We start from the raw sequence: 72089 nt of genomic DNA on the forward strand, positions 1-72089 counted from the left end.
TTGCGTGTCACACAATCAATACAATAAGATTACACGATACAAGTAAAAGCGTATAATAAACAAACGCAAGTGATGTCTATATCGAGATATGTGTCGTATGCAAGTGAGATTTAAGACGTTAGTGTGGTTCCCGAGGTTTGACATAGTCGTTGGAGAAGTCAAAAGTAGTTTGAAATAGTTTAATGTCGTTCAAAGAATCGTCTCACGTCCAAAGCTTATTATTATGTATGACATACACGTTAGTTGCTTACTTTTTTGGATTAAACCTTAATTAATTTTTTAGACAATATTTCATGACCTTGAACCATCAACCTTACTAGTTCACTAAAAGGAATCAGGAGGTAGTTTAAAACAATTTATAATCATTTAAAAGTCGTCTCATGATCACGACTTCTCCTTATATGTATAAGGTACATGATAAAATATAATGGGTTATATTATCCTATCCTTTTCATTATAGACTCCCACTTTGACCCAAAAGCTTTACACGTCTCCCCTAGCTCAAACAAGTCTTTAATCTGATTGAATAATGACCCAATAGGAAGCCCTGAACGACCCAAGTAAGTGAGGAGCCCAGGAAGGAGTTTCAGTAAACTGCACAATATAAACAACATCTCACACACTGCCTAGCAATGTTCCAGACGGCGGGAGAAATTAGGAGAGCGTGCAACACGGTTGATTCAGGCGTGCGAGACGGTGAGGGAGGATCTGATCGGAGTCCCTCAAGGTGGTTGCCACCGTCCCAGACGGTGGCTGGTTTTGTGCTATTTCACCGTCTCATGTGGCGTAAAACAGAGAGGAGGACCATCTAGCCACCGTTCGATCAATTTCAGAGATAGGGGGCACTGTCATGAATGGTGCCTGGACCGTGCTAGACGCCATAGACCAATATGCGGCCCCCAGACGATGGGGAGGCCGTCCGAGATGGTGAAGACGAAGTAAGAACAACAACAACAGTTATGTGCAGAAAAATGGCTCAAAAACATTTTATTTCCAAAATCTAGAACCCTAAATCAACAAACAAGGCTGTGGAAACTGATTTGAAGCAAGATTGGACGTTCATAAACCTATAACCCACATCGAATTCCCATTTCAAAAGATACAGATCATCATCAATTCTGGTTATGACCCATTTTTAGTTCTAGAAACCCTAATTTAGTCCAAAAACCCTAAAACCCGACCCGTTTGGTTTCCGACCCAACCCCGTTTCGACCCCATTTCCATGGATATCAACATAATTTAACTCATTTAAGTAAAACCCACTCCATGAATCTTTCATAGCATCAAGTTTTGCATTTCAATTTCGGTTTGACTAAAAAGTCAAACAAAACCCTAGTTTGAGTTCTTGAGCTCCAAGTCCACCAAAACTCATTTGATTAGCTCGATACACGAATTTTACACTAAAAGGGGATGAATTTAAGTTACAAAATTCTTACCAAGCTTCCACCAAAGTAAAAATCTGATTGAGCTTTAATTGAAGATTTCTTGCACCTTAAGCTTTGATTTCTTTATTTGTTGTTATGATAATGAGGTTGGTGATGTTTCTACTACCAATTTAACCCAAGAACATTAAATAAAGGAGAATTTAATGAGAGAAAGAGATGAGTGTGTGTGTGTGTCAGTATTTAGTTAGAGAGAGGGTGAGATGGGTGAATGAATGAGTGGGTGGAGTGAATGGGGATTGGGAGGATAGGGTTGGGTCAAGTTAGTAGGTCATGGATCTTGGGTCAGGCCATGGGTTGACCCATCACCATGTACTATTTATTTCATGTGCCGTTTAGTATCCTTTTATGTAATAAGCCAAATCATCGACCCGTCATGCATAGTTCTCATCATAATTTCATAAAATGTACTCAATTATTTCATTTATCAATATCGTTAGTCTAAATACACATAAAGTGAAATGGGTCAAAATCACGGATGTTACTGTAGATGCAAATTCTGAGCAACTTTTATTGTCCGTCGCAATGCAATTCTATGGGCTGATTATGAAGAAGAAAAGATGTCTTCAAGGTCGTGATGACGTCATCATCACTTCATGATGACATCAGCACGAAGTTGCTAGTTCGTGATGACGTCATCATCACCTTGTGATGACATCAGCACGAAGTTGCTAGTTCGTGTGAAGGAGCTTAAAGCCCACGAACGAGATTGAAGTCCAGCCTGTTTCTACAGCCTATATACTAGAATTAGGTTACAATTGTAGGTTAACGATTTGAGTTGCAACAGATTTCGTTCATAGTGCACGGAGTAGAGATCTATACCCCGTGCCAGTCAGATGTATACTGATTTGGTGTAATATCCATATGATTAATGATATTACGAGTTATGCATCTGTGTTTATCTCTTATTCTTCATGTAATTCGTGTTTATATGTTCATTAATTATACAGAAACCTCAAAGTCGATTATGAATGGATTCCGCACTTTCATAGTCGAATCGGTCACGATTTGAACGGTCCGACGTGTTTCAACAGTTACATTGCTAGAATTAATTTATGTAGTGATTATGCGTACTTTAAGATCAATTAGAACTTTCGTATTTTATGGTTTTGTAGTTCTGGTGATGTACTAAAGCTTTTGTATTTCCTGGTTTCCTGTTCTATGGTGATGTAGTAGAATTATCGTGTGGTATGTTTATGTGTACTTTTTAGTCCTCTTCTTGGTGTGTATTGATCAATTTTTATGCTTTGGTGTACTGTGTTTGGATCAATAATGTTTGCATATACTCCAATACTATACATCCATTATTATGCGAAACGACAGATTTATAAAACACATATAGTTATGCCATAAGTGAACTTTTAACCTTATTTTGTAAAATAAATGTTGGAATATTTTTTTTGAACGACAACAAATATATTATTAACAACAACGACCACTAGCAAATTGCTAATGATCACTTTTATAAGGTACAATTACAATAATCAACAAAACACTATATCTAGATCCTTACCGAAAACTTTAATTGCTAAGATTGCAAAAAGGTTGAAAAAACTTGTGCAAGTTACAGTAGCCCGAGACAGAAGAAAAAACATCATCAATGAAGGTTGAGCCACTGGTTTTCACTCTGTGATGTTTCCGATGCAATCCCAAACAAGTTTCGGGAACACGCGACTTACAAACATGTACAAGAACATAAAAGTAAACAAAAACAAAAAAAAGTAATGTGATAACACCATTGAAACTGCCAACTAACCATCAGATAAAGGATCCACTTGCCATTGGTCCCAACTTAAAGCTGACTTCTTGTCTCGAGACCCAATCCACAACAACGAGAAATTCATGATGGAAGAGAACAAATTACGGCTGTTGTCAATTGCGGCATTATGTAAAGCATTGTTCCTCGCCTTCCACATATGCCATCACCACGTGAATAGAATAGCTTGAAGCCTGTAGCGTCGCTTAACCGAAATATCCAATTTGTCAACCCAAGATATGGTCAATGAATTCCACCCCATTTTTGCAAAATTGACATTTTACAGAAGTGATGTCCACTCCTTTAGCAAGCAAATTTACAGAAGTCTCCATATAAAGATGTTGACCTTCTTGGGTACGAGCTTGTTCCACATCGTTGGAACATTATAGTTACTAGGAAGATGGTGTCTATCCAATGCTTTACGAAGACATCGAACGGAAAAGTTATCTTTACCATTTAAGTACCAAGTCCAAGTATCTTCTTTGTCAGTATCAATCATATTAGGAAGTCGGGACCTTAGTTGCTGCACCATGTCACTTTCTCTATCGTTCCTAATATTTCTTCTCCATTCCCACTTCCAATCTCCATTATACCACCTGTTCGAGATGGTGGAATCTTTATCTACATCTAAAGCATATAACCGAGAAAAAGACGATGCAAGAGAGGTGTTACCCGACCAGATATCCTTCCAAAACCGAGTATTCCTTCCATTGCCCACTTTGGGAGAAATGACATTTGAAGTTGTTAGGTCGAAAATCGACCAAGTATAATTTGTTCAGAAATATTGAAGCTCAGAAGAAATACTTGTACAGAAATTCTGAGATATTCCTCAGAATTAGTTCTTCTGAAGCTTCACCTCAGATCAAGATCAACATATCTGAAGACGTTCAGACTAAAGTCAAAGACTGAAGACTGAAGAAGAAGATCATCTCAGAAGCAGAGCTCAGAGAAGATCTTACCTGATTGAAGATCTGAAGGTTCTCAGTGAAAAAGTATTTACAACACTTTTTCACTGATTACGAGGAAAGTCTTTTTGCAGCTTTAACTACCTTTACCCGGTTAATTCTTTTATACCTGGGATTGGGACAGTTTTAGCAAAAGGTTGAGAATAAAGTATGTTAAGTCAAATCAAAGAAACTTACATACTTTACCTTAAACAAACATGTTATGGATTTGTCCTACAAATCCATAAATGCACCCAACCATATTTGTACGGCAGATTGCCATGTCATCAAGACATGTTTGCCTATAAATATAAGACTTCTCACTCTTGCAAAAATGCTTGGAACTTTGGCAATTACAAGTGTGATATTACTCTAAGTATTCTTATGAGTATTTCCTCTTTGCATAGATCATTTGTATTTCTAGGGTTGTTTAGATATTTTCACAAGTGTGATTATCTTTGTTTCGCAACAACTCTTGTATTTTGTTTATAGCAATAAATAAAATACATTGAAAAATACATCTCGACTCATTGCCATAATACTTGATTATATGTACTATTTATATAGTTTCAAGCAATCGTTCTTTATTATTCTTATCCATTATCTGGATCATAATTCTAACTAGTCTTTATCTAGTTTCGATTTACTTGCCAGTCGGGTTTCTTGATATAACTTGTGATTATTATTGTCTAACCTCATATCTTGTTATATCTTGATCTCTTGTACATCTTGTTTAGGTGGACTCATAATTGGTATCAGAGCATCCCAGGGTTATTCATTAAGTTGTCTGTTGATCCTACAAGATGTCTGGAACCGAACAAACTCAACCAAACCCTATTCCTAATCCCAATGTCAATCAAAATCAACCACCACCACCACCTGTTCAACCTAGCGTTCATGTTCACTTTCCAAACCATCCTGTACCTAAATTCAATGGAAATAGTGATACCTTTATTACTTGGAAGGCATGTATGCTCAAGTCCATCGCTGGAGTTGAAAGACACTTGACCACCATTCTCTTAGAAGGACCTTATGTTCCTATGAATGTTTCAACCGTTGTTTTTAACCAAGATGGGACCCCAAAGGCAACACCAAAAGAAAAAGACCATTGGTCAGAAGAAGATCATAGATTGGCTGACCTTGATTCAAAATTACAAAACATTATTCTTTTTGCCGTCCCTGAAAGTTTAAAACCCACACTTGTTTTACTTGATAGTTCTAAGTTGATGTGGGAAGAATTGTTAACACAATTTGAAGGAACTAAGGAAACTGTCACCACAAGAAAAGTTTCTTTGAATAAAAAATATGAAGCATTTTTTAAATTGCCAAATGAGTCTTTAACTGAAACATATCTTAGATTTACTAATTTGGTCAATCAATTAAAAGCTCTTGGTGTCACTAAAGACAAAGAAATTCTGTTGGAAAATTTTTGTGATATTTTAACTTCGAAATGGGAAAATTTGATCATGGTGTTAAGACAAGGCAACACCCTTCACAGCCACACTTTGGCCTCTTTGTATGGTGCTTTCAGATTTACCGAGGAAAACAAAGCTGAGAGAGCCGTGGCTGAGAAAGATGCAAAGAATCATTCATCTACCAAGTCTGCTCTGGTTCATTATTCTGAACCTCAAGATACTGCCCTACTATCTTCTGAGAGTGATCAGTCTGACTCTGTGAAGAAGATAGTAGCTGAACTAATGAAAGTTGGTATTTCTGATTATGCATCACATGAATGTGATGAGGATGATGATGATGATCTGCTCGCTATGATTGCCAAAACCTTTAATCGTTTTAAATTTAAATCCAAAAGAAATGGCAAATAATTTTCCTCAAACAACACTGTTGATAAGTCCAATCTTGAATGTTTTAAATGTGGAAAGAAAGGACATTTTATGAAGGAATGCAGATCATCACAACCTTCCTCATCACACTGCCCCTAACCACTCTATCTTTCAGAAGCCAGATGATGGGTACAAAGCCTAGTACAAGAAGCTGAAAGCCCACATGGTGATGTTGGCTCAGGAAGAATCCAATAAAAATTCCCCCTACTTGGCTTGGGTATCATTTAACCCCTCCATCGCCATTTGTAGAGAAGGGCATGTTCATAGAAACGAGGTTGCCAAACCCCAAGATTCTTTTTGCAGCAAGTGTCAAAGGCCAGTTAACCCATGCAATTTTTCTTTTGTCTTTCGATCCCCCCCAAAAAAAGATCTAGATGCCTCCAGTAATTTGTTAACTTTCTTCGGCATTCTAAAAATAGATAAAAAAGTAGATCCCCATGGACCCCAATACCGACTTGATTAGAGTTGATCTACCGCGGTTACGCCTATAGATAAGAGATTCGTCTTCCATTTGGATAACTTTTTTTGAAATTTAGAGATAACCGGATCCTATGTGCTAATCCTAGCCGAACTTACACCTATAGGGATGCCAAGATACTTGAATGGTAGAGATTCCGCTTTACAACCCATGACTTGTACCAAATAATCGATATCACGATTACCAAGGGAAAAGAATTTGAACGCGTTGCTTAAAAAATCCAAGTTCTCTCTGGACCATTTGCCTACCATCATGACATCATCTACATAAAAGAGATGAGACACAAAAGAATTGTTAATGTTAGCACATTTAAAAAACCCGTCCCTTACCAACTTATCAATCGTCACGTGCAAGCCTTCCATAGCAATAATAAAAAAAATGGAGCCATAGGATCGCCTTGACGAAGTCCCCTTGGAATAGGGAATTCATTAGTAGGACTACCATTAACCAAAATTAAAGATCTAGCAGAGGAGAGGCACGTCTGTATCCATTTGTTAGGTCCAGATTTATTGGACTCGCTAGACGAGACAACTGGAGCCCTTTGAAGATTTGTCCAGAAATTATGTGAAGACTAGTGAACAACTTACTTGTACAGGAATCTGGATTCCACCAGATTTGTTCACTGGACTTCACTCCAGTCAAGATCTTTTCACTGAAGAACATTCTCACTAAAGTCGAAGACTGAAGTCTGAAGAAAGAAGTCTGACAAATAGCGGAGCTCACTTTAAGACTTACCAGATCTCCAGACTAGAGTCCTTGTCAGTATTATAGACCTTACAAGTCTGAACACTGATTACGAAGAATTGACTTTATGCCTTTACATGCCTTTACCCGGACAATCCATTTGTCCTTTGTTAAAAGCGTTACACGTATGTAAAGGTGGTTGGTTAATTAGAAGACAAGTCACTATCATGTGACTTTATTCTTGTACTTTAATCAATGCATTTAAGGAATTAAAGTAATTTCCTTAAATGCATGTAACCATATTTGTACGGCAAAAAGAATATTATATTTATTCTTTTTGCCTATAATTACCATGTCACTTCCCTCGTCCAAATTACACTTTTGCAATTTGGTGCATTTGCTCAAATACTCTCGATCTAAACAATTATACTTCACAACTTTAAGTATTTCGATCAAAGAGTTTATTTAGCAAAATTAGATCACTTGTAATTCATAGGTTGTTTAGATACTTACTTTGTAATATCTTGTTCCGCAACAACCTTGTATTTTATTTAACATCAATAAAAAAATACACTTGAAAAATTACATTGTGTCTCACCATTTACTTTACTTGCTTATATTTATATTGCTTAAGTACGTATTACTTTATATATATTCTTGCATTTATATTTATTGTAATACTAGTCCAATCTAGTGCTTACTTGACATTTCATATTCATACTAGTCCTATCTAGTAATTACTTGACTTGTTGTATTCTACACTTGTGGGTTAAACCATCGAGTGAGGGACTTCACAATTGGTATCAGAGTAGAAGGCTAACATACTTGCCTAGATCTGTATTTTCTTGATGGCCAACCCAGAGAATACACAAGGAAACCCTTTAAATACCGGACCTCCTCCCATTAATGAAACCGAACAGACTAATGACCATGTTAACAATAATCCCACACCACCACCTCCTATTCCTGCTTCTCCACACGTGCATGTGCACTACTCAAACACTCCTGTTTCCAAATTCAGTGGGAATGGTGATGAATTTGGCACGTGAAAAGCCAGGATGATTTTACATGTCACTGGTATTGAGAGGAATATGATAAAAATTTTAAATGAAGGACCCTATATTCCTAGAAGTCCTCTCAATCCACCTCTTGATCCAACTGGAGCAAGATCTGGTAGGGAAAAGAGAGAGGAACATTGGTCTGAAGAGGAAAAGAGACTGGTCAATATTGACACTACTTTAAAAGTCATGATCCTCGGGGCCGTTCCTGAAGCTCTTATTCCCACACTAGTACTCTATCCCAGTGCCAAAAGCATGTGGGATGAACTAGTGAACCAGTTTGAAGGTGGTGATGACCAATGTTTTCATAACCGGACCGGAAGGCGAGCCGGTCTCTTTACTGGTTACTGGTTCATCCGGTTCGATCGGTCGAACCGGGTTATAGAACCGGAAACATTAAAAATATAATATATATTTATATGTACACTTCAACTTTAACTTATAAAATATGAAAGAAAATACAATAAAATGAAAAGCATCTAGCTACCTGGATCAATGACTTTAATATATTTGCAACTTGCAAGTCTATGTATATACTATAAATACTAGCCATAATAATATAAGAAACAAAAAAGCTAGAGTGGAAAAGTCAGAAAACAAATTGACGGTAGTCCTTTCTCTCTATCCGAGAAAAACAAAGAATCAATTTTTTTGAAACTCGCTTAAGTAAGCACCCCGTCGTTCAATGTTGATGAAAACTCCAACTTCAAATCATGTATTTCAGCTCTACCTCTCGTTCTCTCATTTCCATTGCACCATCGTCACTACCGACATCATCGTAGAGACCTCCACCATCACTGTCGGCAACACCGCATAGATCTTCTCACATTCAAGTTCCTCCTCTCTTCTAACCACCACCACAGTCAAACAAAGTCAATAAACCGGAAGCGCCGATTCCCGGCTCAACCACTGATTCCCGGCTTAATCGGCCGGTCCTATGCATGTTCGGTTCAACACCCTAAACCGGACCGTTATAGTTGCCGGGTCACGGCCCGATCGGTTCAGCCGGCCGGTCCGGTGATGACACTATTGTTACCAGGAAAGTGTCTTTAAATAAGAAGTACGAGTCATTTTTTGCTCTACCCAATGAATCATTAACTGGTACTTACACCAGATTTATGAGTATTATAAACCAGTTAAGAGGGCTTGGGGTAGAAAAAGACAAGGACATACTTCTTGAAAAATTTTGTGATATTCTTACATCTAAATGGTCTCATATGATCGTGGTCTTGAGACAAGGTAAAACCTTGCACTCCCATACTCTGTCAACATTGTATGGAGCCTTCAGATTCACTGAAGAGAATCAAGCCCAGAGAATTGAGGCAGATAAGATGCTATTAATCATGCTTCCAGTAGTTCCCCTGTGGTTAGTCATACTGAACCACCCTGTGCGGCATTAATGTTTTCTGAGAATGTATTTTCTATGAAGATGATGTCTGAATTAATGGATTTTGGAGCCATGAATAATATCTCTCCAGATTGTGATGAAACTGAAAGTGATGATCTGATGGCTATGATGGCTAAAACGTTTAACCGTTTCAAAGCCAGAGCTAACAAACCCTCTAGACACAATGCACCCAGTTCTTCCACTGATAAGACCAATCTGACATGCTTTAATTGTGGCAGAAAAGGTCATTTCATGAAAGAGTGCAAGTCCAATCAGTTTGTCTCTCAATCTGGTCCATCAACTTCTTATAACAAGCCTGATGATAGCTACAAATTAAAATACAAAAAGCTTGAGGCTCAAATTGCTCTCATGTCTGCAGAAAAAGATAATAATAAATGCATGGTGGCTGAAGAAGAATGGGTTTCTGGTGAAGGAAGATGTCACATCTGGAAGATGGGTGGACATTGTTATCAAAAAGGTAATTGACTATGACAAGGAATCTGATCCTGAATTAAAATTGGACATTGCTGAAGCTTTAAACTCTGATTTGATTTTTGTAGAAACTGTTCGTTCAGAAATGTCAAACACTTTTGAAACAGATTTTTCTGAAATGGCAAATTTACAATCAAAGTTAAAAGAATTGCAAGATATTGAACTCGCTTTTAAACCACAAGTTTTGGTTACTGAACAACTGGTCCAGGAAAAAGAAGAACTGGAAAATATTTTAACAAAAGAAAAACATGTTATTCAGTCATGGCTTGAGATCAAGAAACCGTATGATGCTGCACATAACCAGTACCCCTGCCAAAAACGTGCATATCTGGGGGGTGATGTCAATGCTGCTGCATTAATACCTGTTGTTGACCGATTGCCTGGAGTGTTAAAACCTAGCACTATTTATGATGAACCAACAACACCCAAAACTTGTATTATTCCTCCTATTTAATTGTCTGAGGTTAAGACTGGAGCTCCCCAGATGAATGCTCCAGTCAAAAAGGTTAAGCAGAATAAACCTTTGCCTCAATCATCTTCTAAAGAACTCAGGTTCAGAAAAAGAAAAATGTTGTTCCTCTACCTAAGCCAAAAGTATAGTCATCTGGAAAGGCTAAGGTGTCATCTGAAGAAACTATTTTGTTAAGGTTGGAGAGTCAGTTTCAACTACTGGCTCGTCAAGTTCAAAGTTGCAATGCAAGAATTAACAATTTTGAGGGTACTTCATCTGGCCCTAAACAAAATACAAAACCTTTTTCAAAGAAAAAAAATCGAGCACACCTATTGATAAGCAAAAAAAAAAAGGTTTCAAAACTATCAGCTCCAGTGGTGTTTACTGAGAAACCCACTATTTTTGAAAGTGAAATCAACCAGATACCAGCTGGGATCTATCCTTGTGGATCTAGAGAACCCATCAGTCGATGGGTTCGCAAACCTTTAAACTAATAATCTGGTGGATGTGCAGGGCGATCGAAAGAAATATATTTGGTATCTTGACAGCGGTGCTGGCAGGACAATGACCGGATGTAAGACCCTGCTAAAGGAGTTCGTAGTTTCAGACGGACCCTCTATTACTTTTGGAAATGATGGTTCTGGGGATATGGTGTTCTAAATAATGGTCATGTCAAATTCAGACGGGTGGCTTATGTAAATGTTTTGAAATATAACCTCATAAGTGTGAGCCAGTTGTGTGATGATGGCTACCAGGTGTTATTTAACATCTCTCAGGGCATCGTATTTAATAAGGATTGGAAGGTAGTATTGATTGCTCCCAGAAAAGGGAATGTGTACGTGATGGATATGGAAAGCTTTCCTTCAAAACAGTGTTTCTGTACCAAGGCTGATGAAGACACAAACTGGCTGTGGCATAAAAGGTTATCCCATTTAAATTTCAAAAACGTTATCAAATTCTCCAGAAAACAACTTGAAGATGGGATACTTTCTGCTCCTTCAAAAAGGAAAGGCCATGTCCAGGATGTGAGATGGGTAAGCAGAAACGCACCAATTTCAAGACGAAACAGAACTTTAGCATATCTGAACCTTTTCATATGCTTCATATGGATCTTTTTGGTCTAGTGAATGTTCAGACTCGTGCTGGTAAGAAGTATACCCTGGTAGTTGTTGATGAATACTCTAGATATTGTTGGGTAATATTTCTTAGATCAAAGAATGAAACTGCTGCTGAAGTCAGCGCTCTTATCAAGCAAATTGAACTCAAATATAAGCGAAAAGTGTGTCAATTAAGAAGTGATAATGGAACAGAATTCCAGAATGCAACTCTGGAGAAATTCTGCACTGACACTGGTATCTCCCAGAATTTCTCATCAGCACACACTCCAGAGCAGAATGGAGTTGTAGAAAGAAAGAATAGAACGCTGATAGAAGCTGCCAGGAGTATGCTTGCTGAATCTGGTCTTCCTAAAATGTACTGGGCTAAAGCAATTGCAACTGCTTGCCACGCACAGAATCGCTCAGTATATGTGAAGAGACATAAGAAGACATCCTATGAAATATTAAGAAATAGAAAACCAAATATTGGTTATTTTCACGTTTTTGGATGTCCTGTATACATCCTGAACGACTCCAGTCAGTTAGGCAAATTTCATGCCAAAGCTGATGAAGGATATTTCTTAGGATATTCAGCCATTCGTAAAGCCTTCAGAGTCTACAACAAAAGACTGGAAAAGGTCTAGGAATCAATTCATGTCACATTTGATGAGTCAAATGAAGCAATCAACAAAAAGCCAACCCTTAATTCTCCCCCAGAAAATCCAATTATCTTTGGTGAATCTGATCCTATTAACTACAATAAAGATTCATTTGAAGATGTTTCCAGTCATCCTGACTTGGAACCAGTGCAAATTGAAAAACCTCCCAGTAATACTTCATTTTATTCTTCAATAAGTTTCAAACTACCCTCTGAACTTGTTATTGGATCAGATGTTCGTACTACACCACCAGTATCAGATCCAATTGATTTTGAGCCAGTTGTTCAAGAAATGCCTTTAAATGAAGAATTTCATGATGCAAATCGTGATCTTACAGATTCTGATGAAGATGCTGAAGTTGTCTGGCAAGATCCCATTCCAGAAAATCAATTGAACTCTTGCACTGATATTGTTGTCAGAAACAATCCTGGTCAATACTCTAAGTGGACAAAAGCTCACCCAATCAACCAGATTATCGGTGACTCCAGTAGAGGGGTTCAGACTAGAAGTTCCTCCAGTGAACAATGTTTATATGTCAGCTTCTTATCACTGATTGAACCGAAGAAGATTGACGAGGCAATGAATGACCTAAGCTGGGTGATAGCTATGCAAGAAGAGCTTCACCAGTTCGAACGAAATAAAGTTTGGAATCTGATTCCTCCTCCAGTTGGCAAGAAAGAACCAATTGGAACCAGATGGGTCTTCAGGAATAAGGTTGATGAAGATGGTCATGTGATCAGAAATAAGGCCAGACTGGTGGCACAAGGGTGCGTCCAGACAGACCTTGACTTTGAAGAATCATTTGCACCAGTAGCAAGGTTAGAAGCCATCAGAATGTTTTTAGCCTTTGCTGCTCATCATAAGTTCAAAGTCTACCAGATGGACGTAAAGAGTGCATTTTTGAATGGAGAATTAGAAGAAGAAGTTTATGTCAAGCAACCTCCAGGCTTCATTGATGAAAAGCATCCACATTGGGTATATCGTCTGGACAAGGCACTGTATGGCCTCAGACAAGCCCCTCGAGCCTGGTATGATACTCTGACCAAACACTTATCAGAAAACGGTTTCAAAAGAGGTGCAATGGACAATACCTTATTTATTCTTTGTGAAAGAGGTAATCTTCTGTTAGTACAAGTTTATGTTGATGATATTATTTTTGGTTCTACTGATGAATCTTTGTGCAAGAAATTTTCGAAAATCATGTCTTCAAAATTTGAAATGAGTCTGATGGGTGAATTAACATTTTTTTTTGGACTCCAGATTAAACAAACCAGTGATGGTATTTTTATTAATCAAGAAAAATTCGATATGAATTCTTCACCATCAAAATCAACTCCAATTTCTGCACCTTTAACAATAGATTCAGACCCTGATAGGAAGCTAGTGAACACCACTGCCTATAGAGGCATGATTGGTTCACTAATGTATTTAACTACCAGTAGACCAGATATAATGTTTGCAACATGTCTTTGTGCCAGATATTAGTCTAACCCAAAAGAATCTCATCTGGCGGCTGTAAAGCGCATTTTGAAATACCTTAAGGGTACTCCCAGTTTGGGTCTTTGGTATCCCAAAGGCTCAAGCTTAGATCTAATGGGTTATTCAGATCATGCATGTTGTAAGATAGACAGGACATCCACTACTGGTGGATGTCATTTCCTTGGTGGCAAACTGGTGAGATAGACCAGTAAGAAGCAAACTTCAGTCTCTTTATCCACTATTGAAGCAGAATATGTGTCTGCAGCTAGTTGTTGTGTGCAGATACTCTGGATGAAGCACCAGTTGCTTGATTATGGTATTAAGTATTCAAATACCCCTATCTTTTGTGATAATACCAGTGCCATTGCTATCTCAAACAATCCAGTCATGCACTCCAAGACGAAACACATTGATGTCATGTATCATTTTATTCGTGATCATGTAATGAAAAATGATGTTGAAATCCACTTCATCCCCACTGACAAACAACTTGCTGACATATTTACAAAACCTTTGGATGAGAAAACTTTTCAAAATCTTGTCAGTGAGTTGGGAATGTTGAACCCTTAATCTGGAACCTTGTTATGAACGCCTTTGTGACACTAGCAGGGTTCTTTGATTCCAGATTTATAAATCTATACCAGTAAAGCTATCGAACGCCTTTGTGATACTATCTTTGCACTGATAGATTTATGGATCACCATTCCAGGGGGAAAGACTCAGACCACATTTTTTTTTATATTTAAGTTTCAAAGGGAATTTATTAATTTATTTTCTCACTGGACAAAATTTTCTGGAAAATGTTTCTAGTACATTGTAAATGTGTCCCTCTCATTAATATTGGATAAGTTGATGTGCATGTTTGAAGTGACTTCAGTCGCTTTGTAAATGTGTCCCTCTCATTTGTTTATACTAGTTGATGTGCATGTTTGAGGATTACCATAATGGTCTAATCTGGGTACTTACTGGCATGTCCCTCCAATGTACCATCAGTGCATATTCTACTGGCCTAATCCACTAGTGAAACTGGAGTGTCCAGTCAACCTCCAGATGCATTAAAATGAGTCTTTGTGTGTCAAGTCATTATTTTTTAATACTTGATGCTAGTACATGCCAACCTTACAAATTTTTTCATCTGGACAGTTATTGTTCACCTTACGTGGCATGACTCTTTTTTTTCAACTTAAAATGATGGTTTTGTTACCTTGGGAAGACAAAAAGTGCAAGTTGGTAATTTTTGTGGGCTGTCAACCGTCATACATTTATGTGTGATGGGAAACATTAAATGCGGATGTCAAAACCAATCAAAACTGTTTTGAAATTTTTCAAACTTACCGTTTTGAATTCCATTTTCTCTTTCCTTTATAAATACCCATATTTACCTTCACTTTCAGTTTTATCTCGAAAATCATTTACTCCTAAATCTTCAAAATTCCTTCATTTTTTTTTTCTTCATTTATTCTCCAATCATCATCATCTCTCCTCTTAAATTTCCTTTATCAATCTTAAATTCTTTCAGTTTCACTTTCATTAATTTCAATGGCTCCCAACCATCTCCCAAAAATCTCTTAGCCTCAAACTATGCTCCTGCTGCCAATGTTAAAAAGGTAAATAACATCTCTCTTTCTGCCGATGCCATCAGAATAAATATGAACAACTGGATGGCCAAACTCTCAACAAATCACTTGGCAACATCTATTATTTGAAGGTTAAATACCTTTTTCTTAAGCAGTCCTTTGTAAGGTGCCCTTACTTTGAATCCGGGCAAAATATACCATGACTATCTCTGCGAGTTTTGGTTCACTGCAGTGTATGTGGAATCAGACAAAGCCATTCACTACACTTTAAAACAAGGCACCAAGAAGTTCACCATCACCGTCGACTCTCTCAGGGAAGATTTGAGAATGAATTATTTTGATGAAAACGAGTTGCCGGTTGAAATTCCATCTGGAATTAACACCAGAGAAGTGTGCAGATTGATGGGACACACTGAAATAGTAGATGAGGATGGTAGTTGCTCAGGAAGGGCACTGTATATATATAAGCAGGCTGACAGATTCTTGGAGGTATTTCTTCACCCTACTAGTTGAGTGTTTGGGTGGCAGCTCTAGAGGACTTGATCAAATAAACCAGACGCAGCTCCAGATTGCCTACTATTTATGGCACGGATATAGGGTGGATTTTGCCCAAATATTTTTTGATGACCTGGTAGATAGATTAAAGGTCAAGAGCAGAAAAGCATTTATTCCTTTCATTCGATTTTTGTCTATTATTTTTAGACGGTCTCTGAAGAATAAGTATACTTCAACTTCAAACCATTTTTCAATGAGTTAATATTTACGAGACCTTAATCACTTAACCTCATCTGCTACTGAGGTTGAAATTCCTTCTGTTGTGATTTATCAATTCCGTTTGCCAGAAGAAGCAGAAGAAGAGACTGATGCAACAATCCAAGCTGAAGTGCCCATTGCTGAAAGGGTGCAACCTATTTCTCAGATAGCCCCTGATCCTTAGCAGAATGCTGAAAATATCGTTGAAATTCCACCAAATCCCCCAGGAGGTCAAGGAATAGAACTCGTCGTCTTAGGAGAGACAGAGTTCTGGTGTCATCCATTCCAGAATCCTCTCATCCAGATTCTGGAGAACTTGTTCAGGAAACTGCCCAAGCAACCACTTCCACAGGTCTTGAAGAAGGAAGTGGTGAACAAGAAAGAGGGTCTGACTCACCTCTTGTTATACCAGTCTCATTTTCTGGAAGTAGGGATATCATGGCTGCTGATGGGTCCTTGATAGTTGAAGAGGCTGAGGAGGAACAGGCTGTGCAGACTGAAGGAGAGAATCTAGAGCAAGGGGCTCAGATTGATTTGAATATAGGGGTGGAGAATGTACAAGTAGAGGACCAGGCAGGTGGAACCGGCCCAGATTGGGATATGGTTGATTCTCTACTGTCTGAAGGCAATGACTTCGATGTGAATATGAGTTTTCTGGGAGAAAAAGAAGTTGATCGCACTATCCATTCTGTCTCCCAGTCAATTCTTTCTGATATGCCTCCTCCACCCCAGAAAATACACCAACACCTCTTCTAGCACAAACATCACATCCAACAACTTTTGAATCATCAACTGCACCAGAAATTCAACCCTCTCAAACTTCTGAACCACTGGCAGTCACCTAATCAACTAAAAATATCACAAAGGTGTTGCTAGTATCGTCTATCACCAGAATCATCAATCCTTCCAGTGGTCTCTCCTCTTCTTTTTCAACCGAGGTCCAAGGCCTTTTTGATAAGGTGGCGGACCTGGAGAGATCACTTCATGCCTCTTCTCAAGTTATTTCTGACTTCAAATCTCTAATTTCGAATAATCTTAAGTCAGAAACGATCATTTTTGCTGGAAATGAGAAGATGGTCTTTGATAAACTGGATGAACTTGTTGTGGCAACAAACAAAAATTCTGAATCTATACAAGTTGCAGTCCAGGGTATTAAAGAGGATATGGTGACAGCTGTTCAGACTGCCATTAAAGCCGAAGTTGTTCAGCCTCTGGCAAGTCTGACTGGTGAGGTTCAGAATTTGACCACCAGAATAAGCTCTCTGGAAAGCAGGCCAACCCTGGAGAAAAACTATGTTGTCAGCACCCTCAGTGATAAAGTAGTTAGAAAATTTAGGGGGGACATGCTGAAAGAAATCATTAAAGAGGTGTCTGAAACTATCCTTAGAAATCTACGTGATGGGTTGTTGCCTGAAGTAATGAAGATGATTGACACCCAGTTGCCTCGTCACTTTCCTCAGGATCTTGAAATTATTAAAAAGGAAGTGATGCAGTTGAGGAAAACTGTGAATAACATTGCTCCAGTGTCTGGTAGAACCTTTGATTCTGTTGACAGACATAAGCTGGACCAAGTGTGGAATCATCTTCAATCTGGAGATACTTCCAAGGGGGAAGGTTCTGGAAAAGAAAATGTTGGTGATCTTCAGACGAAGATTGAAGTTTGGAAGAATGTGATTGGAAAGGATGTCACTGGTACTGATGTCAGTGGACAAGTTGAAGAAGAGGCTGCTGGTACTGATGCCAGTGAGCCAGTGTTTGAAGAGTTCCCAGACATCCCAACCATAATGAAAAAGATCAAGAGAAAGCAAGTGGTGTCTAGTGAACCAATAGATGAAGCAGAAGAAGAATATGTTTCTGCTGATGAGGCCAAGGCAAAGAAACTGGAGCAAGAGTGCATCTTGATTGAAATTTTCAAGAAGAATCTGAAGGATGATTTGACTACTCACCAGTTAGATATGGCCAGGCATGGGACTCTGGATTCTTATAACGCTGGCAGGTTGGGCGTTCAAATTGAAGTATATAAAAAATGAAGGATGATCCCAGGCTTAAGAAATGTCTGGATGCCTTGGATGATGTCTATATTCGATCCATGTATGCTCAAGATGAACAAGTCTATGATTCTGAAATTTATGGTGTGAGCATACTGGATCTCATTGGCCAGAGAAGATGAGAATTGAAAGATCTCCAGCAACAAGTAAGGAGTAATGCTACTGCTCTGGAGCATGAATATAGAAAGAAGATCAAGGGTTTGCCCAAGGCACCAGCCAGAAAATCTAAAGCTGCCAGAGATGCAGATTTTAGCACCTTCATTCCCTTGAACACTTCAGAAAGAATCAATAAAGAAAAGTTTCAACAAGCTGCTGAACAAAGAAAAGTGTCCAGGGAAGTGGATGAGATGGTAAAAAGTGCTCAGACAAAAGAAAAGTATGAACATTTGTCACAATTCAGAGCTGATGTCCGATCTATACTGGGTGCTGAGATCCATCTGGCAGAAAATCATGATAACTTCTCAAAGTTCCATGTCAAACTCTTCAGAGAAGGGAACTTTACTGATGAAAGAAAGGATACATCAATCAGGGCATTTGGATGGTCAGAACTTAGAGAGATTGGCCTCTCCTTCAGAGGTAAAGATGTTTCCCAGGATGTCAAGTATTTTATGAAGAGGATTGGCAAGGAATGGATGAGGAAGGAACTAATGGAGATGGAGTTGGGCTTAAGGACTACTCTTACTACTTCATCATCTCCAGGTTTAAAGAGGAAGGCCACAGAAGAGCCATCTGGGCATGCTGAAAAGAAAATGGCCTGAATCTGATATTGTACTTGTATATATTTTGTTATGTTGATAAAATTGTAACTTTCCTCCAGTTGATGTCTGTAAATATAAGTTGCAATTCTTATTTTTCACAAGTACTTATCAAGATTAAGTCTAGAAATTAAATAGTATAAACTGGGAACACTGATGATCTATAAAGTGGCTCTCCAGTAATTCAAATTAGACTTAGTCAAATTTTTCAAGGATTTTTCAAGCACAAACTTGTATAGATAAAAGCTTGAAAATCCTTGCATAATAACTAAACAAATAGGGGGAATTTGTTAGGTCCAGATTTACTGGACTCGCTCCAGACGAGACTACTGGAGCCCTCTGAAGATTTGTCCAAAAATTATGTGAAGACCAGTGAACAACTTATTTGTACAGGAATCTGGATTCCACCAGATTTGTTCACTGGACTTCACTCCAGTTAAGATCTTTTCACTGAAGGACATTCTCACTGAAGTCGAAGACTGAAGTCTGAAGAAAGAAGTCTGACAAATAGCGGAGCTCATTTTAAGACTTACCAGATCTCCTGACTGGAGTCCTTGTCATATTCTACACCTTACAAGTCTGAACACTGATTACGAGGAATTGACTTTATGCCTTTACATGCCTTTACCCGGACACCATTTGTCCTTTGTTAAAAGCCTTACACATATGTAAAGGTGGTTGGTTAATTAGAAGACAAGTCACTATCATGTGACTTTATTCTTGTACTTTAATCAATGCATTTAAGGAATTAAAGTAATTTCCTTAAATGCATGTAACCATATTTCTACGACAAAAAGAATATTATATTTATTCTTTTTGCCTATAAATACCAAGTCACTTCCCTCGTCCAAATTACACTTTTGCAATTTGGTGCCTTTGCTCAAATACTCTCGATCTAAACAGTTATACTTCACAACTTTAAGTATTTCGATCAAGGAGTTTATTTAGCAAAATTAGATCACTTGTAATTCATAGGTTGTTTAGATACTTACTTTGTAATATCTTGTTCCGCAACAACCTTGTATTTTATTTAACATCAATAAATAAAATACACTTGAAAAATTACATTGTGTCTCACCATTTACTTTACTTGCTTATATTTATATTGCTTAAGTACGTATTACTTTATATATATTCTTGCATTTATATTTATTGTAATACTAGTCCAATCTAGTGCTTACTTGACATTTCATATTCATACTAGTCCTATCTAGTGATTACTTGACTTGTTGTATTCTACACTTGTGGGTTAAACCATCGAGTGAGGGACTTCACACCATTGAATCCATCCATTGCCAAATCTCATGGCTTTAAGGATGGTGATAGTCATAAGCTTTAGCAAAATCGATCTTAAACAACATCAATTGTTTCTTCTTCTTCTTATACCAATCAATAACCTCATTCACCAACAAAGGACCCTCTAAATTTTGTCTACCTTTTATAAACACAGTTTGTTTCGGGCTGACAACATATCAATCACTTTTAGTAATCTGTTTGCCATAAGCTTAGCAATAACTTTGTACTGGATGCCAATGAGATTGATGGGACGAAAATCAGACACAGTTATCGGATTGCTAACTTTGGCGATTAGTGTGATGAAGGACGAATTGCAGCCCATCGGGATCTTGGCGTTCTGCTGGAACTCGTGGACCATACGGAATACATCCCAAAAGCAAAAGAAAATCCGTCTGGGCCTGGTGCTTTATCTCCACCACAACTCCACACTGTGCTTCTAAATTCCTCATGAATGAAATCAGATTCAATGGTAGCAACCTGAGATTTACTGAGGGATTTGAAAATTGACTCATCCACCTGAAATTGTATGCCTGCAAAACTAGAAAATTTTTTAGAAAAATGATCACGAAAGCATTGTTTAATATCGGGAGGGTTACAAACCCATCTGCCATTATCTTTGACTCCTCTAATAAACCCCGACTGTCTTTTTTTTTTATTGATAACAGCATGAAAAAACTTTGAGTTTTTGTCTCCCTCCATACTCCACTTGATCTTGGCTTTTTGCTTCAAGTCACAATTATTTCTATGATCAAGCATATTTAGCTCATTTATAAGTCTTCGTCTTTCAATGAACAGTTCACTATCATCCCCAATGGAGCTTATTTGGTGGTCGATCTGAGCTATCTTTTTAGTAATATCATCACGGTTTCGCACAGCATGATTCTTTTTACGCCAATCTTTGATGTCATTTTTTAGAGTCTTGAGTTTGTCTTTGAAACCACCTAGTGCACTTCTGTTATTGTTTCCAGTAGTCTTATTCCAACTATTATTGACAATCGAGTCAAGGTCTTCACTCAACAACCACGAATTGTTACTCTTTTGATTAATCAGAAGTGGTCTATGATCAGATAGAATGTCATCAAGCACTTCCAGGGTCAGGTCCTTTACCGAGTTAAAAAAAGAATGGTTAACCAACACTCTATCAATTCTACTAGCTTTCAAACCATCAATATTAGCTCTAGTAAATTTATGTCGGCCCAATGGCAAGTCTATAAAGTGCCCCTCATCCAAAAGTTTATTGAAGTTATGGGCATTAACTTTATTATAAACCAATCCCATCCTATCTTCCTTGCACCTGGCGGAATTGAAATCACCACAAAATAAATAGTTACCTATACTAAGCTTCATGAATTGCAATATGTTCTCCCACAATATTGTCTTGTCAGCTTCCTGTTGAGGGGCATAAATATTCACCATAAAACAGTTTAAGTTTGTTGAAACCCATACACCTTTGACCATAATATATCTGTCAAAAACAAACACATTGTCTTTAATAAAAGATGAGGGATCCCATATTGATAGCAGCCCACCAGAGTGACCGTTAGCCAAATGATTCTACATATTCATAGCTAAAGTTACTCCACAAACTCTTAACTCTGAAATTGTTTGTTTTCGCCATCATAGTTTCTTGAAAAGAGAGAAAATTCATGTGATTCCTATTCAAAATTCCACGAAGTTTTTCCTGCTTTTTGTCACATCCTGTTCCGCACATATTGATTGATAAAATATTCATTTTAAACCATGGAAATCTCTCATCAAACTCTCCTTTTCAGTAACCTTTTCTGGTTCTTCATTGACAACATAACCCATATTAATCCCCATGTTTTTGACCTGTTGTGATTTACCCACATTAGAAGATGACGCAGAAAAGGAACAAATCGAGTTAGTAACCTTCCTTAAATAACCATCAGGACTGATGTGTTTGCTCTCTACATCTTCGTTTATTGTTTTACCAACCTTCAATAATACCCGTTTAACAAAACTTGGGGCATCACTCGACTCAGAATTCATTTTCAATTCAACCTTATCACGAGATGACATAGGAGGACATGAATTCTGTAGATGCAGATTCGTTGTGACAATCACAACATAGATTTGATTATCGTTTATGTTTTAGGAACTATGATTGTAATCATTTAAATAAGAACTTGTGTTGATAATTAATGATCACGTTTGAACTTCAATATTATATCTGTTTACGTTTTATCTTGTGTTTGTGTGTTATATATTGTTTTGCAGGTACAAGAATGTAGAACCAAGGTTTAAAAGTGTCTTAGAATACTTAAACAATGGTTGGATGTTATGTACAAGCGAATAAGCAATCTAAGACACGCTCCTCGTGCTAACGTCAGCAGCATGTTGAGTGACCCTCGTGCTGACGTCAGCGCAACCTTGAAGGGTTTTGATGGATCGGGGCTTAATAACTCGTGTACGGTCCAAGCCCACATGAACACAAACCCTATTAGTATGAATACCAAGCTAATCTACGAAAATTAGCTAATGATTAATTAAGGTTTAATCAAGAATGCACGAATATAACTCGAGTTGGTGCTCGTGTGACCTCCTACACAAACCATCATCTTCGTGCTCACCTTAGGTCGGTTAATTGCTCATTAATTGACAAAAGGCAATAGCAATCTAGTTATCTCAAGAGGATTCTGCACTCTTGACATAACGAATCTCATCTTATTACGATCCACGCAACAATAGGGTACCTTACAAGTGGTATCAGAGCCCTAAGGTTGATCACCAGAGGTGTAAGATCGTTTAATTTGCTATTGATTGCAAATTCAATTTGAAATTCGTGTTTGAAGGCATTTTCGTACTCTTCTTGTGTCACTTCGTGCTTACGTTAGCACGAGGTGAACTTTGTGTATTGATTACGTCAACCATTAGTTCGTGTCACGTGTGCCTCGTGTGACCTTGTGTGTTACCTCGTGTCACGTGTAACTTGTGTGACTTCATGTATCAGTACCTCATGTCACGTGTAATCCGACTTCGTGTCCTTCGTGTCACGTGTACTTCGTGTGACTTCGCAACATACGAACTACATTGTTATTTCGTTTAATTTTATCATAAAAGATTCGAAATGACTACCATTCCAGCTGCTGCAAATTCACCAAATGCCCTACTCATCAGCCAGATGATAATGCACGATCATGAGGTTGGTCGTGGAAACACACCTCCAAAACTTTTCCGTATGGAAAACTATTGGATGTGGAAGAGACGTTTTGAAGATTACATTCGTCTTAATGACATGGACATGTGGCTAGTGATAACTCAAGATTTTGATTGGCCATATTATAAAAAGAATGGAATGATCGGTAAGTATACTTATGCAGATATGCCGATTGAAGAAATGAAGAGATACGCTGTTGAAGGAAAGGCCTTGTCGACTCTTACCATGGCCTTGCCTCAAGATAGTGTACATTTGTTCAAAAAGTACACTACTTCAAAGGACTTATGGGACGCTCTTGAAGGATATTGTGAGGGCGATGCAACCTTGAAGAAAAATTGTATCAAACTTCTGAAGCGCCAAAATGAAGCCTTCAATGGACTGAAAGGAGAATCTCTTGATGAGATTATTAATCGATTCAGCCATTTGACTATAGAGTTGTCATATTTTGAGGTTGTTTATCCTCAAACTGAGTTGGTTGATAAGTTTTTGGACTCACTACCTAAAGCATGGACTGATTATGTTCATCAACTTCAAGATGATCAAGAATATAGCTCATGGGATTTTGAAAAGGTGGTCTCCAAGCTTAAGAACAGAGATATGAAGAGGAGAATTAAGGATACACACTCGGATTTTGCTCAAGATCCGTCACTGTATCATGCCAATATTGTTCATTTGGCAAGTTCTAGCTCAGGAAACAATGCATTTCTAAGTGGTGCTGAAGCTACACCAATAATGGATTCAGATGGTCTTGTTGGATATGTTGCTTATGACAATGCAAATACAAATGTCAAGAGCAATGTACAATCTTTTCACTATATGCCAATGATTATGAGTTTTGCAGAAGGTAGAATGAGTGTTTACTCAGCCTTTTGTAATGCTCATGAAGCATTTATAGGAGGAAAAGTTACTAATCCTGCATTGATCGATGAGGATTACAATCAAATAGATCCTGATGATTTGGAAGAAATGAATCTACAATGGCAGCTAGCTATGCTTACTATTAAGGTCAAAAGATTCACTCAGAGAATAGGGAGATTTGTAGGAAATGGCACTAAAGTCTTTGACAAATCCAAGGTGAAGTGTTATAATTGCGATGGATTTGGTCATTTTGCTAGAGAATGTCAACGCCCTAAAAGAAATGATAATACCGTTGCTAGTAGACAAAACTACAATCAAGGCGGTATTACTCCTCCAAACAGTCAAAAAACTCAAACAATGATAACATTACCTACTTCTCCATAACAAGCAAGTACTCCTTATTTGATGGAGTCAAAGGCAGTTGTTGTTCAGAATCCAGATGGTACTTATTAGTGGGATACACAAACAGAAGACACCTCAAATCATGCTTACATGGTTGAAGTTTATGATGAGGTAGCTGCGACAATTGATTATGCTGTATACTCAAGTGAAGAGAATGCATCTGAGATAGTGAGGCAGAATGTGCGAAAAGTTGCTGACGCTGTGAGATCTGAGAGTGAACCTATGACAGCAGTAAAAGCATTTGAAGAAAACAAAGAGTCATCTATTCCAGCTGATGACATTTCTAAGAAGAGCATTGAAGATCAAATGAAGGACTTCGTGATACCTGAAGCTATGACAACTGAAGACTTTGTTGCATATATGGCAGATTGCAAGGCTGCAGATCAAAAGGGAGAACCAAGGAAGCCTATCAGTCTTTGGTATGTTGACAGTGGATGCTCTCGGCACATGACAGTGGACAAGAAAATGTTGTCCAACTATAAAGATGTAAATGGTTCATATGTTAGTTTCGTAGGTCCCAAGGGCGGCAACATCTCAGGCCAAGGTGATGTTGTCAATGGGAAGATAACGCTGGAGAAAGTCAATTATGTGAACAATTATCACATAATTTATTGAGTGTTTCTCAGATTTGTGACAAAGGTAATCATGTCCATTTTACTGAGAAAGACGCACTTATTTTGAAACCAGGATATGTTATTCCTGAAGACTGGATCCTGCTAAAAGCTCCTAGGAAGAGAGACATCTATGGTCTTGTGTTAGGTGTTGATGATCCAAAGGAGTCTGTTTGCTTGTTGACTAAAGCAAACGAATCTGAATCGTTGCTATGGCATATAAGAATGGGACATATTGATTTTCGAAAGATGAATGATATTGTCAGATATAGTTTGGTTGAAGGTGTTCCCATGAAACAGTTTGAAATGGAAGACAAATGTGTACCTTGTCTGAAAGGGAAACAGCAAAAGTCTGCCCATAAACCAAAGCAAGAAAATTCTATTTCTAGCCCATTTGAGCTACTTCATATAGATTTGTTTGGTCCAGTGAATGTAAGAAGTATCGGTGGAATGTATTACTGTTTGGTGGTTACTGATGACTACTCGAGATTCTCATGGGTATTCTTTCTTCAATCGAAAGATGAGACTCCACAGATTTTGATCAACTTCTTTGTTGAAACTGAAAACGTTTATGGAGTTCGTATTAAGAGAATCAGGAGTGACAACAGAATTGAATTTAAGAATAAGACATTGGAAGTCTTTTGTTTGTCCAAAGGATTCCAACATCAATTCAATGCACCGTATGAACCACAACAGAATGGAGTTGCTGAAAGAAAGAATAGGACTCTAATCGAGACAGCCAGAACAATGCTTGCTGATTCAGGACTCCCTACTATGTTTTGGGGGGAGGCAGTGAATACAGCTTGTCATATTATAAATAGGGTTTCTGTAGTTAAGCATCGTAATAAGACATATTATGAGCTTCTACATAAGAAGAAACCAAATTTATATAATGTTGAACCATTTGGTGTATCATGTACTTTCTTGAAATATCTACCTCAGTCAAAGTTTGATCCAAATGTTGAAGAGGGATTTTTCATGGGTTATAAACCGGGTACTCCAATTCGATAGGTTTACAACAAATTAACTGGATAAGTTGACCTAGGTACTAATGTCAAGATTGTCAGTCATAAACTCGCTGTACATTCTGGAACTGGCAGAAATTTCGATTATGATAGAGTGTTTCGCTCATTACACGATCCTGCTTCTTATTCAGATCCTGAAACAGTGGATGATGTGATCATTTTAAGAGATCATATGGATTATTCCACTACTCATACATCTCCTCCTGCTCAAAATGTTGATACTACTCCAACCAAAGTTCAGTCTACTGTTATTGGTGAAAATAGTAAGGACAAGTATAAACGAACAGAGTCAGATGACTGTGAACCCGAGAATACTACATCACTTACTCCGTCAAATTAGAACGAGAAATCAGTTGAATAAGGAACTGACTAGGGGTTAATAAAGATCATCCAGTTAAAAATATTCTAGCTCTCCTGATGATGATCCCATTTCTGAAGAACCGGAAGATGATTTTAGCTCTCCTGAGTGTCAGATTAGAACGAATTTAGGAGAAAGTCTAAATGTTGATTCGGTTCCTCAATATCGTGTTAATAAAGATCATCCAGTTAAAAATATTCTTGGTAATGCTACAGAACCTGTTCGAACGAGAAATCAGTTCAATAAGGAACTGACTAGTCTGTTTTGTGAAGTGAAAGACACTGGACTAATAACTGAGTGTTTATATTCTGCTTTCATTTCACAAGTCGAACCCAAGAATGTCAAGGCAGCACTTCAAGATCCATGTTGGGTTGAAGCTATGCAAGAAGAATTAGCTCAATTTGAAAAACTTGGAGTATGGGAGTTAATAAATGTGCCTAGAAGTAAAGAACCGATTGGAACTCATTGGGTATTTAAATGCAAATGAGATGACAAAGGGGTCGTTACTAGGAATAAGGCACAGTTGGTAGTTCAGGGGTTTGCACAACGAGAAGGATATGACTATAACGAAATTTTTGCACCAGTTGCTAGGATTGAAGCTATAAGGTTATTTTTAGCCTATGCAAGTTTCAAAGGTATAAAGGTGTATTAGTTAGACGTTAAGAGTGCCTTTTTGTATGGTGAAGTTAAAGAAGAAGTATATGTTCACCAACCACCGGGGTTTGAAGATCCGAATTATCCAAGAAGAACATATTGACTTGATAAGGCTCTTTATGGATTACATCAAGCACTTAGAGTGTGGTAAAAGAAGTTGTCGATACATTTGTTGACAAATGGCTTTACAAGAGGATCGATAGACAACACTTTGTTTATCAAATGGAGGAAGCGAGATTATCTAGTTGTACATGTTTATGTGGATGATATCATTTTTGGTTCATCTAACACAAAGATGTGCAAAGAGTTCGAAACGAGCATGAAACAAGAATTTGAAATGAGTGCTATGGGGAACTTCAATTCTTCCTTGGACTGCAAGTTGATCAAAGGAAAGATGGATTTTTCATACACCAGTCTAAGTATGTCGATGACATCTTGGAGAGGTTTCAAATGTTAGAATCCAAGACATATGGTACTCCTATTCAGCAGAATCATGGTTTAGGAGTTCTTAATCCGAAAGATGAACTTGTGGATGCAACTTATTATCGTGTTATTATTGGCTCATTGATGTATCTGACTGCTTCGCATCCAAATATTATTTTATTTATTTGTCTATGTGCTAGATTTCAAGCTAGTCCGAAAGAGTCACATTTGGTTGCAGCAAAACGTATTCTACGTTATCTTAAGGGAAACCAAGGGCTTGGTCTTTGGTATCCTATGGGTGGAACGTTTGATTTTGTTGCATATACTGATTCGGACTTTGGCGGTTGTAACAATGACAGAAAGTCTATGACTGGAGGTTGCCATTTTTTAGGAGGAAGATTAGTATCGTGGCAATGCAAGAAGTAGACATGTGTTGCTCAGTCTTCATGTGAGGCAGAGTATATGGCTGCTGGTAGTTGTTGTTCCTAGGTTTTGTGGATTTAGCAACAACTTCGTGACTACGGTATGGATTTTCTTGATACTCCTACTAGAATAGACAATAAGTCAGCTATAGATATTACTAGATATTACTAATAACCCTGTCATGCATAACGTCACTAAGCATATTGATATGAGACATCATTTCTTATGTGATTGTGCCCAAAAGAAGTTAATTCATTTGGAAAAAGTTATAACCGATGATAATTTAGCCGATTTATATACCAAAGCATTTGATAAGACTCGGTTTGAGAAGTTAATTCTTCTCAATGGGATGAAGAATGCCGATTAATATTAAATCTCTCAAAGAACTAATTTTGTAAGTTTGTGTCTGTAGATAGCTAGAGTCATAAAAATACAAAAAGAGTTCTTAGTGTCATATAAAAATCATAAAAAAGTGAAAAATGAGAAAATGACAAAAATATGGAAGAGATTTAAGTTGATGCTGTCAGATGATTAGACGTGAGGATACTTAGCTTTTAAGTCTGCTTAATCGTAATATAACTGTTTAGTTCAGTGATTACAATTTGGGATATATTGGTAGACACAAAGTAGCAAGGTTTCCTTAATATGAACTTAATTTATACAATGTTCTTGTAGGAAACATATTCAGATATATGGCTGAGAATGCTTGTTTTTCAGTAATGAATTGATCTAGTCCTTAAATTTTGTGAAAGATCTAGCATTACTATAGGATTTGTTCAATGTATAGGTAAAAACCTCTACAAATCACGAACATGAAAGTATGATGTGATATTGTTTATGCAAATGAAATGAATGTTAATTAAGGGGCTAATGTGGTCTTTGAGATTCGGACAAGTATGTCCTCGGGGTGTCTTTGTATACCTAGCCTACCTAAAGCTTACAACTTGGGATAGGTTGTCAGAAAGTTCGCTACATGGGTCTCATAGAAAATCACGGGTTCCTTATAAATAATGAAATGAAAAAGCAAATAATGTTAAATCACAAAGTAATTAAATTTTGTTATCTAAAAAGTGTCTCATGATTTGTTTTAAGGATGTTTTTGAATATATATTGAATATTTGTTATCTTAGTGCTTGAATCGATTACGAAAGTATATCTGAATGTGGGTCACATAAGTTTGCAAACTATTCAGTGGCATATTAGGCTACTTGGGTTACATGGTGACTGTCCTTGGCCAGGGTATGTCGAAAGTGTCACAACTCAAAGGAAACTGGAAGTACCGAGTGTTTAAGAGGACAAATATACCGGTAATCATGGTTGGGTCACTGTTCATAACTTTATAATAAGAGAATTATTTCTCACTTGCCGACTTATGTAAATGCTAATCTTATCTAATCTGCAAAAACTTAGAATTTCTTGTAAATAAATAAAGTAGTTTAGTTTTTATTTTCGTTATTTTCGTTTTTAGTTTTATTTTTTACCTCTATTTTTGTACTAATAAGTGTCAGTTTGTGTGTCAAACTAGTTCTTATTGCATGAGAGATTTGATAAACTTCTAATGATTCTGTAGGAAATTATATGATTCTTAGTGAATTATATGAGTCTTGTTGCTTTTGGTAACTATGTGAAGATGGATTTTCTAATTAATACATAAGTTATTTAATTAAGAAAATGAAATGGAATTGAAATTGAAAAGTCAAAATATTTGAATGTGTTTCAAGTAAATTTTTGAAATTTCAATTGCTTTTGGTTGATAAGTGTGCTAAACAAAGATTGGACTTGCCTTAGATCTTGAAATGATTGCTAGGTTAAGATTTTGATTGTTTGCATATTTATGATATTTATTTGATTTTGATGCATTGATGAAGTTTGTTAAGTGTGCAGGTTACAAATAATAAACTCATTTTTCATGAAAATGGCATCAAAAATTTAGATCGTGATTGAAGGCGAAATTGTTCCCTCTTGCTTTTAGAATTACATTGCAACGGACAATAATCTATGCAAGAAATGTGCTGCAAGGATAAATAGCCTTGTATTTAATGACCTAAGACTTAGTGTGATAGGTTATAACTGTATTATAAAGATCACAACCTAAGATGTAATGTGATAGGTTGTTGATATGATAATTTGATGTATTTGTAATGCATTATACATTAAATATGTTTTGATATAAGTTTGCATTTGTTAAGTTAAACATCATTGAAGAAATGATCGATTTTATTTTAAGATTATAATGTAAGATTTATTTGATACATTATTTTAATGACAAGTTAGTACGGATGATTTATGATTGCATATTCGAGTTGATACAGGTTTTTGATAACGAGTATCTACAGGTTTATGTTCCCTGAAATTTTGGTAATTTTTCTAAGTTAAATTTTCTGGAAAAATTGACAAAATTTGAAGTTCGCAACTCGTATGTAATTGTATTTAACTTCGTCCGTGCTGACGTCAGCATGCCTCGCTTTGACGTCAGCAAGAAGCCCACGAAGTTCGTCTTCGGCCCGACCCATGAGCTTGGATATAAATATGGGTTATTACTATTCATTAATTACCATTAATCGAAAATTAACCCTATAATTCCAATCTACCTCGTCTACCTCGTGCGCACTATAATTCCAATCTAGGATAGATTTTTGATTTTTTGACTATGAAAATTAACGATTACAAGTCGTTATAATACCCAATGTTTGAATCTTACTTCGCGTGAACAGTAACTTGGACGAATCACGAATTTAATCTTCAATTTTTGATGATTTGGACTTAAAATTGGACTAATGTTGGATTAATTGATGTTTATACACCTTAAATCTAACAAAAGTTCACATTAACATACTTAAAATCAAGATTAATTGAAGTTATTATGATTCGGTCACTATTCACACGAAGAAGATCAAGAACACGAACCACTTCGTGTTCATCGAATTCGTTTTGATTATTAATTTTCTGGGCATATATTCGAAGCAAAACAAGTCCAAGATGATATAAAAGATTGATTTTGATCGATTATTTTATCATATGGAGATGATTTGTGCTTCGTGTTTCTGGCTTCGCATGAAGGTTCATGCTGACGTCATCACGAAGAGGCTTTGCCTCGTACTGACATCACCACGAAGCAGATCGTGTGACTTAGAAAAATTTTGAAGTTTTTGTTTCTAACTTTTTGTTTTCTTGTCATGTTTGTTTGTTTTGTGCAGGTATGGCAGGACAAGGTGCTCGCGTGTTCGTCAAGGAACATAATGCTGCGATTGATCTCAGCATTACACAGTCGGGATGGACACCAGAGTTTCACGGTTTCCTTCAGTATCTAGCACGCTCTCGTATTCGCTTTGCATTGATTGGTGCAAGTTGGTGATCATACTATGATTCACACTACTGTTGTTGGACGTAACATTCAGTTTACTGCTGGGGACTTAAGGACTATTTTGGACTTAGGTACTGATGATATGGAGCAAGGTCCTGTTGAGTTTGAAGAAAGCTTTTGTGACGGTGCTCTTAGGCGTATGGGATATGTTGGTGATATTACTCATCCTTATCGCAAGAATCGTCTTCTAGACAAATGGAGATTGCTTGCCTATTACTTATTGAGGTCCCTTAGTCATCGGAGTGCAGGTCATGATCAGTTAAACATTTTCACTACATCTCAAATGGTTGCTCTTGTGCTGAACAAGCCCTACAGCTTTTCTCAGTACATATATGATAATTTTGTTAAGTAGTTGAGAGATTTTAGAAACGATAAGAAATTCTTTCTGTTTCCAAGATTTGTGATGATAATCATTCGGCACAGAATAGCAAATTTACCATTTGATGGTCCTACTTTCAATTTGGGTCATCTGACTCACAAGGTGTTTGTTGAGAGTATGAAACGCTTTGCAGGTCATGGTGTTCTTGATAATGTTGCCAATCCACCATTGTTCGGACATCTTATAAATCCTGACTATGTTGCTCCCAGACAAGGTTGGGAAGATGAAGAACCTGTTGCTGCTGCTAATGATGATGATCAGGCTCAAGATAATCCTGAAAAAGAACGAGATGATCAATTTGAGGGACTCAATGATGTTCCTCTATATGGTGAAGATCTGGAAAATGATCCAGATATAGATGCTCTTATGCAGGATGTTTATGATCCCGCAAATCTTGTGCCACCAACTTCTGGAGTTTCTACCTCTTCCTCTACTCCAGTTGGTGATGTTGTTGGTTCTTCTGAGCTACCAATTACTGTTAATGCTAGTGATGACTCAGAAGATGATGAAGAAGAGGCAGAAAGATTGCCAAAAAGAAGAAGAAGACAAGGGAAAGGAGTTGACGTTGTTGAGCGATTACAACGATCTCAGGCTGAAGTTAATAGAGATTTTGTTGCATATCAAGCTGCCATGGAGAGATCTCAAGCTACTCCATCAGTTGCTGCTTTAAGAGCTTCAGTTACTGATGTTCTTGTTTCTCTGCCTTTTACTTCTGCTGGTGTTGTTGTTAGGGAGAGAAGGTCGAGACCAAAGTTTATTATCTGAGGAATTGGTTCTCGCGCACAAGTTGTCACTAAGGCTACAACTGTTATGATTCCTACTGCTCGGGAGTCTACAGTTTGTCAAGAGCCAGATTTGACAGTTGCTGCTAGGCCTTCTTCTGCTCCTATTCACGCTACAGTTCTTGTTTCTACTGTCATGGGACGTCTGTTGGCTCCTTTGCAACGACCTCAGATGCCTCCCACAGGAACTTTCGGTGCTCGTATGCCTTCATTTAAAGCTACGATGCCACCTCATGCCTCTATATCTGATGTTGCTTCTACTTAATGTCCAGTTGATCCGGTTCAAGTGCAGCTGAGTCGTTTGTTTTCAGAGAAGAAGATGTTAGAGATGAGGGTCACAGCTTTGGAGAGTCAGCTAAAGCTCCAAGCTGCCAAGCATCAAGAAGAGATGACAACACTTGTTCATTCTCTTGGTTCTAGACTTGACCAATTCTTGGCTTAAGGGGGAGATAAGAGTGGTTGTAAGGATGATGAGCTAGTAAAGAAGACTAGAGATGATGATCATGAAGATCAAGATCCAGGTCCAAATCAAGCACAACCATCAGTTGGTGAACCAGAGAATAGACGTCAAGGTTAAGGTCAAGATGCTGATGCTGCTATGGATACAAAGACTGCAAATATTCAGGGGGAGTTACCAAGACAAAGTGAGTCAGAGATTGTTGGTACAGCTGGTGCTAGTACTTCTGGGACTCAAGATAAGGTAAAGCTGTGATGGCTGCTCCAGTTGCAGATCCTGATGATCCAGATGATGATGATGAGGAAGATTCCAATTCAGGTAACTCCAATTCTAATTCAAATAGAATAAAAAGGGAGATTCGAGATAAGTTAGTGTAACACCCATCGTTTAAAAACATGGATTTCCAAAATCTTTCGCCTAACGGCGTCAAAAGAAAGCGGAAGTAAACTTTAAAAGTCCAAACCAACAAAATATGTTTGGTTCATTCATTAAATGGTGTTACTAGCCATATCATCAAAATAAGTCTAAATGGAAACCCATCGGTTGCCCAATATCAAACAACCGACTACATTATCAATACAATTCATTTTTATCTAAACATAAGGCAAAAGTCTAAATTGAGCAGCCACTATGGGTAAACTATAGCCAGCTTCAAGATCATCTACCCATGCCTCACGTCTTCTTACATCTACCTGCTCACTAATGTTGTACCTGAGGGAACAACACATTTTAAAAGAGCAAGTGTTAGCTAACGAATTAGCTAAGTAAGATAACACAAAGTTTATAAAACATTTGTCCATTTAAAACATTACATAAAAGTCATAATTACATCGTCAAGGCACATATCACATCAATGCGTCACATCATCCACAACATATCACCGCATCAAACATCATCATCATAGGTTGAATCACCTAACTGTGCCTAATCATCTTTTACTTTACATATAACATATAAGCATCATCGTATATTGTGACATAAGTCACTTACATTAGGCGTGACATAAGTCACTCATCACATATAAAGTGTAAGTTTGTGTGTAGGCGGTCATAAGACCTAACAGGGAACCTCACACCCGACTGGATGGATAAGCTTTTCAGCGGTCCATCAGTGTCTTTAAGGAATGGCAAGCCAATCCAGGAATAGTCCGTATGTTCAAAGACATTTGTGGGTAATCACTCCACCCGGATATACTCAAACCACGTAATTACGTTGCAAGGAGCCACCCAAGCAACCATATACGCACTCACCGGGCAAGGGCAAGTACGGGTTAAGCTTAACACTTTCATATCATATACGAGCTCCGTTTTCATCACATATAGTTTAGGTGTCCACGTTACCTAAACATCATCACATATCATCTTTTACGTTTGGGCCCTTAAACATGCACGTGTCATGGCAACCTAATAAGTCTAGTGAACTAGATGATCAAGCCATGTAATCATGCACATTTCACATATCATCAACATATAACACATTTCAATTCATCTCAAGATGTTACATAACATTTCATAGCATATCATTACATCGCAAACATTGTTACATCACGTACATCATCATATACCATTGAATATCGTATATCATTACAACATTGCATATCATTTATCATCTCATATCATATATCATTTCATAATAACTCAAAACATTTCATATCATATCATAACGTCACATATCTTTGGGGTAGCATTTCAGCCTTCAATATGCATATACATAGCCCATATCACCTCGCGTAATCCCGAATACCCATAAGCAACCAAGATATCATTAGGGAAAGTTATTATATGAAAACTATGTTTTTATTGAACCCTCAGACTCAATGGAGTGCACAAGAAATGATAACGTAAGTTACCGAGCTTTGCAAATATTCCGACTACCTATAATCATTAAACGACATAATGAGCTAATAAAATACTCACTTACTTATGGTCATAACTCAGGTCTCGATACCTATAAACATGACCCACGACAAGACTTGATGCATTGGAGGTTCGATTAATGCTTTAGAGCTTACATAACTCGACGGAACTCGACATTCACTCACTAAATTAACCTTTCTGAACACTTGAAATCATCATCATGTTTTAAAAGCATAACCATTAGAAAGTAGACTCTCTCGCAGTTCCGTGGATAGCTTATTTGTCAAAATCGGAGTTACGGTTCAAAAGTTATAGTCGTTTAAAAATGTTAACAAAAATCAGTCCCAAACGAGAGTTACGAATATTTGTAACGGGAGTTACGCACCTAACGGGAGATATGAAAATTTGTAACGGGAGTTACAGTGGAGGTGTTATCGCAATTACCCAGCTAACGGGAGTTACACAACCGTAACGGGAGTTACGACGACCATTCGTGAAAAACAACCCCAAAACCTAACCAAACACATCCCAAACGACTTTAACATATCTCCAGGTCTTATGAACATCAAATACACTTAAAATAAGACCAAAATCACTCATTGAAAACACCAATTAATTCTTGAATCATTTACCACATAAATCAATCAATGAATCACCCGAATAACATGGAATCGGTAACCGTTTAATCAATAACCCAACCTAATCCCCATGGCCTGGATTGAATACTCATCAATGACTCATAAGATCAGATTTCAAGGAGAATATTACCTAAATTACTTGTGGAAGACTTAGGGGATTCAAGATCTTAACAAAACTCGATTGAAACGACACGAAACGGTTGAATCTTCGCTTGGAAAGGGAAGGAGATCGGCTGAGGGTTCTCACACACACGTTGCAACAACTTTTGTGATAATTAGGGCTTCCTAATTGCTTACTAACCCCTGGCCATCAGCCTATTATGTTACACTTGGGAACCCTCAACTTATAAACTTCACTTTCTTAGCTTACCTTTTACCGGGAGTCTTAACGATCTAACAAGCACTTAATTACTTAACGTCACTTTGATTACTTTCATTAAACATCACATTGACATATTCATATTAAATACATAAGCATTGAATCATATAATCACATATAACACACATTTACTTAACGAACCTAACGTTAACTAACAGAAGGTCAAATATTCAAACACGAAAAGTTCGGGATGTTACAGTTACGTCCCCCTTAAGAGGATTCTGTCCTCAGAATCATTTTTGCCACTCATAAATAAATGACTCATCTGTATCTGATGTGTATTTTCTAGTCTTTAATTTATAAACATGAAATAGCTAGCTACTGACTACTACACACTTGCGGGCAGTGGACCCGTTCATATGCAATATAGTTTACTTGGTAAACCGAGGTCGAACACAAGGACTTATTGAGTAATTGTTACAATAAAGTGATTCAGATTAAGAGGGGGGTTTTGTAGCCGAATTTCCACTTTGCAAGAGTTAGTTGAAAAGTCAGTAATCCCGTAGGATTAATCGCAAGAGAATATTTGTTGTTGAATTTCAAACAATAATTTAAATGGACACCCACTTGGATCAGCTCACATGTCAATCATCGGGTCGAAACATTACTTGCATTTGTTGAACGACTCAAAAGATAGACAAGACCAACTTCCATTATACTTGACACTCAATTGCTCTAAATATAGTTATCGCTTCCGCGTTTAATTTCTATCCAAAACAATGAAGCATTAAGTTCTTGAGTTGATTTTCACGATTTAACCTATAAAAGCTTTCTTCCGAATTGCTTATTCACCTAATCAGATTCCTCTATCATAAGTGTTTACACATTCAAAGTGAATTTAAATGTTTAAAATCTTTACCGTTGGTTTCTTCCGAACTCCAACAATTTTAGGTTAATTATAGACCGATTAACCTTTTCATAAACTAATTGATAATGACATAGATTTATTCCAAACTTCTAATTACGATTATCAATCAATAAATATAAAAGATAAAAACAATATTTAAACTCAAATAAATATGGATCTTCGATTAAACATGAAAATCTTGTCTAACGATTGCAAGTAACATTCAAAACGACCCTATGACATGTTTACTACCCAAGCGGGTTTAAAGAGATTTAGCCTCTCATAATGAAAAGATGAAAACAAACAATAGTATATGAAAGCATAATGTACCGAATGTAGAAATCCTTCCAAGAATGACTAAATATCTAATACGGAATGATGAGAATAATCCAATCGTAATCTTGATATTCAAGGATGAATAAACTGATGAAAACCCTCCTTTAAAGATGCAAAAATCGGCTGGAGAAAGTAAGGTTCTAGAATTAATAAACAAGCTATTTATATGTTTCCTAAATTTTGCACAGATTCAACCTTAAGCTGCGTGGTAGCTTAGTAGCTGCGGCGCAGCTACCTTTGACCGCTGTTGACTTTTTGACTTTCCTTGACTTTGCATGGGACAAAACTGGAGGAGCTGTTGCGCAGCTTACTAAGCTGTTGCGCAGCTTAGGCTTTCTGTTTCACAGCTGCGGCGCAGCTTATAAGCTGCTGCTCAGCTATACTTGATTCCAGGTTTGACTTTTGTTGACTTTCACCAAACTTCATCCAAACGACCCGGTAATCATCTGTAAGCACTTATTTCACTTCAAGTACCTGTTATTAACCTGAAACACTAACAAATACCATAAACGCACCAATTGTATACAAAAACGACTCATTAAACATGCTAAAACAACTATATTTGTTTTGGGAAATGGGTATAAAATATGTCACATCAAATCCCCCCACACTTAAGCTTTGCTTGTCCTCAAGCAATTCCAAGCTAAAAACAAATAAAACCTTGGTACATCATGGAACCACATTTCAGTAATCAAAAAGAAGCTCAACCACAATCAAGAGTGAGAATAAATGGTTAGGCAGTTTTAATCTTAAATGAAAACCGGAATGTTTGACAATATTTGACCGATATACAAGCCTTAATAACACGAGTAAGCACAAATGAAATGAATAAGTGATATATCGCCTATCCTACTCCAACTTGGGGTTGAATATTTAAATAATCACTCAATGCCAAGTCGTGATGCATACTCTTTTTACCATAGGCTTGTACTAGGTTCGTTCTTACATCGCCAAGGCGCTAGCGCCCTATAACGTTTATCAGAAGAGGACTTTACGGGTTGTAACATATATGAGGCTAAACAAGGTATTTAAACAGGGTATGGAAATTTGGGTAAACAAATGGTGTTAACAAAGAACTAACACAACATTTAACAAAATTTTCACATATAGTCTAGTCCAAAACAAACCCATGTCATTAGTTGCCAACGGTCCAAATCCCAAGAAGTTCTCCTGACCACAACCTCAATAGAACGATCAAAAACCGACACCATTGTGGTGTATGACAAACAAACAACTTATCAACCAAATCTACCCAATGTTGAATTAAACAAACTTGCCAACCTAAAACACACTAACCATATATATATATATATATTAAACTTCAGCACACTTTGTTGGTTATAATGTCGAACGAACTTTCACAAAATGATTTGACAAAAAGGAGAAATACCAACTGCCAACCCAAGCTCATTTTTTTCATTTTTCTGTTTTTCAATTCTTTTATTCTTTTTTTTTTATATTCAATTTTTTTGTGAGCTACTTTTACTCTAACTAATTAGTATTCTCTTACATAATGAAGAAACAGTGACAAATCATTACAACGCATTGCTAGGATGAATAATCCAAATTCGATCCAAATTATGACGCAATCAAACTATCCTCATTAGATGAGAATATCCCAACCCGACATAACAAAACCAAACCCAAACCATCCACTAGCAAAGGCAACCAATGACCCACCAGGACTCCGACTATCGGTATGGCGAGGGAAGGTTTATATTTATGGTGGATTTAATACAAAAAATAGGCTAATGATAACATGTTTTCTAATGTTTCTTGCACTAAAAGTGAGTGTAACATAAGGGTTTTAAACGGGTGGATCACTAACTAGTGTAGTTAGCTACTAAGCACATTACAAAACATGCACATAACAGATTTTTACGAAACAAGGGTGAAACATACAAAGAACAAAGGTTTAATTCTAAATTTGCCTCTTCTTCATCTAGAAAACCACGGAACGATCAACCAGAACAAGTTCTAGGATCAACGCTATCACCGGCACACTCATAGCAAATGAAATAACTCGGAAACAGAAAATCAACCTTAAACTTGCACGTCATAGTTCAGAGCTCTAAAAGAGACCCCTACTTCCGGATAAATCCAAAAGCCTAAGAGAGGAACAAATTTACAAGGCTAATAGTTCCAAAACCGTACACCTATCATATCTATCAATGAATCAATAATCTCACAATTTTGGTGTTATGGTGCTATAAGCATGCTAGTAATGTTATTGTTAGGTCCAGTTTAAGCTAAACTGGAGCTCTCCAGTGACATCTGGAGAGCATGAGGAATTGTTCGAAATATTAGAAGTCCAGTTGCATTGTACAGGTTTAGCAACTGATGACTTCCTCCAGTTGAGATCAGAAGACTAGAATCTGAAGACCTTCCAGTTGAAGTCAAAGACAACAAATGGAAGATAGAGATTGGCAATGGCAGCGAAGCCCAGTTGACAATCTACCAGATCAATCAACTGGAGAATCCTCCAGTGTAAATGCTCTTACAAAGCTTTACACTGATTACGAGGAGGACCTTTTTACTCTACATCCTTTTAACCGGACAATGATATTGTCTTTAGATAAAGATACAAAGATGTAGAGTGGTTGAATAAAGTAACCTTTTGTCTTACTTTATTTAACACACACAAAGGATTATTTAAACAATACTTTTGTGTGCTGTCAACCATATTTGTACATCGAAGTTGAGATCCCCATGCTCAATCTTCGACTATAAATAGAGGTCCTTGCACAAGCTGTTTCAATAACTTTGCAAATACATATATTCTGCAATATTGGTGAACTTGTGCAATATTCTCTCAATCGCAAAAAGAAACATTTCACAACTCTAAGTGTTTCGATTGTTTGGGAGAATTTCCAAGTTTAGATCAATTGTAATTCATGGGTTGTTAGGATATTTACACTCTTGTATTATCTTGGTTCCGCAACAACCTTGTATTTTATTTAGACAAGTAATAAATAAAATACACTTGAAAATTACATATTGTCTCACCAGTTTATATACTCGTCATTTATATTATTGCTTGTATTAATATTCTGTCACCTTAATACCTAATTCCAGTTAACCTGATACACGATCAATCTAAACTGGTCACATCCAGATTAATTGATCGTGTTGCAAAGTTCACTCACCATCGACATAGAGGTGTCTTCAGCACCCATCTAGTAATAGTTGGGACTAAAAGTTATTAATCCAGAAGGGATGCCACGTTAATCAGTCAAAACACATTCCACATATTAAAAGTTTGTACCAAGGCGTAGTTACATTGCTCATTTATATCTATAATTAAGTGACAAAAGCAATTAACTACTAGGACAAACATGCAAAAGTTTAAAAATTCCTCTAAAATACCCGACTTTTTCCTATTTACCACCCCCCCCCCCCACACACTTAAGTTGAACAGTGTCCTCAATGTCCAATAAACTAAGGCAAACTAAGGGAACAGGGAAAAGTAAACAAAAACAAAATCAAGAACAAGAAAAACTTGTCGGGTATGAATGGTGTTCCATGCGTGAATGATGCCAACAATAAAATGAGCGCTGAACTTACTGCCAGCATATGCATATGACATTCAACTTGCTATCACCATGAAAACACAAATCAACGTAAACAGGAATAACAAAAAAAAAATAGCATAACCACAACCATTATCAAAAAGTTTATTCAAAAACACAAAGAAACAGAAAAATGCAAAATTTCAATTTAAATAACAAAATAAAAGACACGGGTTGCCTCCCGAGAAGCGCTTAATTTATTAAAGAGTCGTTAGCTAGACTCTTACCCCAAAGAATTACCATGGTAGGGTTTTTGACGCCCCCACACTTAGAGTGTTGGACGGTCTACCCTTAAATAGTGAAAAACATTTACCTTTCACCCCTGTCAAAATCCAATTGTTAACATTATCTAGATATAAAAAGTCTGGTGGCCTACACGAGTAAGGTGAAAAATTGGTGAACTTAACTTTTATCATTACCCATTCCTTAAAGTTCACCTTTTCAAAATCTTCATTCACAGGATCTATCACATCCATTTTTATATCCATGAAATCTACCCAATTCATCCATTTATTATGATCAAACAATACTGGGTTACCTGAAGATTAAACTCGTCTTTTTTTAGAGACAATTAAGCACTTATGAAGGAGGAAAGTAGCTGATGCTCCCTCTAGCTTCCTCTTTTTGCTCACAATTTTAAAACTTGCTTGAACTGTGGGTAATACATCTGTTTTGGTTTTCACAAGCTTAATCATCTTGATCGGAATTGTCACTTCCTCTTCATCCAATGTATTTTCGAATTTATCTTCCATGTCTCGTGGTTCATTTGATTCCGAATGAGTTAACTGATAATCATCTTCTTTCAAGTCAACTCCAATGAAGAGTTGTGGACATGATTCAAGCTCTTGCGCCACTTTCTTACCAACACCATCGCCTGATTCCATGAATTCCTCTTTCAGTTCTTCCATTATCAATTTACCAAAGTCAGATTGCGGAAGAGATACATGTGGTTCCTCCATTGCATCAGTGTTCAGGATTTGAATGGAATCCTGTATCTCTGGATATTTTTGGCTTTCAGGAGGTTGAGTATGAGATTTATTTTCCAAGAGATCATAAGCTTCCATTGTTTCATTCTCTTCTGCAGTCTCATACTCTTCTTGCCATATTCTTTCATTGTTGGGCTCATACACAAATTCGTTGTAGTGAATGAATTCTTCTATAAAATCAAATACCTTGTCGGTATTCATCCCTACTATTCCCTCGTCTAGAATTTCGTATGATTTTTCATTTAGCCCACACAAATATATGTTAACAAGTTCTCCAACAAAAGCGTTGTTTGTGGTTAACTTATCAACTACGTATCTCATCCTCAACCATGCTTCATACCAAGTTTCATTGGGCAATTGCTTAAAGTTACGAATCTCATCTGGATATTCTGCCTCTAAATCATAATCTTGATCTACCATGGGTGATGCTAATACTACAAAACAAACTACACACCCCGTGAAAAGCACAAATGGAAGAGAAAAACTAAACAATACAAGGAACTAGAACTAAATAAAAAAAAATTAACACTAAATTACCCTAACCTAAGAAAGCAAGTAACTTCCTCACAAGTGAGAAATGATCGAATCACAAAGTTGAACAACTACTTAAACTAAGTCCCCGGCAGCGGCGCCAAAAACTTGATGTGTATTTTCTAGTCTTTAATTTATGAACACGAAATACCTAGCTACTGACTACTACACACTTACGGGCAGTAGACCCGTTCGTATGCAATATAGTTGACTTGGTAAACCGAGGTCGAACACAAGGACTTATTGAGTAATTGTTACAATAAAGTGATTCAGATTAAGAGGGGGGTTTTGTGGCTGAATTGCCACTTTGCAAGAGTTAGTTGAAAAGTCAGTAATCCCGTAGGATTAATCGCAAGAGAATATTTGTTGTTGAATTTCAAACAATAATTTAAATGGACACCCACTTGGATCAGTTCACATGTCAATCATCGGGTCTAAACATTACTTGCATTTGTTGAACGACTCAAAAGATAGACAAGACGAACTTCCGTTATACTTGACACTTTAATTGCTCTAAATATAGTTATCGCTTCCGCGTTTAATTTCTATCCAAAACAATGAAGCATTAAGTTCTTGAGTTGATTTTCACGATTTAACCTTTAAAAGCTTTCTTTCGAACTGCTTATTCACCTAATCAGATTCCTCTATCATAAGTGTTTACACATTCAAAATGAATTTAATTGTTTAAAATCTTTACCGTTGGTTTCTTCCGAACTCCAACAGTTTTAGATTAATTATAGACCGATTAACCTTTTCATAAACTAATTGACAATGACATAGATTTCTTCAAAACTTCTAATTACGATTATCAATCAATAAATATAAAAGATAAAAACAATATTTAAACTCAAATAAATATGGATCTTCGATTAAACATGAAAATCCTGTCTAACGATTGCAAGTAACATTCAAAACGACCCTATGACATGTTTACTACCCAAGCGGGTGTAAAGAGATTTAGCCTCTCATAATGAAAAGATGAAAACAAACAATAGTATATGAAAGCATAATGTACCGAATGTAGAAATCCTTCCAAGAATGACTAAATATCTAATACGGAATGATGAGAATAATCCAATCGTAATCTTGATCTTCAAGGATGAATAAACTGATGAAAACCCTCCTCTAAAGATGCAAAAATCGGCTGGAGAAAGTAAGGTTCTGGAATGAATAAACAAGCTATTTATATGTTTCCTAAATTTTGCACATATTCGACCTTAAGCTGCCACGCAGCTACCTTTTACCGCTGTTGACTTTTTGACTTTCCTTGACTTCGCATGGGACAAAACTGGAGGAGCTGCTACGCAGCTTAGGCTTTCTGTTTCACAGCTGCGGCGCAGCTTATAAGCTGCTGCTCAGCTATACTTGATTCCAGGTTTGACTTTTGTTGACTTTCACCAAACTTCATCCAAACGACCCGGTAATCATCCGTAAGCACTTATTTCACTTCAAGAATGTCGTTTTCTTCAGAAATACGCTCAAGTACCTGTTATTAACCTGAAACACTAACAAATACCATAAACGCACCAATTGTATACAAAAACGACTCATTAAACATGCTAAAACAACTATATTCATTGTGGGAAATGGGTATAAAATATGTCACATCAGTATCCCTTACTTTATCATATCATTTCAGGATTTCCTTGAGTTGTACTTTAACTTAGCATAGTCAAACTCATTTAGCGTCTTACATAGTCTTCTCTATTTCACTTTACATTTCAAGTGTTTCGTCATTTCTTTGGTTTAATCTTTAAATCAAACCAAGTAACCACCTAATTCCTTCAACCTTCATATATAGTACACACATTACATTTGGCGAAGGCTATTCGTTTGGCGTTTAAGCCCCTCCTACACGTATCCATTATTAACTTGCTACCGTAACTCACATAATTCATTTGAGAAAATGGTCGACTCTCCATAACTTTCAATGCATAACATATCCTTCCATAGGGTCTTATGGTTAAACCATTATACTCACTTGTTCAATATAAGATTTCTTTGCTCACCACAGAACCTTCAATCAATTTTGAACTAATCAAACACTCGTTCAACAATTCTAACTTATGAGTTGCTATTTCATGTCATATGGGTCTACAACTTTCCTTTCAATAACAGGTCATATCATGAAGTGACATCCACACCTACATCGCAGTTGCCATTATATGTGAACTCAACAATGGTACATGAAAATCTCAATGTACTATCGCACGAACATATGACTTTCCCAAGCTTCTAAATCATCCTTTGTCGTTCCCATCATTCTAAGGGTTATAGACAACATTTGAGTTCACCATTCCCTTCATACTTTTCCAAAACATATCTGAAAAGTGTTTACATAACGGTCATCTCGATTTGAAGCATTCAACGATCAGTCTTCACACATAAGAGAACTTCTTTAACACACATCTTTTCTTTCATGTCCAATGAAACGGTGCCATAATTCACCAAGAGATAAACATCCTTGAACAACCAGTTTACTAATGGCTCATATCATTACTTTTAGCTTGCAACGCAACTTTGTCTCTTAGTCCATGATAAGGTGACTTTTCACTTCCGTTTAAGGATCATTAAATAGTTACTTTCGTAAAAAAAATTTAGGTGTCTAGTCTAGGCTTCTAACCCTATCACCTGTTAACATATAAGATTTACAACACCTCGTATCATAATAGATCGTATCACATTTCAGGAGGCATCCAAATAAGTATATCACCACGGTTCATAAGCCTGCTCAAGTACAACTTTTGGGTCATAAGATGACCAAACGAGACAAAACTCAGTTCTTAACAATGTATAAAACTCAAAGACCTTTTCAAAAATGCAAGGTTTGGATCTTGAAGATCTCCAGTGAATAAGTTGTGACATTTGCAAGACAAGTCTGCAGAATTCGTCTGAAACCTGACCATTTCTGGAAATCGACATTTTTCGCATATCTCTAGGAAAAATTCCACAGGAAACTTTGTTCATATAGAATTTAGGGGACACATGGAGGTTTTCAGAATTGTATGATTCATCTCCTAAGTCGTTGATATAAAGAAGATATGATTTTTGCAATATGACTGGATTTTTAGACCTAATAAACTCTTTGTTTTGCAAACAATTTTCACCATCAAACATCCATGTCAAGCCGCCACGACCTCTACAGTTCATACACAACAAATTATGACTTAATTATCATTATGAAATCATCAATTGATTCATGGATTCATTATATTCATTCTACAATCTATTTGACGCCCGATTGACTTAAATCGACTCACAAAAGCAATCGAATCCATACAAACCTCAAGACCAGACGTTAAAACCTATATTGGTTCTATTTGAACATTTAAATAAATTTGGAAACAACTTCATACCTGTAGGTATCTCAAGATACATATTGATTGCAATAACAATCATCGAATGACCCGAAATCGTAAAATCTAACAACAAAAACGTTTCCTATCAATCAAAACTCAACATGTCCAGGTATGAACGAAATATATGGATGGAATGGATTGATTTTCAGCAAAGACTTTGATCTATACCTTGGAGGATGATTAATGGATCGAATACGTGCATTGGTTGATCATAAATCCACTCGAAATCGCAAGAGACGTACGAGAATCACTCTAGAGAAAGGGGTAGTTTAGGGTTCTTAGGAGGAAAGAATAATCTGAATTAGGGGATAATAATCTCACCTAACTACTCCTAATCATTTTTTTGAAGTTCGAGGAACGTCAATAATGGTCCCTAGACTTCTCTACGTCACATACCTAGCTTAAACCGTCCACCAGAAATTCTATCGACATACTAAACACATCTTAGCATCTTTAACACATAAACACATATATCTTCAAGGCATTAAAGCCTCTCACATGTAACATATTAATCCCATGTGAACATTAACTCATTTAGAGTCTTAACGGTAGCAAAGTGTTGACTTAACGACTCAAATCAACAGTTACACAAAAAGTTTGTGATGTTGCAATTACCTCCCCCTTAAGATACTCAACCCAACTGTCATATATCGTCCCGTAGCGAAATCAAGATTAAACTAGTCGTAATCCAACACAGATCAGAATATGCGCCGCATGGATGGTTCATGCACGAATATCCGACTTCCTTCAGAAGACCATTTTCAAAACTGGGCATATATGAGCCGCATATAGCCTTTGTGCGCCACATATTATCTATGACCAGGAAAAATAATATCAAACGAACCTAAATGTTTTCCTTACACCCAAGCACGACTCAAACACTTCACAGCTCGAATGTTGTTTCACATCTTATCATAGTATTCATAGAATTGAAGTGCTTCATTGTTAAAGGGTTCAATCAACCTTAACGTCAACTTCTTTACTTGTTTTAGCTTCATTATTCTTCAGTCCTTTTATACGTGTCCACCCTTCGCGTGGTTAAATATGATACCATTCAGTGATTTCATCATTCTCATCTTCACTTCATTCGGATCAACACAGACACAGTCTCACAAACACACACATATCGTGATACATTTACAATTACGTTCGCGACCGGAATTGTAACTATATCCTTTCATACGTGTGCCGGTAACCCTTCTATGCGTCACCTACTTATAATCCTTCAAGTATCCAGCATCAATTCTTCTCTTCCAACTTCAATTCTATGTCTTTTACACTAGTAGACTCGACAACATTGACTACTAATCACTCCATTCAACTTCATGTACCTCATCATCATTATAAGCATTTAATCGGGCTATCACTTTCCACCGATTTTCACACATTTCCACACACTTGAAGCATCAAAATCACGACAGTTGTAACACGGCGTTTACCCTTGACATATAGAGGCACAATACATAGAAATCTCTCCAAATTCATTACTTTGTACACTAGTCAACACAAGCATGGTCATACAAACACGCTCGCGTCATGATACGCTTGCAATTATGTTCCGGACCATAATTTCAATCGTATCCTTCCACACGCGCGTTCGTTCCCATATTTGTGTATCACTCTCCTTTCTATCAGCTCCACTCACGTGATTTTCAGCACACATACAACGTCTCATTTCCTTTGCGGTCCTTGTCACTAACCTCATGGGCTAGACAACATTGATGGAATACCATTTCACCTAATTCCCCACTTCCATTCACCTCAGATACTTCACACATAAGTTATATCACCCAATTATTGATTTCAGTTAGGGGAACGACACATTACCTCTGGGACCGTCTAAAAACATGGATTTCCAAAAACTTTTGCCTAACGGCGTCAAAAGAAAGCGGAAGTAAACTTTAAAAGTCCAAATCAGCAAAATCTGTTTGGTTCATTCATTAAATGGTGTTACTAGCCATATCATCAAAATAAGTCTAAATGGAAACTCATCGGTTGCCCAACATCAAACAACCGAATACATTATCAATATAATTCATTTTTATCTAAACATAAGGCAAAAGTCTAAATTGAGCAGCCACTATGGGTAAACTATAGCCAGCTTCAAGATCATCTACCCATGCCTCACGTCTTCTCACATCTACCTGCTCACTAATGTTGGACCTGAGGGAACAACACATTTTAAAAGAGCAACTGTTAGCTAACGAATTAGCTAAGTAAGATAACACAAAGTTTATAAAATATTTGTCCATTTAAAACATTACATAAAAGTCATAATTACATCGTCAAGGCACATATCACATCAATGCGTCACATCATCCATAACATATCACCGCATCAAACATCATCATCATAGGTTGAATCACCTAACTGTGCCTAATCATCTTTTACTTTATATATAACATATAAGCATCATCGTATAGTGTGGCATAAGTCACTTACATTAGGCGTGACATAAGTCACTCATCACATATAAGGTGTAAGTTTGTGTGTAGGCGGTCATAAGACCTAACAAGGAACCTCACACCCGACTGGATGGAAAAGTTTTTCAGCGGTCCATCAGTGTCGTTAAGGAATGGCAAGCCAATCCAGGAGTAGTCCGTATGTTCAAAGACATTGGTGAGTAATCACTCCACCCGGAGATACTCAAACCACGTAATTACGTTGTAAGGAGCCACCCAAGCAACCATATACGCACTCACCGGGCAAGGGCAAGTACTGGTTAAGCTTAACACTTTCATATCATATACGAGCTCGATTTTCATCACATATAGTTTAGGTGTCCACGTTACCTAAACATCATCACATATCATCTTTTACGTTTGGGCCCTTAAACGTGCACGTGTCATGGCAACCTAATAAGTCTAGTGAACTAGATGATCAAGCCATGTAATCATGCACATTTCACATATCATCAACATATAACACATTTCAATTCATCTCAAGATGTTACATAACATTTCATAGCATATCATTACATCGCATACATTGTTACATCACGTACATCATCATATACCATTGCATATCGTATATCATTATAACATTGCATATCATTTGTCATCTCATATCATATATCATTTCATAATAACTCAAAACATTTCATATCATAACATAAATTCACATATCTTTGGGGTAGCATTTCAGGCTTCAATATGCATATACATAGCCCATATCACCTCCCGTATAATCCCAAATACCCATAAGCAACCAAGATATCATTAGGGGAAGTTATTATATGAAAACTATGTTTTTGTTGAACCCTCAGCATGTCAAAGTAGTGTATCTTACCTCAATGGAGTGCACAAGAAATGATAACGTAAGTTACCGAGTATTGCAAGTATTCCGACTACCTATAATCATTAAACCACATAACGAGCTAATAAAATACCCACTTACTTATGGTCATAACTCAGGTCTCAATACCTATAAACATGACCCATGACAAGACTTGATGCATTGGAGGTTTGATTAATGCTTTAGAGCTTACATAACTCGACGGAACTCGACATTCACTCACTAAATTAACCTTTCTGAACACTTGAAATAATCATCATCTTTTAAAAGCATAATCATTAGAAAGTAGACTCTCTCACGGTTCCGTGGATAGCTTATTTGTCAAAATCAAAGTTACAGTTCAAAAGTTATGGTCGTTTAAAAATGTTAACAAAAATCAGTCCCTAACGGGAGTTACGAATATTTGTAACGGGAGTTACGCACCTAACGGGAGTTATGAAAATTTGTAACGGGAGTTACAGTGGAGGTTTTATCGCACTTACCCAGCTAATGGGAGTTACACAACTGTAACGGGACTTACGACGACCAGTCGTGAAAAACAACCCCAAAACCTAACCAAACACATCCCAAACGATTTTAACACATCTTCAGGTCTTATGAACATCAAATACACTTAAAATAAGACCAAAATCACTCATTGAAAACACCAATTAATTCTTGAATCATTTACCACATAAATCAATCATTGAATCACCCGAATAACATGGAATCGGTAACCGTTTAATCAATTGACCCAACCTAAACCCCATGGCCTGGATTGAATACTCATCTATGACTCATAAGATCAGATTTCAAGGAGAATATTACCTATATTACCTGTGGAAGACTTAGGGGATTCAAGATCTTAACAAAACTCGATTGAAACGGCACGAAACGGTTGAATCTTCGCTTGGAAAGGGAGGGAGATCGGCTAAGGGTTCTCACACACACGTTGCAGCAGCTTTTGTGATAATTAGGGCTTCCTAATTGCTTACTAACCCCTGGCCATCAACCCATTATGTTACACTTGGGACCCCTCAACTTATAAACTTCACTTTCTTAGCTTAGCTTTTACCGGGAGTCTTCAGGATCTAACAAGCACTTAATTACTTAACGTCACTTTGATTACTTTTATTAAACATCACATTGAAATATTCATATTAAATACATAAGCATTGAATCATATAATCACATATAACACACATTTACTTAACGAACCTAACGTTAACTAACAGAAGGTCAAATAGTCAAACACGAAAAGTTCGGGATGTTACAGTTAGTGAATGATCCTCATAATCATGGTGATAAAGAAAATCTTAGCAAAGGAAAATCTACTTAGGATAGTGAGTCAACTAAGACCGATTCTACTACCAATGTCTCTATTGAGTCAGATTTGCACCCATTAATTGTGCATAGACTAGAAAAAAGATTGGGTTATGATCCACATGCTCATATGAGAGCTAGAGCAGAGATTATGGATTATGATGATTATTATGATCCAGGATCAATTAGAGATCAAATGAAAGAACGGTCAGGGTTAGCTCAAACATCGCTAGAGTCAGAGTCAGATTCGGATTCAAATTCGGATTATGAACCTTAGTGCTAATGATTCTTTTATTTATGATAATAATTATAAGATAAATATGAATGTAATTGTTACATTACATTTATGATATAATATTATTTTTGTAAGTTAAAATAGATAAAGATTATAAGATAAATATTAATGTAATTGTTGCATTATATTTATGATATAGTATTATTTATTTTAATTTCTTTTATGTTTTTATACTATTTATTATGTCTTGACTTATGTATTTATGTTCTTTATCTTTATATATTTGAATTGTTTGAATTGCAGATAAGCTTCAAAAAATAGGTGCATTGGACGATCTTGATGTTGAAGATGACTTAGACAGTGTTAATGGTGAAGATATGGTAGAAGGAGAATTCATTACTTCAGAAGCTGATAGGAAAAGGTTGCTTCATATACCTTATGACATTGATCGTGTCTTTAATGAAGATGAAGTCATTCAAGTTGAACCGATAGCTGAAGTAAAACATCTCAATCTTAATCCAATTAGAGAAAGTCCAGATGAACCTAGGAATGTAGCAAATTTGAGGTTTGCTGTATCTGCAAATATAATACATGAAGGGCATGACAATATATCTAAGTTATACTGGAATATTGATGCTACGCGAGAGGTTGATCTTAGAAGATTCAATATACCTCTGGTGCAGCAAGACCCTGAGTTTATTATTGATCGAAGGGTTCCAGTGGTTTTAACTCTTGCTGGTTTTCATGTGGGTGGAAATTTTAAACCATCAATGTTTTGGGAATTTATCTCAGACAAGGATGTACTCAAGTACTTCTCAGTGATACAAAGTTGGTTCTACGATCACAGAATCAGGTTATTTGTTATCAAGAGAAAAGAAGGATGTAAGTAGATGTCGATAAGTCAAAGACACTTCCACTCTCTCAGTGATTCTAAGATGATAGATTTGGGAAGACGATGGTTCGTTAATCTTCAGAGCAATGGACTTACAGATTTCTACTGGAATAGATTCAGAGATGAAAGAATTAGAAATTTCAGTGATAGAGGTCTGAAGCCAGAAGCGAGGTTGATTAAGCCAACACCTTTGAAGAAGATTAAGAATCAAGATGGCACATTTCGTTTTGAACAGCGAAGGATTAAATGTGTTAAGAAGGTTCCCGCTATCAGATGGGATCAAGATATGCTGACGACAATGACATTTTGACAGATCGATATCAAGTCAAGCGAAGCACAGATGTTTGTTGATGATTCACAGAAACAGATGTTGCTACGCATGTATGATCCGATGCAGGTTGTCAACTTGTCAAGAGGTGATCAGAGAAGACTTTGAATACACCTTGTTCAGCAGTGGAATTTTGGAGAGTTGAAGAAAGGCGCTATTGCAATATTCTCGCTCATTGTTTACAAGAGAAAATTCATGCGAATAGCACAAGGCTTTTGTTTAATGGATAGCTTTGAAGTTTAAAGACTTTAAAGAAATCCAATTGCAACTGTCAAGGGGGAGTCTGTAGATGCAGATTCGTTGTGACAATCGCAACATAGATTTGATTATCGTTTATGTTTTAGGAACTATGATTGTAATCATTTAAATAAGAACTTGTGTTGATATTTATTGATTACGTTTGAACTTCAATATTATATCTGTTTATGTTTTGTTTTGTGTTTATGTGTTATATATTGTTTTGCAGGTACAAGAATGTAGAACCAAGGTTCATAAGCGTCTTAGAATACTTAAACAATGGTTGGATGTTATGTAGAAGGGAAATAAGCAATCCAAGACACGCTCCTCGTGCTGACGTCAGCAGCATGTTGAGTGACCCTCGTGCTGACGTCAGCACGACCTTGAAGGGTTTTGATGGATCGGGCCTTAATCACCCGTGTACGGTCCAAGCCCACATGAACACAAACCCTATTAGTATAAATACCAAGCTAATCTATGAAAATTAGCTAATGATTAATTAAGGTTTAATCAAGAATTCACGAATATAACTCGAATTGGTGCTCGTGTGACCTCCTACACGAACCATCATCTTCGTGCTCACCTTAGGTCGGTTAATTGCTCATTAATTGACAAAAGGCAATAGCAATCTAGTTATCTCAAGAGGATTCCACACTCTTGACATAACGAATCACGTCTTATTACGATCCACGCAACAATAGGGTACCTTACAAATTCTTCCTTTTGCGAGAAGTTGATACATTAGCAATTATACGGTCAAGAGAGAACAAATCCTTATCTATAGCTTCTTGCACTTCCGATATACCACAAATACCTTCCATCTCATGATTAATTTCTTGCCCAGCCGGATTATCCTGTTTATCCACCACTTCATTAACAGAGTTAACGTGCCCATTTACTTTATCTGGACTGGTTGAGGGATTTAACTCAATTACAGAGTGTTCGCGACATAACTGTGAATCAAAATCTTCAATTCTCTGAGAGTCGACATCAAATGAGTTAATGTCATCAAAAGGTTAATCTGATTGTGAAGATTCATCTGAAGATGAAGATTCATAGGACAGTTTCTTGGGTTTAGTTTCCTACAATTCAAACTCATTAACCCACATTTTGCAAACTTTATCATTCATGTCGATCGACAATTCCTGAAACACATACTTTGGGGATTTAGTTAAGACACATACTTTACAAAGAGAGTCCTCCCAGTCAAAATCAAAGAAAATGCACTTACCCCATTCATTCATGAATTCAGTAACTGCTTCTTTATGCCACGCTCCAATAGGGAGACCCGAAACTTGTTCCCAAACCATTCTTTCATTCGGGATAAACGATTTGCATGGGGTTTCAAACGCACAAAATCTACACTTTAGAAGTTCATTAGCGAGAAACATGTCTTTAGCCACAATTGACGCAAATGTCACGTGTACCCATCGACCCCCAATGTAAGATACCTTGAAATCAACAAACCCTTTATCACATAACCATTGGCCAATGAAAGGAATATTCTCAAGTGCATTAAATTTGGCCAGAATGGAACGCGAATTTATATCAGAATTATTAATGTCAATGGAATTAACCTTAACAATTCTACCAGAAGCATTAGGTATATTAACGTTACCGGAGGATGAGGGTTTGTCATTGATGAATTTAGTAGCAGACAACACCTCCATATACGTTTTCTTGACGTTTGGCTTGGAGTTTTCTTTCTTCGATATTTTCGCCGAGGGAGGCCTTTCTGATATAGTATGGCCGCTCTTGTTAATATTGTTGTTCTTTGACCCCACGTTGCGACTGTAATGGACCAAATCTGCATAAACTAGGTAATTTCCAAACCACAGACTTGAGATTTGTTAGGAGCTTTGCCGCATTGTCAACCCTAATAAATCTCACAAATCCAAATCTTCATCCTGATTTTGATCGAGAGACGATTAGGGATGAAAACATCGACCACCGTCCCCCATTCCTTACATCGAACCCATAAGTCTTTTGCTGTAACGTTTCTAGGGAAATTAGTCAAATAAAATGACATAGACATCCTTTCCAACAGATTAAGTTTTTACTTAGGGTTCTTTGTTTTGTTTGAATGATCAATCTCATGCACTTTATTAGACGCCAACGAAGAATTGTCGTTGTTGTTTACTCCCTTCCTCTGAACGACTTTCCATCCTTGATTGTCTTCTTCTTCAATGTCTTCTCGTTCAAAGATGGTCTTTTTGCCGTTAGGGTTTTGAGTCGCCATCTCCCTTATATATGATCACGTTAAATAATTGCATGTCCGAAAATGTTTATAAGTCTACGGGATCACACGCGATGACACTTAGATATTGAGGTGGTTCCAGAAAAAAAATTCAGAGGGGGTAAAATTAAAAAAGTCCGTAAAATATAAATATAAAATAGGTCAAAATATAAGAAACTTTTTAAATTTGATGAAAAATTTAAAAATACATGAAAAAATCTAAATTTTGAGAGGGACATTTACCCCTTTTGTTCCCCATGTCATCGCCCCTACTTAGATATCCAGTTATATGTACATAGGTAAAATAATTCGTACGGCAGATTTTACCTAAGCTTAAGTACTGTCACTTTAAAAGAAGTTATAAATTAAACCTTTGGATTTGATAAACATACATAGCCCCCTTGAATTTTCCATAACCTCCGCTAAATTTTACATAATCCTTCCACTTTACCTAAGATAGGTACTGTATGTTTTACCTAACTTTTTCCATGTACATATATTGATTCTACATATCTATAATCACCAAATGAAAAAAATGATATTGGACTGAATTAATTAATAATTATTAATTATGTAATATTTAATTTTCTATAATATATATTTAGTCCAAATCACATTATTCTTTTTATATAAATTTAAATGGAATTAAGTTAATGATTACTTAAACCTATAAATATAAATATAGAATATAATGAATAAAGATTTTTATGGGCTTTTGTTTTGGGTTTCTATCGGCCGAAAGTTATACAACAAAGGAAACCAATCAAAATTGGTTTTGTGAAACCCATTGAATTCTTGATCGATCGGAACTCACGGAAATAAGGAAATCTTGGTTTTATTATTCTTCTTTCTTGTGTGGGATTCGACAACCAATAAGAATCAAAACGGAAACTTTTGTTTGTTTATTCAACGAAACAAGAGTGAAGGCATTGGTGATTCAACATCCAGTAATCTTTGGATATTGTTTGACGTGTCGTATGTGCGATCGTAGAGCGGTTTTACTTTAAACCTTAATAATAATAATAATAATAATAATAATAATAATAATAATAATAATAATTGATTCTTGGAGCTTTGCTAAAAGGTACTTGTTCACTTTACTTTGTAAATTACTCGTATTATATTACACTAGCTTATTACCCGCATAAAACGCGGAATTTTACATTTTTTTTACATTAAAAAGTTTTTAATATATAACAACTAAATATCTAAATAAACATTACAAACTTTTGAACTACAATTATAATATCATGTAATGTTAATAAATAATGTTTTCAACCACAAACTTAAAATATATGCATGGAACATATATATATTCAAATAAGTTTAGTTCATCATTGTATTAGTTAAAATAAATAAACTAAATAAATATTTTTATTAACACTAAGTTATAACTACATAAATTTTACTCATATTAAGAGTAACAGATTTGTTATTTTAATTCATGCATCTAAGCAATCACATCTGAAAAACCATGTAATATAAAGATTTTTGAAAAAAAATTATAATTTCGTTGAAATAAAATCGATAATAATAGAAAAAAAATATAAATAGAAGTTTCTTGTAGTAATATCATATTTTTAATATTATATTATAAATAAACAATAAGAAATAATAAAATAATACAATTAAGATTCTTTACCAAATGAAAATTAGTGAAAGTAAATGGTATAGATTATTAACAAACAAATAAGCGTATAAATTTTTCAAAATATATTTTACCCAAATTAAATATCATATTCAACGTATCAATCCATTTTAAATGAAAATTTTGTCAAATATTCATTTATACCACATTAGAAGTACAAATATATAAAACTTTGTATATACGAAGATACAATATACTATATAAATGATATTATTTATCTTTAGGTTATATACATTAGAAAATACGAAGTACCATTATTATAAAAATGTGGTTAAGAAAGTTATAAAGTGGTGGAATTCAGTTATGTCATTTAGTAAACTAAAATAAATTAAATTAAATGAATTTATAAGACACATTAATAAAACTATGAGGACCAAAAGTGTTTTTGATTAATTATTTGGCCATTGATGATGTCATCAAAATGATCTAATGGTGATTAATAAAAGATGGAATTTAATCAATGGTTCTTACTATTCCAATTTAGAATTAAGGTTTTTCTTTTAATATTGAAAGGACTCGACCCAAAAACGAAATTCTTTTATATTTTTTTCTATAACCCAGATGAAGAAAAAGCATAACCTAGATAAACAAAATGCATAACCCAGATGAACAAAATACATAACCCAGATGAACAAAAATGACAATCCAGATGAAGAAAACGACAACCCAGATCAACAAAATGCATAACCCAGATGAACAAAATACACAACCCTGATGAACAAATTTCATAACCCAGACGAACAAATTTCACAACCCAGATGAACAAATTTCAGCACCCAGAGGAAGACTTAAAAGACTTGCAACTTTTACCATTCATTTTCTTGTTCAAAACAATTGTCAAACTTCAAAAATGGACTAAAGATACATGATTCAACTTAGGAAAAGTTTAATCAACATATACATAAGTAGGTCTTCATATTCCCATTCAAATGGGTCATTTACCCATATTGACGTTTATCCAAGTCAACAAAAACATGTCATAACCATAAGACCATACATATTTTAAATTTGAAGAAAATGTACCAACACATTACTTTATCAAATTGACCAAATGGATAATGAGCCATATATGAGGTAAGATAACTAAGTATCTAAACAAAAGCACCATTATTCTATGAATGGTATATACCTTCCAAAGCTTCAAGTTCCACTTCCTATCAACAACCTTCAACTCAACCAAGACCTAGTTCCTTCTTTCGGAACCACCTATAAAAGGGTAAACAACTAAAACGTAAGTAAATGCTTAGTGAATATGCTTGCATACAATTATATAAGCGAAGGAGGGCAATGCACAAAGGTCTATTGCATATAAACTATGGCATCGTCATACCATATCTATAATACTCACATTTGTGCCAATGCATTACATGGATCCATATAAGCAAATGACTACAATCATACTCAAATTATAACAATCACAATGCTCCACATGAGCTATGGCCACTACTTAGACCCGTAATCAAAGACGACCCGTACTTAGGATCAACGCGAAATCAAATACCATACACGGAATCAACCATCATATGGTAATTGACCCGACGAATATACAAAGTATGTAAGTATACTCACCTCCTTCGCGACACAATAATCAAATCAAATAACCGCAATGCACAACAAGCTTCTAACCTATTCAAATCATCACAATACGCATATAAGACAATATTCACCATTTTGGCTAACTCAAGCTAACCTTACAACTATTCACTAGCATTCTTAATTCAACCATCTTATTTTGCTATTGAGTTGCATTTCTTTCAAAATTCCACTTCATGAATTCAACTCATCAAGTTCATCATCATTGTATTCAACTAGCAAAAATTATCATTCTGCTTCCATAATCAAAGTTTCAAATTAAATCATTCAAAATCTTAATTAAATTCTCCATGCAACTTAATAACAAACTATAATATACAAAAATTTAGGGGAAAAAAACACATATAGTACTCAATACTAGCAAAATCCCTAAATTTAAGCTCTCAAGAACCCTAATTCTCAAAAAGAAAAAAAAATTAGGTTAAGGAATCAATACCTCAAAGAATGGAAGTGAAAAGTTTAGGGTTTCAATTCACAACTTCTTCTCATTTCTTCTTCCTAATTTTTGGCCACTATCACCACCATACCAAACCCTAAATTTTACTTTCTAAGATAAAAGAAGATTATTATTCTTGTTGATATTAGAAGAACTCTTGAATTGAATCAAAGATGAGGTTTGATGAAAACAATGGATGAAGAAAGTGGAAGAAGAAGGTAGAAAGTGTAGTGGATGGTGACTAGGGGAAAAGAGGTGGAAGTCTGGCACTCTCTTGAGATGCCACGACCCATTTCAATATTTGTTGGTAATTTACCCGCTATCCGCTAAAGTTCCAACTAAATTAACCCCATATTCAAAATAAAAATATTAGGAACTTATTATAATGTCAAAACTACAAAAGAGGTTAATTTATTACCTTAAAATTCTTGGGGTATTACAATTCTCCCCCACTTGGAATGGATCACGACCTCGTGATCCAAGCCATATGCAAAGACGGATAGTACACAAGAACATCATGCTTAGACTCCCAAGTGCAATCGGACATTCTACCATGCTTCCATAAAATTTTGCATGTCCTTACCGTTTTGTTTTGAACTCTTCTAAGTTCTTCTACCACTATGGCAACGGGCTCCTCAACATAGTTTAATTTATTGTCGACTTCAATTTCGTTCAAAGGCACATAAGTAGATTCGTCGGCAAGGCATTTTCTAAGATGAGATACATGAAAAGTAGGATGAATTCCCAAAAGCATCGGGTAACTCTAAACGATAAGAAACTTTGCCAACCTTAGCTAAAATTTTAAAAGGACCGATGAAACGAGGACTTAGCTTTCCTCGTTTTTGAAAATGTAAGACACCTTTCCATGGAGAGACCTTTAACAAAACACGGTCACCAACATTGAATTCAATCGGTCTCTTTCTTTTATCCGCATAACACTTTTGTCGATCTTTAGCCGCTTTGAGTCTTTCTTTGATCTCATCAATCTTCTCGATGGTTTTCAATACCACCTCCGTGCCACCAATTTCCCATTGTCCCACTTCTCCCTAACAAATCGGAGACCTACATTTTCTACCATACAAGATCTCATATGGAGGCATTTGGATGCTTGAGTGGTAGCTATTGTTGTAAGAAAACTCCACCAAAGGCAAATAGATATCCCAAGTTCCACCAAAATCGATAATGCATGCCCGTAACATGTCTTTAAGAGTTTGGATGGTTCTCTCACTTTGACCATCCGTTTGGGGATGATAAGTGGTACTAAAATTTAGTCTTGTGCCCATTTCTTCTTGAAACTTTCGTCAAAAATGGAAAGTAAAACGAGTATCCCTATCCGAAATAATGGAGATTGGAACACCATGTCTTGCCACCACCTCTTTCACATAAATTTTTGCCAAGACTTCCAAAGATGATATTTCACGAATAGGAAGAAATAAGGCACTCTTTGTTAAGCAATCAAGGCTTTTGGTGCTCAGCCTTCACTTGAGCACAAGTCAAGCATTTTTCTACATACTTCACCACATCTCGCTTCATTCTGGGCCACCAATAGTCGACCTTTAGATCATGATACATCTTGGTAGCACCGGGGTGAATAGAATATTTGGATATGTGAGCTTCGTCAAGTAAAACTTGTTTCGACTCACAAGAAAATGGAATCCAAATTCTTCTAAATCGTAAGGTAAGGCCACGAGAATCCTTAGAAAAATATTGAACTTGTCCTTGAATTCTCTTCTTTTTAGGATCTCGTTGCAAAGCCTTTCTTGAGCTGCTTTTATTTGTTCCATGAAGTCATTGGTGATTAACACCCATAACGGAGAGACAATGATGGAATGATGAGAACTCTTCCGACTTAAAGCATTCGCTACCACATTAGCTTTCCCGGGATGATACAAAATTTCGCAATCGTAGTCTTTTAAAATATCAAGCCATCTTTGTTGGCGATATTTAGGTCTCTTTGTTCAAAGAAGTACTTGAGACTTTTATGATCGGAATAGATAGTGATATTGACTCCATAAAGGTAATGGCGCCGAATTTTTAAAGCAAAAACGACTGCTGCCAACTCCAAATCATGAGTAGGATGCTTCTCATGTTCTTTCAAATTCTTGAGGCATAGGCAATGACTTTTCCTCTTTGCATCAAAACACAACCGAGCCCACTTGATGATGCATCACAATACACCGTCATGTCTTCCAAACCATCGGGTAGAACAAGTACCGGAGCTTGGCTCAACTTCTCTCGTAATTGTTGAAAAGTAGCTTCTTTTTCATTTCCCCATTCAAACTAGATGTTATTTCGAGTCAAGTTGGTCAAAGGAGAAACTATTTTAGAGAAATCTTGGATAAAATGTCGGTAATAGCCCGCTAGACCAAGGAAAATTTTAATCTCTGATGGATTCTTTGGTTGCTCCCTCTTCATCACCGCACTAATCTTGGCCGGATCTACTATATTTCCTTCATTATTAACAACATGATTAAGAAATTGTACCTCTCTTAGCCAAAATTCACATTTTGTAAATTTGGCATAAACCTTCTCCTTACACTACGTCACCAATACCTCACGTAAATGTACTTCATGATCGGATGAGCTTTTAGAATAAATGAGAATATCGTCAATGAAAACAATAACGGATTTATCAAGCATGGGATGGCAAACACGGTTCATGAGATCCATGAAAGCTGCGGGAGCATTTGTAAGACCAAAGGGCATTACAACAAATTCAAAATGACCATAGCGAGTACAAAATGCGGTTTTAGGAATATCTTCATCACGCACCTTGAGTTGATGATAACCCGAACGAAGATCTATCTTGGAAAAATATGAAGCTCCTTGAAGTTGATCAAATAGATCATTGATTCTAGGTAACGGGTATTTATTCTTGATGGTCACTTTGTTAATTTCCCGATAATCGATACACATGAACATGCTTCCATCTTTCTTCTTAACAAAAAGAACCGGTGCACCCCAAGGAGAATTACTAGGGCGAATGAACCCTTTTTCAAGTAATTCTTGGAGTTGCTTCATCATTTCTTGCATTTTCGTCGGAGCTAAACGGTAGGGAGCTTTAGCAATGGGGGTAGCCCCCGGAATAAGATCAATAGAAAACTCAACTTGCCGTTCGGGAGGAATACCCGACAAGTCTTCGGTAAAAACATCAGCAAACTCACAAACGATTGGAATGTCTTCAATAGATAGAGGTTTCTTATCAACATCAATGATGTGAGCAAGATAAGCTTGACATCCATGAGACAAGTAACGTTGAGCACGAGCAAAAGTACAAATAGACATAGGACGCTCTTTTCTATCACCATAAACTACCAAATCTTCGCCCTTAGAAGTCTTCAAATATATTGCCTTTTCGTCACATGCGATTTTGGCATTACAAGAGCTCAATCAATCCATTCCCAAAATTATATCAAATTCTCCCATTGGGAAAGGAATTAAGTTGGCTTGAAAAACTTCCGTAATGATCTTGATTTCACAATTTTTATATACATCTTTTACTAATTCCGTTCTACCATTCCCGACTTCAACTTGTAAAGTAGTATCTAAACTCGACTTAGATATTGGTATGATATGAATCATCCTAGATGCAACAAAAGACCTATTTGCACCCGAATCAAAAAGAATTTGCATAGGCACATTATACACAAGAAATGTACCTGTAACAACATCATCCGCATTCCTAGCTTGCTCCACCGTGAGTTGAAAAGATCTTCCCCGTTGGTTTCCATGAGCTTGAGCATTTTTCCTTTCCTCTTCCTTCATCTTTTCTCCTTGTCTTTTCTCTTCGGTCAACTTAAGACATGAACTCTTCATATGACCTACTTCAAAACATTTGAAACATATAATGGGTTTGTAGGGTTTTGACTTGCAATCCCGGCTCATATGACCCAGTTTCCCACAATTGTAGCACCCTTTCTCCGTTGACCTACAAGGACCAGTATGACTTTTCTTACAATTCTTGCAAAATGGAACATTTCTTCTTGTGGTGTTACTACCGAAGCCACCATCTTGTTTGAATCTTTTGTTTGGAGAGTTATCTCTATCATACTTTCTCTTCAACCCTTGATTGCTCGATCTCATGATCTCGAGCCACATCGACCAACATGGAAAAGGAATCCATTTGGCGCAAACTAATCTTCTCCCTCAAACTCTTCCTCAAGTTCAAATAGAATTGCTCCTTCATCAATTGATCGTTTTCCAAATATTTCGGACAAAATTGAGCTTTGTCTAGGAATTGAGCACGAAATTCCGTGAAACTTAGTTTTCCTAGAAAATCATTAAGAGATTCACTCCTTAACTTGGTCACCTCTGCTTCGGATCTAAACTCTTTGTAGAACATAGTTATGAACTCGGACCATTCTACGAGCGCCATAGTGGCATCACCCTTCACCGTCAATAAGTTGTCCCACCACCTTTTTGCGTTATCCCGGAACATACTCACAGCAAACACAACCTTGAGCTCTAGAGGGCATTGACTAGTGCAAAAAACCCCTTCAATTTCCGATACCCACCTTGTGCAAACAATGGGATTATGGTCACTATGATAAACGGGTGGTGACATATATCGAAATCCTTATAAGTAATTTCTTCTTATATAGTTTCTCCCCTAACACCTCAACTTCTTTTTCACCATCACCAGCTTTCTTAAGACCTTTGCCATCTCGTTTTTCGAATTCTCATTGTACATTGGCAGCCAGCTCATTTCAAATCATTTGAGCTATATGGTTATTCATAGCTCCTTCCATAGTGTCATTCAACCTCTTCAGTAAAACGCGAGTATATTTCTCTAAAGCCCTCCCAATTTGATCCGAGATATCCATGTTATTCTCGGGAAAGATTGGTTCTTCCTGATTCCTCTTACTATTTTCTGCTTCTTCATTGAAATGGCATTCTTCCATACTATAATAAGAGTAGATGAAAATATTCAAACACATATCCTATATCTACCCTACAACTTTATACTAGACCGTGTCAAAGTTTGATGCGGTCGGATTATAAAGATGTTAGTACTTCAATCACAATAATGTCGGCCTTATTGTGCTTTCATACTAACAACTTTATAAGCTAACACTTCATCAAACACTCTTTCGGGTCCCATATAAAATTAGCGAACCTAAGGTCAAGTCATGTCTAAGGTTTAAGTCTAGACATTCGCTCAACAAGAGAATTCCTAAATCCCTTAAACCTCGACTTTGATACCACTTAAAAGGACTCGACCCAAAAACGAAATTTTTTTTTATAACCCATATGAAGAAAAAACATAACCTAGATGAACAAAATGCATAACCCAGATGAACAAAATACATAACTATGATGAACAATAATGACAATCCAGATGAAGAAAACGACAACCCAGATGAAGATAAAGCATAACCTAGATGAACAAAATGCATAACCTAGATAAACAAAATACACAATCCAGATGAACAAATTTCATAACCTAGATGAACAAATTTCAAAAACCCAGATGAACAAATTTCATCACCCAGATAAAGACTTAAAAGACTTGCAACTTTTACCATTCATTTTCTTGTTCAAAACAATTGTCAAACTTAAAAAATGGACTAAAGATACAGGATTCAACTTAGAAAAACTTTAATCAACATAAACAAAATTAAGTCTTCATATTCTCATTCAAATGGGTCATTTACCCATATTGACGTTTATCCAAGTCAACCAAAACATTTCATAAACATCAGACCATACATATTTTAGATTTGGAGAAAATGTACCAACACATTACTTTACCAAAATGACCAAATGGATCATGAGCCATATATGAGGTGGGATAACGAAGTATCTAAACAAAAGCACCATTATTCTATGAATGTTATATACCTTCCAAAGCTTCAAGTTCCACTTCCTATCAACAACCTTCAATTCAACAAAGACCTAGTTCCTTCTTCCGAAACCACCTATAAAAATGTAAACAACTAAAACGTAAGCGAATGCTTAGTGAATATGCTAGCATACAATTATATAAACGAAGGAGGGCAATGCACAAAGGTCTATTGCATATAGACTATGTCACAGTCGTGTCATATCTATAATACTCACCTTTGTGCCAACGCATCACATGGATCTATTACAATCACAATCAAATTATAACAATAACAATGCTCCACAAGAGCTATGGCCACTACTTAGGCCTGTAGTCAAAGACAGCCCCTACTTAGGCTCAATGCCAAATCAAATACCATACACAGAATCCACCATCATATGGTAATTGACCGAACGAATATACAATGGTATGCAAGTATACTCACCTCCTTCGCGACACAATAATCAAATCAAATAACTGCAATGCATAACAAGCTTTTAACCTATTCAAATCATCATAATATGCATATAAGACAATATTCACCACTTTGGCTAACTCATGCTAACCTTACAACTACTCACTAGCATTCTTAGTTCAACCATCTTATTTTGCTATTTAGTTGCATTTCTTTCAAAATTCCACTTGATGAATTCAACTCATCAAGTTCATCATCATTGTATTCAACTAGCGAAAATTATCATTCTTCTATAATCAAAGTTTCAAAGTAAATCATTCAAAATCTTAATTAAATTTATCATGCAACTCAATAACAAACTATAATATACAAGAATTTAGGGGGAAAAACTCATATAATAACTCAATACTAGCACAATCCCTAAATTGAACCTCTTAAGAACCCTAATTCTCAAAAATGAAAAGAAATTAGGTTAAGGAATCAATAACTCAAAGAATGGAAGAGAAAAGTTTAGAGCTTCAATTCACAACTTCGTCTCATTTCTTCTTCCTAATTTTTGGCCACTATCACCACCACACCAAACCCTAAATTTTATTTTCTAAGATAAAGGAAGATTATTATTCTTGTTGATATTAGAAGAACTCTTGAATTGAATTAAAGATGAGGTTTAATGAAAACAATGGATGAAGAAGGTGGAAGAAGAAGGTAGAAAGTGTAGTGGATGATGACTAGGGGAAAACAGGTGGAAGTCTGGCACTCTCTTGAGATGCCACGACCCATTTCAATATTTGTTGGTAATTTACCCGTTATCCGCTAAAATTCCAACTAAATTAACCCCATATTCAAAAAAAAAATATTATGAACTTATTTTAATGTCAAAACTACAAAAGAGGTTATTTATTACCTTAAAATTCTTGGGGTGTTACAAATATATTAAAGCCTCTATATATGATAATTGTTATCAAACCTAACAATAAACACCTATAATAAAAAAAATCACACACTTTTATTACGCAATACATTAACGAATTGACTTATTTTATGTTTTCGTCGTTAGTCTAAGCATATCAAGGTTTTGGCTACCTAAGGACGTATGCAGGACACTCCACCTCATCGACGGTTTGTCTTCATCGTATTTGTTTTAATAAAGCATCAAACAATCCAATTAAACCACAACATCACATCCTTCTCCTTTTGCCTTAAGAATTATAATCTTTTTAAATGAAGCTTCTATTAACACACACTAATATATCTATTTTAATTAATTTGGATGTCCCTTTTCATCTTAATCTACCTTCCATGACGACTGGCCCAAAAGATTTCTCCATTTGAAGAATGCTCTTAGATTGGTCGAATTTAATTGACTGCTTACGTTTGAGCCTCGATATCTTGAACTGTCTTTTCTTGATTTTGATCGTAGCTTCTTAGCATTTCGTATTCAACTCTACCCTCATTGAATTTATGCATAGCAAGATAAAGTGTCATAGCAAATATTGTTACACATATCAAATACCAGCTAAACTGAATATTCACTAATGACTTGGCACGTTCCAAGGCTTCGTCCTCATGACATCGGACCACATAGTGGGCCTCTTCTAAGTTCAAGGAACAACCTTTAGGAATCAAACTTCTTGTCCAAAGCATGAAGCCCATGACCATGAGCCAAAGACCTTGGAAGAAAATGCTTATGGACCTTATAAAGCTAACTATAAAGCTTTTTTGGTAGTTAATCCCCATAAGGGTAGTAATCAGGGAGATAAGAATGAGGATTTGTAGAAGCATATGATATTGTCCTTCCACGCCCATATGATCAACCGAATGGAGGTGAAAAAGTAGGAGTTGTTGTGCAAACGCAATACTTGCAAGCAATTGAGTCAACACATATTGAACTTTTGGCGCATATTTGTCAAGTATGATTGCAAAAACGGCGTAAACTAAAAACGTCATGGAAATGAATGAGTGCTCAAAGTTGCGAAGATGGTTGGAAGGAATGGTGCCATCTGTGTCTAATGGTTGGTGACGATGTGGCCCGATAAATAGCTCCATAGCTATTGAACTAGAGCAGCCTACAATAATCAAGAAAAGTTCTAAATACCTTATTTTGGTAAAGGGAAACCATGGCAAAGAATGGTAAGTTTCGGGGTTTTGAATATGAAGTTTGACTTGATTAAGAAGATGCCATAAACCAATGACAAGAAACCCAAACCCTGGTGCAACATGTCCCACTAAACTGCCCATGTGTGCTAGTTTATTTTGTAAGTGTTTTGTGTTTGAGAAAATGTTAGTTTATGTGTTGTTGATTTATTATGTGTGAGAGATAAAAGGAGATATAGGGATACAGAGAAAGAATCGAAAACACAACCTTGATAGGTGACTGAATTCCAAACAAAGAAAAGGGGTATAAAAAGAAGAGAGTTGAGTATGGATAATGGTTAAAGCCAAGGTTGTAACGTATCGGCCGACCCCCGATATGCGATATATCAGATATATCAGGGATATATCGGAGATATATCGGATACCCTAAATTGTAAAGGAATTTATCTAAAATATATATATATACTAACAATGTATAAAATTTGACATAAGTTTACATACCTTTCAATCTTAATTGCTATTACATACCTTTTAATCTTAAAGTCAGAAACCCTATTTTTGGTTTTAACCCGTGTTTTTAAAAAAAACAGAGTCAACCTTTTTTTTACCGATATTGACCGATTTTCACCAACATTTGACCAAAACGATAAGTTCAGTCGATAACCCATATTTCGTATCAGCTGAAGGCTGATATCTGATATATCATCGATATATCAGTCGATATGGCCGATTTTTGCAACCATGGTTAAAGCCTTATTCTAGATTATGATAAGAGTTTTGTACTAGTGGCCCAAGACACTAATTAATTATGATGTATTTAATGAAGTTAATTTTTTCTTAAATATAAAAGTATGTATTTATGATTTATATAACAATGACGATTATCGGATTGAATTAACAAACATTAAAAATATAGTTTTTGATAATTTATATGGATTTCAAATCCTTTATGTTAAACTAGACTTTTATTTACAAGCATGATGTGCAGATGTTGCTCAATAAATAATAACTTACAATGAGGGACGATACGTGATACACAAAAAAAATTAGAGAAAATAAATATCAAATAAAATAAATCACTGAGAATTTGCTAGAGCACAATTTTATTAATGGCATTGGGTGTAGTACATAGCAGCTTCGTAGTTTTTTAACATTGTCATGACATTCTTAATTTATATAATAGCTACATATAGAATGATCATAGACATAAAAATACTTGATAATTTACTGGTTAAGAAGAAGAGGATATCATGTATTTATTTAAAAGACTTGAATGTAAATATTATTAAAAAAAAAACTTTGTTTTTAATATACGGATTTTGAAGAATGATAAATCTATTGCTAAATACTTTTTAAATAGATCTAAGAATTGATTGGGCCTAGATTTTTGTTACCAAAATTTTGCATATAAAAAATAAATATTGTGAAAAATATGGAGATGACACATAACATAAATCCTTCGTGACTATGTTTAAAGGAAAACTTTAAGTTGAAATTGACGACTTTGAAAAAATAGAATAACTACTGTTTTATTAGATCTATAAAATATTGATACTTAACTGAAATAACATATTAGTTTATCTAATTTAATTTTTTAATTACAAGGGAACACTCACATCACTCTTTTTTATCTATACTATTATATACTAGCATGGTATCCGTACAATGCGGCGGTGTCTGTGGCGGTGACGGTGTAGAAGTGGGGGACGATTGTTCATGGTAAAGGCGGCGTTGAGTGGTGTAAGTATTTGATATAGAAGTAATTGATGTAAAGGCTTAATACAGATATTTTAAAAGATAAAAGACTGATAGTGTAATATATCATTAAGGATATTTTAGACATTTTCCCTCATATTACTTTCAACATGGGGGCAATTTTTTTTTTTTTGTGTGTGTGCTCATTTGAAAGCTAAAATTTTCGTGAAAACTGGCCAAAACACACTATGATCCGAATTTAACACAATGTGTTAATTTTTTTTTTTTATTAAGCTCATGTCAGTATCACAGTGTGTTTAACAAATTTCTGATTTACACGCGTTATCAAAAACACACTGTGATTTAAAACTTGATACAATGTGTTTATAGATTACACAATAAAAAAAACATAATTAAACCACATTGTGTTAGATTGAAATCACAATATGTTTTGGCCAGTTATTTAGTTTTCACAAAATTTTAGTTTTCAAATGCATATTTCACAAGTATATTTATATATATATATATATATATAAACAACTCACATGTTGAAAGTTATATGATAGAATTGTCTAAAATACCTTTAATGTTAAAATTACATAATAAATCTTTTATTTTTAAAATTACAACCCTTTACATTTAACTATCTACACCACTCAACGCTGCTTCCACCACCGCACCGCTTTCCCCACCACCGCACCGTCTCCCCTACCACCACACTGTCGCCGCCATAGCCACCCATGCATTGCGCGAGTCCGTGCTAGTATCGATTAATTATCATATATATATATATATATATATCAAATGTGTCAATTCTCATGCATCATGTATAATGATTTTAAACATAGCTTTGATATATTTGACATTTACGATTTAATTAGGGAAGCTATATAAGTTGAATATGTCTACATTTTTATTTAGTGTGAACAAATTAAAAATTTTGTCACGATTTAATGTGTATAAAAATATATAAAATTAAAAGTGTGTAAAAATTTCTCCACACTAAAAGGTATGTAAAATTAAAAGTTCACACTTTTTAATGTAGACTTTCATATTTATTTTGTAACACCTCATTTTTCCACACTACCTTTTTAGTTAGCGTGGACAAATGAGTTATTGCAAAATAATCATAAAAGTTCACACTATTTTTACACACATAAAAGTATAACAAAATTTTTAATTTGTTCACACTAAATAAAAGTGTGAAAAAATGCAACATTATTTATAGTGATAACATACTACGTTAATACGTTATTATCTTGTCAATTATTAAAACACTCATTGGATACACGTACCATTTTAGTATTTGTACGCCAGGCTATTTACAACCGTCGTGTTCATGCACGAGCAATATATTAATAATTGGTTAAAGAGTATAATAATTTAAAATTAAGCACAATGTTCAAATTTGATCAATGGTCACAAATGTTGGTTTCGTTCATGACAACAATTAAAAAAGATTATGGCACCGGAGTGTAACCAACTATGACTCAATGGTTATGTAATGTAGTGACCTTTTAAACTGGCTATCTGATGTGAGTACCTTCCATTTTTGTTATTTTCATATATCCAACCGGGTAATATTTTATTTGCAACCGGTAATTCCACGTTGGACGTAAAAAAGAATAGGGATTAAGGCACCGGAGTGTAACCAACTATGAGCAAATGGTTATGTAATGTAGTGACCTACGAAAGTGTTAAATTGATCTAAGAACCTCTTTGTTTTGTTCACTCGATGTATGCTACCGTGTTACTCCGATGACTTTATACTCTGGTCATCTTCTCCGGATAATTTCCGATACTATCTTCGGTAATGATAATTTTTTCTGGAGAGCAAATGTGAAACTGTAACTCAATGTCCAACTTCCATCCCGAACACAATTCAACACTAGATATAGATAGATACATATATATATTTATTGATTTTAGAACCCGATTCAATAATAATGATATAACTTCCATTTCTAAACTTTGAAATTAGATATCGAATGATGTATACATTTATAAATGCACTGTATGTAGTTATAGTCCCACTGCTTCCTCTTCGAGAACAAATCCCAAATCTTGTTTCTAAATTCAATTTAATTTAACTTCTTTCACTTTTTGATGGTGACAAACCCTAACCCCCAAATCGGACTGTGTTATGATCACCCCATCATCGTTAACCATAAAGATTCAAACATCTCATCCCCACCTCTATCAAGATCCAACAAGGTTGGTTTACAATGGGGTAAAAAAGGGACATTTTGACAGAGGATGACGACGGTGGTTGTCTGGGTGGCGGCTGACATTTGTTTTTTTTATATGTGACTGTCAGCGGTGGCACGTGTCCAGATGTGGAGACGATGGAGAGATGGTCGCACCTCTTGAATGGAACAAAAAATGAGTCTGAGACCACCCACTACAACCTCGTCGGAGTCTAAGACCATCCACCATCCATCTCATCGGAGTTCACAACTCACAACTGTAACCATGACCATATAACAGGGCAACCAGTACATAAAAATAACAAAAATGAAAGGTTCTTACATCAGATGGCCAGTTTTAAAGATAACTACATAACATAACCATTAGGTCATAGTTGGTTACACTCGTATGCCATAATCCCAAAGTAAAGTTAACATTGTTACCGGCTACCGGTACAACAGGTCAACCGGTACATTAAAAAAACAAAAATGGAAGGTACTTACATCAGATAACCAATTTGAAAGGTCACTACATTACATAACTATTGAGTCATAGTTTGTTACACTTCAGTGCCATAATCCCATTAAAAAGAACAGGAGAAATTTTAAATTTGATGTGAACCGAGAGCAAAACCGTATGAACACTGCACTATGTTTCTATTTCTATATTAACTCCTTTTGTTAATTAATGTAATGTATTGATGATGAACAAAGGTACGTGTAAATTTCGCATTTCGTTATTTCTGGAAATTCTCGTGTTCAAGTATTGACCTGAAATTGGCTATGAACTTTTTTGGAGAAATTATTCTATGACCATTAATGGTTAACACTAATTATATTGTTTTTACTATTGTTTTTTACTCACTTGTTCATAAATATATCACTATATATGGGAGTTTTTTTTTCAAAATAGTATAATGAGAAAACTTATGATTAGTATTTAAAATTATTTACCAAATTAGTATAATTCAATGTTTCATCTAAACTTTTGCTTGAAACTTTACTTATTTGTATGCAAATGGACATCATAGGCTGTCATAAACAACATTTGAGATGCACACGTCTTTTTGATATCACATAGTTTTTGAATAAGTATATCATGTCCGGTTAAAGTTATTGAAACATACCATTTTTCTACCATGGACTCCACTGCGAATTTGATCATTCCTTCGTTGTTAAACTATTAAACACTACTCGTATTAAATAATACAATTAAACACTTTCTTAAACTATTAAAGTTTAAATCTTTTTCACATGATTTAATAACAAATTTAACAACTTCAACAGGTGGGTTGTTTTTAAGCAGTGAATACGACATGGGCTTTCAAGGATTAACAAAACCATGGCTAATTAACAAATGGGTCATCGTATATAAAGATTTGGTTTAAGAGATGTGTTTTTTATTGACCATTTAAAGAATTAAGGCTCATATCAATATATATGTGAGGTTGGTTTTTTGTTGGTTTTTTCAAGTAAATGATGATACCGGCCTTTAAAATGAATGTCTTTCGCTTAAACTCGATCATTTTAGCAATAACAATATATTGATTTCCATGCATACTTAATATATTGTCCATAGCAAATAAATAAGTAAAGTTTAAAGCAAATTTTTAGATAAAAATATTGAATTATACTAATTTGATAAATAATTTTAAAGCTATACTAATTTAATAAATAAGTTTTTTTATTATACTCGTTTGAAAAAAAAAAACTCCTATATATGGAACTACGGAAGGATAGGACCATAAATGAAATGACGGGAGTTATGTTCCTATTCGTTGTTTAACGTAACGAATGAACACATACAAACTTACTGTTGAAGGATTCATGAAATTTTTGTCAGAACCGTAAGTTTGTGTATTGTCTTAAATGTGGTGGTGAAACTTTATATTAACGAGATTAGATCAACGAAAATTTACCTTAATCTTTTCAAAGTAAAAAACGTGTGCAGTGTGCTTTTGTTCCTGTACCATAAAAAACTTATAGCTTTTAATGTCGTGAAAAATCTTATCAAATCTAGTTACTACGTACGTTGTTATCAGCTTTTTCCCATTTAATGTAT

General features: G+C 35.9%; 3 protein-coding genes across 3 annotated transcripts; all 3 read right to left on the minus strand.

Annotated features, from left to right (window-relative positions):
• Positions 1–20488: 20488 nt before the first annotated feature.
• On the minus strand, positions 20489–22207 carry LOC122601193. The gene is made up of 2 exons (XM_043773957.1): positions 21974–22207; positions 20489–21751 (listed from the first exon to the last, which is right to left on the minus strand). Exons 1-2 carry the CDS (start codon positions 22205–22207, stop codon positions 20489–20491), a joined length of 1497 nt encoding a protein of 498 aa, XP_043629892.1.
• Positions 22208–61858: 39651 nt separating this feature from the next.
• Positions 61859–62377, minus strand: LOC122601194. Its single transcript, XM_043773958.1, has one exon. The coding sequence runs from the start codon at positions 62375–62377 to the stop codon at positions 61859–61861; it is 519 nt and encodes a 172-aa protein (XP_043629893.1).
• A 3043-nt stretch (positions 62378–65420) lies between these two features.
• Positions 65421–66290, minus strand: LOC122598908 (transmembrane protein 45B-like). Its single transcript, XM_043771390.1, has one exon. The coding sequence runs from the start codon at positions 66288–66290 to the stop codon at positions 65421–65423; it is 870 nt and encodes a 289-aa protein (XP_043627325.1).
• Positions 66291–72089: the final 5799 nt, after the last annotated feature.

Source organism: Erigeron canadensis, chromosome 5, assembly GCF_010389155.1.
Source record: "Erigeron canadensis isolate Cc75 chromosome 5, C_canadensis_v1, whole genome shotgun sequence".
In the NCBI taxonomy this organism is placed as follows: domain Eukaryota; kingdom Viridiplantae; phylum Streptophyta; class Magnoliopsida; order Asterales; family Asteraceae; genus Erigeron; species Erigeron canadensis.

What these genes read in the sequence shown, in the direction of transcription:
- LOC122601193 (XM_043773957.1), bottom strand. Translation starts at nt 22,207, where the DNA reads ATGAATTCTGAGTCGAGTGATGCCCCAAGTTTTGTTAAACGGGTATTA. An exon ending in TCAATGAAGAACCAGAAAAG is followed by an intron (nt 21,752 to 21,973) that starts GTTACTGAAAAG and finishes ATGAATATGTAG; the next exon opens with AATCATTTGGCTAACGGTCA.
- LOC122601194 (XM_043773958.1), bottom strand. Translation starts at nt 62,377, where the DNA reads ATGTCACCACCCGTTTATCATAGTGACCATAATCCCATTGTTTGCACA.
- LOC122598908 (XM_043771390.1), bottom strand. Translation starts at nt 66,290, where the DNA reads ATGGGCAGTTTAGTGGGACATGTTGCACCAGGGTTTGGGTTTCTTGTC.